The 71,456-nt window shown below is 42.4% G+C and overlaps 2 protein-coding genes and 2 long non-coding RNA genes across 5 annotated transcripts; 2 read left to right on the top strand and 2 right to left on the bottom strand.

Moving 5' to 3' along the window:
• Positions 1-25,114: 25,114 nt before the first annotated feature.
• HES4 (hes family bHLH transcription factor 4) lies at positions 25,115-28,422 on the top strand. 2 transcript variants are annotated; one of them, XM_020782272.3, is made up of 4 exons: positions 25,115-25,747; positions 26,410-26,505; positions 26,814-26,901; positions 27,491-28,422. In XM_020782272.3, exons 1-4 carry the CDS (start codon positions 25,640-25,642, stop codon positions 28,039-28,041), a joined length of 843 nt encoding a protein of 280 aa, XP_020637931.2. In that variant the 5' UTR covers positions 25,115-25,639; the 3' UTR covers positions 28,042-28,422. The 2 variants fall into 2 exon arrangements, with proteins under 2 accessions (XP_020637931.2, XP_020637929.2); XM_020782270.3 differs by having other exon boundaries at positions 27,461-28,422.
• Positions 28,423-43,597: 15,175 nt separating this feature from the next.
• Positions 43,598-55,580, bottom strand: LOC110073269 (uncharacterized). Its single transcript, XM_078379253.1, has 4 exons — positions 52,703-55,580; positions 52,135-52,198; positions 49,323-49,504; positions 43,598-44,133 (listed from the first exon to the last, which is right to left on the bottom strand). Exons 1-4 carry the CDS (start codon positions 52,761-52,763, stop codon positions 44,075-44,077), a joined length of 366 nt encoding a protein of 121 aa, XP_078235379.1. The 5' UTR covers positions 52,764-55,580; the 3' UTR covers positions 43,598-44,074.
• A 3,468-nt stretch (positions 55,581-59,048) lies between these two features.
• On the bottom strand, positions 59,049-63,165 carry LOC110073271 (uncharacterized). The gene is made up of 3 exons (XR_002299547.3): positions 62,553-63,165; positions 61,302-61,357; positions 59,049-60,110 (listed from the first exon to the last, which is right to left on the bottom strand). It is a non-coding gene; the product is annotated as an uncharacterized LOC110073271 (long non-coding RNA).
• On the top strand, positions 59,455-62,321 carry LOC140701789 (uncharacterized). The gene is made up of 2 exons (XR_012080768.2): positions 59,455-59,544; positions 61,926-62,321. It is a non-coding gene; the product is annotated as an uncharacterized LOC140701789 (long non-coding RNA).
• Positions 63,166-71,456: the final 8,291 nt, after the last annotated feature.

Genomic DNA, 71,456 nt, shown 5'->3' with positions numbered 1-71,456 from the left:
AAACACAAGCTCAGCACTAGCTTGCTGCACCCCTCTAACATAAACATCTAATATTCTTATAATTCATCCCCACCCTTCCTTCAGCCCCCTTAAACCTTGGACTAGAGTATTTCTTTCCAGCAGCAGGCAGCCACTCCCATCTGCAGCTGTGTAAGATGTTTGCCACAGCAACTGGTGAGCTCTCTCACTCCCTTTCCCAAAGCTGCTGTGTTTGCCAACATTCTATGGCAGAACCTCTCCCATCTCACCTGGACATTAAAATAGGCAGAACAGCCAGAACATCAGTCAATGGCTTACTGGGGTGCAAACAGCCAGTTTTGTTCCCTGACGTGTTTGTTCCATTAATGCTGTTTTAGAGCAATACAGTGTGCTTTACTTATATAATAGTCTTCTTTTGCTAATCATGAGTGAGAAATACCTTAACAAGAGACTGGCAGAGGTGCTTCCAGGGTATAAGAACTACCCTGTTTCCCCAAAAATAAGACCTAATCTGAAAATAAGCCCTAGTAGGATTTTTCAGGATGCTCGTAATATAAGCCCTACCCTAAAAATAAGCCCTAGTTAAGTGAAACCCTGCTCTCCACCCTTGTGCAGCAACCAGAAGATGACATGACTGTATTTGAATAAATGTAGATTGTTGTACATGAAAAAAATTAAAACATCCCCTGAAAATAAGCCCTAATGCATTTTTGGAGCAAAAATTAATATAAGACCCTGTCTTATTTTGGAGGAAACAGGGTTAGCTAGCTGAGAAACTAAAATTCCAGTTTTATGGGATTAATGAAGTACATGTAGTTTTCTGTTTGGAAATCACAGCTGAGGCAGGATAGAGAATTTAAAAGAAAGAGGGAGTCCAAACAGAAAGGATGAGTTCGTAGAGGCAACTGGGAATAGCTTAATAGTTTAGGTCTCTGGCTGCAGAGCCAAAGGTTGGGAGTTCAATTCCCCACTGAGCCTCCTGGACAGGGGCTGGACACAGTGATCCATAGAGTCCCTTCCAGCTCTGCAGTTCTAAGAAAATGATCACAATTGCTGTGATGTTTTTTCATAGACCTTATAGATCAGTATGGCCAAAGGTCAGGGACAATGTCCAGTGGTCAGCAGTAATCCAGCAGGTGAGCCCTGGGACCTAAATTAGGCAGAAAAAATAAAAATAGGCAGAAAAAATAAAAATAAAAGCAGAAGCAAGTGATGACAATGAGGGAAACGGATGGAGTAATTAAAAGATGTTTGTGAATTGTAGCATATCAAAATGTTTGCCATTTTAGTATAAAGCCATCCCCAGCAGTACAAATGCAGTAGTAATTAGATAGTTATCTGTTTGCTGCCTTTTTATAATTCCCATAACCTGCTCCTGAAGGCAGCTGGCTTACTTTGTCCAATGGTAGAGCTAACCCTTAATAATGGTAGGGTGGATGCTTTGACATATGTGGTACATTTGGGAATCCCAGCTTGTGAGCTTTTATGTTTTTGGACTACACGTTTTAAGAGTTTGCAGTCTAGCATGGTTTGGATATATATATTTCTTTGGACTACAGCTGGACAGGTTAGCTGGTGAATTCTGCTATATAGGGAGAATTGCAATTCACAGAATTCACCAGCTAACCTGTCCAGCTGTAGTCCAAAGAAAGGAATTTTCTGATTAGAAACAAGAAGCATCTCATTTCCTTTCCACCTTTAGCAACCCAGGCAAGAGGAGTGGAAATATGAAGAAAAACAACGCTAACCACTTTTTAGCAATCACCTTTAAAAAAAACAAGATGTCTTTGATCCACAAAAGAGGTATTTTACCCACGGATAAGAAGCAGAAAATAGGAGCAGGTGGTTGGGTGTACATAGTGTGGAACTCTGAATCAAAAAATTAATTCATTAATTAAATTTAAAAGAATTGGACTAAATCATGTTCAACAGAAGAAGACAAGTTAACAGCAAACCACGGGGCAGTTTGACTCCAGTCAGACTCCCTAGTTGCCTTGCCCCATGTCTATCACTCATACATCACAGATCAAGGGCAACTCTGCAGGTTGTTTTAAACCAGGACCAGCAGGAAGCCTGGGCTAATGAGTAAAAATCTGAGCATTCCTCAGATTTCCCATCCATCCAGCAATGAAGAGCATAGAAAAGGGGGGAAACACAGAGAGTCCCAGTGAAGCATTATTCCTCTGTTTTCTGGTGTGAACCAGAATCTGAGGTGCAAGACTTTAAAGCTGGGTTTATTATAACATCACTTTCTTTTGTTCATTTTACCTATTTAAGGAGTCTCTTTGAACTACATCTCTCTCTCTCTCTCTCTCTCTCTCTTTGATAGATTTCAGTAAAACAAAATAAAATTCGGAGAGATAACTGACTCAGACAGCATATACTGTGGGATGGGGTGATATTGGTCACTGCTAGCTAGCCTACTGGTCTCAGAAATCAAGAAAGACACTGGGCCTTTGTCAGCCCTGTGAATGAGGCTGGGCCATAAAAGCCTGTTCTAAAAACAGGGATGGGAAATAATTTTGTTTCATTTTAGGTATTATAAAAATTATGTAAGACAGCATCTAAGTCACCCATACGCATCAGCAAAAGGGACATTCTCAAGCCACAATACCACTTTGGAAATACTTCTCCTCTTAGCACTGGTACTAGTAGATGCAAGTGGAAAGGTCACTAAGAAGATTTGGTAGGTAGGTAGGTAGGTAGGTAGGTAGGTAGGTAGGTAGGTAGGTAGGTAGGTAGGTAGGTAGGTAGGTAGGTAGGTAGGTAGGTAGGTAGGTAGGTAGGTAGGTAGGTAGGTAGGTAGGTAGGTTGGCTGGTTGGCTGGTTGGCTGGTTGGCTGGTTGGCTGGTTGGCTGGTTGGCTGGTTGGCTGGTTGGCTGGTTGGTTGGTTGGTTGGCTGGTTGGCTGGTTGGCTGGTTGGCTGGCTGGCTGGATGGATGGCTGGATGGCTGGATGGCTGGATGGCTGGCTGGCTGGCTGGCTGGTTGGCTGGCTGGTTGGCTGGCAGGGAGTTCCCAGAAGAGTATTTTCAGGGTGAATTTGGAGGAACTTTAAAGGAAGTTTTTTAAAAAAAGGTTCTCAGAAAACCTCTCCAAGGACTTAAGGACATGTCAGTCTGAGATGCATTAAAAATACACAAGGTTTGCTATGGGTGTTCGCCCTGGAGCTGTCGATTTTAGGAATCTACAGATAACAAAAGACTTCCTTCTCTGCAGTGGAAAAACCTGATTTCATGAAGACTTCAGCATCACTCCTTTATCTCCTCCCCAATCTCAAACTGTTAAAAATCCACTAAATGTAAAACATTTTTCCCCTGTTTAACCATGCTTTCTGCATATTCCTCCCTCCCAATGGTCTTCCTCTATATCAGTTCTGACATTGTAAGCTCTGTGGGGCAGGGGCCTGTGTTTTATTGTGGTTATTTTTATCACTCTTCTGCAAAACCACCCTCACAGAGCTGTGAAAACAGACAGACAAGCTGCCACTAAATTTCACATAAGGGAAATTTCAAGGCAGACTTTTAGCATTTTGTCTGAAACAATACAAACTCAAAAGCAGGTGATGCCTTTAGTAGACCATTTAAAAATCAAGCAAACAGCAAACAATCATCCTGTATGCCCTTAAAAAGAGATTGGCTATTAACATGTAGAAGAAGATCTGGATGGAGAAGAGCAGGGAGAAAGCTAGATCAAAAGGGGGAAAATACCATTGTTTTAAAAATGTTGGCCCTTGTTAATGGTATTGATATATGTTACGCATTCCACAAGTCACACTGATTCTTATAAATCTGTATCCCTTCCCCTATTTTAACTCTCCCTGCCTGTGTGAATCTCTTTCTCCCTGCCTCTGTGTGTGGGTTCCCCCCTCCTTCCCCTCCTTGAGATTTTAATTACATTCTTCTATTTCCACTCAGTAGATCTGTCATTCTCTGGCAGGCCTGATGCAATTATATTGTGGGAAGAACTCCTCTACTTTGCTGAGACTTCAGAGCCTTTACTTGAGCCCTCCCCAGTTGGTTTGGGCTTGGGGGAGGGGTTTCCCTTGCCACCGCCAGTCTTTCTGCCAGGTATGTAGTCAGATGACAGATGGTCAAGAGGCTGTTGATTCCCTCTAATGAGCTGGCTCCTTAGCGGGCAACAAAAGGAGATGTCTCCTAAGAAAACAGAAGTAGATGCTTAATTAACTTGCACCCTTTTCTTTGCACTCTCGGCCAAGGGGCGGATGGGTAGAAAGGAGACAGGCCCTTAAAGGGGTGGGCCTGCAATCCTAATTCCACTGTCAGGGTTGGGGGGGGGTACTTTTTGGACTCTTGACTATACTAGTTGAGGGATAGTGGAAGTTGTAGTCCAGGAAATTAATTTTGCCAAGCTGTGTCCACCTTGACTACAGCTGGAGGATTTTCTGGGCTTTCTCAGAGGCTACTTATAGACTCTAGAACAGTGGGTAAAGTTTCCCACTACAGTATTTGAAGCCAGGCAATAGTGACAAAACACGAGTTGACAGAGGCAAGAATTCAGCAGGCCAAGGAGGCCGTCTGTTCTGATTACATGTAACTTAAAAAATAAAGAAAACCAAGGGTCTTGACCCATCTTAATAATTAAAGGTCCTGCAGTAAAAGCAAACCAGTAAAGATCTTCCTTTGCTCCCAGGCCAGTTTTCCAGGGTGGACAATTATACTTGCTTGCTTCTCTGCCCCCCAGCCCCCAATTTTGGCTCCTTAGGGTCAGTTTGGAGGTTGCTGTTATTTGACAATGTGTATGATGGGAGACCTGATCTCAGTGGAGCAGAGTTGCAGTGGGGACAAGATCAGAGAGAGATAAAAAGGTGACTTTCTGGGTGTCTGACACATAACCCTGCTACCTCATTAGATGATGGACTCAGAGGGTCCCCTTTTCAGCTGCTTCATTCATTACTGGGGAGACCATGTGGTACCTGTCCATTGTGATCAGCATTCTCAGCCAAGATAAACTGGCTCCATATTGGAGTTTAAACTTCTGTAGCTCTCTGCACTCTTACCAGTTGTTCTTACACAAAACCCCATGATCTCAGATTCTCCTAGGAGAGGAACCTCTTTGTTGTCTCATTAACTCAGCAAATAATATTCTCAGTTTGTCAAAAAGAGAAGCACATTTCTCTCCTCCTTCTATTTCCATCCCCTGCCCCCATTATCACTTCTGAATTAAAATGAAGAGCACCTTTCAATACAATAAATGCATGCATTTGTCTGCTCTTCACCATTTAGGTTGATATCCTGCAATGAATTGCAGACAGAGCAGGCCCATTGAATAAATGTAATTTATCAATTCTGGTAAGCAAACATGGGCCACACCCTGAATCCTCTCTTCTACCTTTTAAAAGACTACTGTATATTCATAGAGTGTATTTTAGGAAGACTGGCACCTTTAAGGGCACCACATTTGGCAAAACCTACTGTATTAAATACAACATCACCTGCTAATCTGGCAATCTAATTTACATCACTGAATGTAGAAAACCAGAATGCCCTCTGCTGTATGTAGGTAAAACAGCAACAGGTCTAGCTACACCCTTCAGGATCCATAATTCTATAATCTCTGGGGCAGAAAATAGAAACAACTAGTGGGTAGCATTTTAATCCAGGCCATCACATGTATCTGACTGAATACAAATACTACTAGACCCAAAAACATTTGAAGGAAGGGAGAAACAGCTAGATCCATAAACTGTGTTGGCATCCTGGCATCATATGACCTGAAAATGAACTTTGGAGACAATGCCTGGCACCATTCACCTACTTCCAAATACTCTGCTCTCTGGTACATTGGATACAGCACAGTTTTATTCAAAGCAATGGAAGAAGGCGAAAGCCAATGCTTCTTGCTATTATATCCAAACATTTCTGTTTCGTTAGCCACTTTTACTATTCTAGCTAGCCATCCATCCATCATTTCAGGCACACTCCCTTTAGGCATAGAATTTAGGGATTACTTGGTTAAATGAATTCTTATCTTTTAAGCTGGTGAATCACCTGCTTTTAAGACAATGAACCAAATCATTTTAAACTAATTTGCATATTACCGAAACCTCAGTTCTGGTGCATTCTAGCAAGCTTTTGTCTTTCACAGGAACATGCTGAAGGAAGTAAACAAGAGGGTAGAGCTGATGAAACAAAAAACTACCCTACAATGCTAAAAGATTAGAAACTTTTCCTCTTATCTTTCTCTCTCACACTCCTGTTAGAATAGAACAATTACAGTAATACTTCAGAAATACCTCAGTATGTAATCAGATATCCTCTTCATTGCAGTCTCCCTGACTAAAACTGACCCATGGTGATGAAAACTCACCTTCACCGTTTAATCAAATAAAATTTTAAGTGATCCATCCACTGACTGCATCACCATGATGAATTCTATTTACACTGCGCTTGTCTCAAAATGTCCACCACTTTCTTAAAACTGAAGGGAGGAGGACTTCATACCTCTGGGTCGCTCCCTTACTCCCCCTCTCCTCACCATGATTCCTCCACCTTCTTACACCTACATGCCAGGCAGAAATCCCTCAAGGGAATCTCTGCTCACTCAGTACAAATCTTGTAACTATGCAGGAAGGAGACTCCTGTCTGTCATGTAGTGGTGATAGAGAGGCTATGCAGTAATTCTGCCTCATCCATAAAAGACACAGCTGCCCTACTATCCTACCACCAGCTGCTGACACCAGGTTCCTAAACCACCCCAATCCCGTTACTTATGCTGAGTAACTGTAGTAGGTGGAACAATGGCCTGAACTGATATAGCATTGTTTTCTATATGGCAGCTTCCCTATGGCTGGGACCTCCAGATGGGTTGGATCACAATTGGTGTTTGTTTTTTTGCAGTCTTGCATGTTGTATCTAGTAGGTGTGGCTGGAGAGAACTTTCTGGGCAGACTTTACTGTCAATTTATCCAGCGGTAATCAACCATCCCTCCTCCCTCCGATTCAAAGAGGGCCTTGCCCTTTTACTCTGTTTTTCCCCATCTTTTTTGTCTGTTGGAAGTAGTCAGCTTATTGAAGTCCTTTGCTGAAAGCAGTCATGTTTGTCAGTTTGCTGTCAGTTTGTTTCCTTTTACTGTATTCTTTCTCCTACTACTGCCTCAGAGTGAGTGACTGAGACTGTAAGTGTCAGTTAATGAGAAAAGGGAACTAATCTGGAGAAGTTGATTCTGTTCTGCTTTGTGAATCCCGGCACTTCTGTTATATAGCTAGAGGAATTTAACCAGAAATTCAAAACTCTGTAACACTGATTTCTGGCTGGAAAGATGGGGGTTGTACTGCCATGCACCTGAAGGTGCCAGATAGAGGAGGAACTGCCTTAAGACCTTCTGCATGTAAATCAAGATGTCCTATGAGTTGACTCATAGGCATTTCTGGTCAGACTTAGGGTCTGAACGTGGGCCAGCCTCCTCTATATAACTTCTTGGTAACTCCTGCAGTTTTTCCTTTCGAATACACCCAGCACTTTTTCAGCAGAACTCCAGGTTGTCTTTCCAGGCCTTCTTCTGGCAGATTTCCAGTAGGACCATTTGGTGTGGCACATAACAATAAACCCCTTGATGGATTACTGTCTTGTTGTGGCGAAGGGGCTTGAGTAATTCAGAGAACCTGTGGGCTATGCCATGCAGGGACACCCAAAATGGACAAGTCATAGTGGAGAGTTCTGACTAAACGTGATCCACCTGGAGCAGGAATTGGCAAGCCACTCCAGTATCTTTGCCAAGAAAACTCCATGAACAGAAACAAAAGGCTAAAAGATATGATGCTGGAAGATGAGCCCCTCAGGTAGATAAGCATCCAACACGCTACTGAGGAAGAGCAGAGGACAAGTAGCTCCAGAGCTAATGAAGTGGTTGGGCCAAAGCCAAAAGGACGTTAAGCTGCGGACGTGCCTGGAAGTGAAAGGAAAGTCCAATGCTGCAAAGAAAAATACTGCATAGGAACCTGGAACATAAGATCTATGAACCTTGGTAAGCTAGATGTGGTCAAATAGGAGATGGCAAGAATAAACATTGACATCTTGTGTGTCAGTGAACTAAAATGGATGGGAATGGGCGAATTCAATTCAGACGATTATCATATCTACTATTGTAGGCAAGAATCCCATAGTAGAAATGGAGTAGCCCTCATAGTCAACAAAAGAGTGGGAAAAGCTGTACTGGGTTACAATCTAAAAAATGATTTCAATACGAATCCAAGGCAGATCTTTCAACATCATAGTAATCCAAGTTTATGCACCAACCACCGATGTTGAAGAAGCTGAAATTGACCAGTTCTATGAAGACTTACAACACCTTCTAGAACTAACACCAAAGAAAGAAGTTCTTCTCATTATAGGGGATTGGAATGCTAAAGTAGGGAGTCAAGAGATAAAAGGAACAACAGGAAAGTTTGGCCTTGGTGTTCAAAACGAAGCAAGAAAAAAGGCTAATAGAGTTTTGTCAAGAGAACAAGATGGTCATCATAAACACTCTTTTTCAACAACACAATAGGCGACTCTAGACATGGACATCACCAGATGGGCAATACCCAAATCAGATTGATTATATTCTCTGCAGATGGAGAAGCTCTATACAGTCAGCAAAAACAAGACCTGGAGCTGACTGTGGCTCTGATCATTCCAGAAAGTGAAGTAAAGTGGGCTTTAGAAAGCATGGATAACAACAAGGCCAGTAGAAGTGATGGCATTCCAGTTGAACTATTTAAAATCTTAAAAGATGACACTGCTAAGGTCCTACACTCAATATGCCAGCAAGTTTGCAAAACTCAGCTGTGGCCAGAGGATTGGAAAAGATCAGTCTACATCCCAATCCCAAAGAAGGGCAGTGCCAAAGAATGCTCCAACTACCGTACAGTTGCACTCATTTCACACGCTAGCAAGATTATGCTCAAAATCCTGCAAAGCAGGCTTCAGCAGTATGTGGACTGAGAACTCCCCAAAGTACAAACTGGATTTCGAAAGGGCAGAGGAACTAGAAACCAAATTGCTAACATGCACTGGATTATGGAGAAAGCCTGAGAGTTCCAGAAAAACATCTACTTCTGCTTCATTGACTATGCAAAAGCCTTTGACTATGTGGACCACAGCAAACTACAGCAAGTTCTTAAAGAAATGGGAGTGCCTAATCACCTTATCTATCTCCTGAGAAATCTATATGTGGGACTGGAAACAACAGTTAGAACTGGATATGGAACAACTGGTTGGTCCAAAATTGGGAAAGGAGTATGACAAGGCTGTATATTGCCACTCTGCTTATTTAACTTTGCAGAATACATCATACGAAAGGCTGAACTGGATGAATCCCAAGCCGAAATTAAGATTGCCGGAAGAAATATCAACAACCTCAGATATGCAGATGACACCACTCTGATGGCAGAAAGTGAGGAGGAATTAAAGAACCTCTTATTGAGGGTGAAAGAGAAGAGCGCCAAAAAGGGTCTGAAGCTCAACATCAAAAAAACTAAGATCATGGCCACTGGTCCCATCACCTCCTGGCAAACAGAAGGGGAAGATATGGAGACAGTGACAGATTTTACTTTCTTGGGCTCCATGATCACTGCAGATGGTGACAGCAGCCATGAAATTAAAAGACGCCTGCTTCTTGGAAGGAAAGACATGACAAACTTAGACAGCATCTTAAAAAGCAGAGACATCATCATGCCGACAAAGGTCTGCATAGACAAGCTATGGTTTCTCCTGTAGCCATGTATGGAAGCGAGAACTGGACCATAAAGAAGGCTGACCACTGAAGAATTGATGCTTTTGAATTGTGGTGCTGGAGGAGGCTCTTGAGAGTTCCCTGGACTGCAAGGAGAACAAACCTATCCATTCTGAAGGAAATCAACCCTGAGTGCTCACTGGAAGGACAGATCCTGAAGCTGAGGCTCCAATACTTTGGCCATCTCATGAGAAGAGAAGACTCCCTGGAATAGACCCTGATGTTGGGAAAGTATGAAGGCAAGAGGAGAAGGGGATGATAGAGGACAAGATGGCTGGACAGAGTCATCAAAGTAACCAACATGAATTTGACCCAACTCCAGGAGGCAGTGGAAGACAGGAGGGCCTGGCGTGCTCTGGTCCATGACTTAATGACTAAACAACAACAAATAACAATGAAGCCATCATATTAATTATTTTGCTAAGCACCATGTGGACATGACAAAGGGGGTATGATGAGAAAGTAGCAAGCTATTAAGGATGCGCCTGCACCTCCCTTCTGTTTGACCAGCTCTTCAGTTACATCAGTGCATTGGGATTGGCCTCCTCTCTGTGACAAAAGCAATCTTTCATATATCCTGCCCCCTCCCGCCACAACATTGCAATTAACAGATAATGAGTCTGGCAAAATGATGGAGAAAGATATGGGGAGGGAATGATGACAGAAGTGTCATCAGAAAGCTTTAATCCTTTCTGAAAGCGGGAGAGAAAAGGAAAAGGCAAAAAATATTGAAGAGAAAAGGAACAAAGATTCAGAAGAAAAATGTTGGTGACGTTATTAATATGAATAATACTGAAAGTTATTTATAAAAAAACCAAGGCCTCTAGCTCTCAAAATGTCATATAAGTTTCAAATAAAAGTTTCTCGCCTTTAAGTTTTAAAAGTTTTAGGTAGTGCCTGATAGGATTGACAAGTGATTGGGTGAGGAAGAAGCTCTATTCCAAACCTGTCTCTTGAACAGCAGTTCATTGGCATGGAAATATTCCCCTTCTGCCTGCTAAGGGCTTCACATCTGACCACCAATTAAAGATGTAGTAACCAATACCATTTAAAAAGTTGGCAAGGCTCAATGCCAGAATGCCGAGCTGGGAGTGAACACCAGGCAAAGTATTAAGTATTCTGCACAACCTAGCTCTTTGCCTCTTCAGCAGAAGCAGAAAGAGATATTTTGTTATTGCTTAGTCGTTAAGTCATGTCCGACTCTTCATGACCCCATGGACCAGAGCACGCCAAGCCCTCCTGTCTTCCACTGCCTCCCGGAGTTGGGTCAAATTCATTCTGGTAGCTTCAATGACACTGTCCATCATCTCATCCTCTGTCGTCTCTTTCTCCTCTTGCCTTTTAAAGAGATATTAAAAATATGTAAAGATATGCCCAAATTGCTGAATCTTTTCTTTTTCTGAATCTTTTCTTTCCTAGTTTTTAAGTACAGAACATATTCAGCTACAACCAGGCGCTTTCCTGTGTTCTGCACCTTATAGTTATTGGTCCATGTACCTCAGCTTTTCCTACTCCTACCAGCAGCAGTTCTCCAGGGTCTGAAATGGAAACCTTTCCTATCCATCTATCAGATACACACACTATGCCAGGATAGCCAGTGCTCATGTCAGCTGGTGGGTTGGAGCTGACTTCAAGTTGTCCTCCAAAACATTTTTAAAATGGCAATATATGAATGCCAGTTGAAAATAAGCATCCATCTACATTTGATCTTGGATACCCCTTTTGAGTTCATTGTACCATTGAGTAGAAGGTGGAATATATAATCCTTTGACTTGTGTTGTCATCATTCAGCCTCTTTTGATAACTGTCTGAAAAATAAATAATTCCAGCACTGTGCTGATATGAACACTTCACACCAGTAATACTATCAGCATTCATTGGATGTTTTAAGATCTCCTGCATTACACTTTCTTTGGACAATGCCACTTGAGTTGATGGTACTTTCTGTTGTATCGTGTTGGCATGTTGAGGTTTTGTGAGAGGAAAGAATAATTCCTTATGGGGAAATTCACACACTTCTCTAGTTTCTTTTCCTGGCTGATTTTAATGGAGGTGTGCCGATCCTCCATCATCGTGTTAATCCTCTTGGGGGTTTAGTCTGGACTTGATCAGCACACAAAAAATAACAAAGCTCTCCTTCATCGCTGACCGGGCTTGTTCTCTCTTTTTGTGGAAATCACTCAAGACTGTTGACTCAACACGTCTCCTTCATGAGTCATAGTTTCACTAGGGATGCTGAGTTTGCATGACTGAAGATATAAGAAGGGCCTTATTGTGGTGATCTCATAAGAGAAGGGCTTTGGGGCCTTTGGTCTAGAGACCAAAATCAGTGCAAGGAGCAAGCAGGACCCCAAACACAGCTTAATCCCTAAACAGCAGCCACAATCTGCAAAACTACATTTACTATTTCATTGTTTAGAACTGATGACTATATTTACTTTCAACTTATTCTTCCCCATCTCTTTTTCCTTCTGTGTCGCTGAGATTTAGAAAGTCTTTCCCCTTATAAGCATGTAGGCAGAAACAGTCTTATCTGTTAATTTACTTTTTTTCCTCTCAACTCCACTATCAAGTCACCATACAGAGATATATCACCTCTGGGGCTGGAGATGCCATTCCTTATGGCTGGTAGCCATTGATAAGACCTATTGTCCTAGCATTTATCTAACCCTCTCAGTGGAATTCATCCATGCAACTTGTGCATGAGTGAATCCTCAAAAGGAATGACTCACTGATCCTTTTATCTTTCCATTTGCCATTCTCTCACCTTTTAAAGTAAATCCTTGTGGATTCTTCCTATGAGCCAGAAGGGAAAACGGAAAAGACAATATCCTTCCATTTGCAATGAACAACAGGAAAACCAGAAAAGTAGATACATTAAGCTTGTTGCCACTGAAAACAAGAGAGGGTAATATGGCTGCAGGACTGATTGGTTTATTATGGCATAATGGAAGTATACTGCAGTCACAATGTTGCAATGAATGAGTTAGTCTTTCAAAATGCCAGAACACTTTGTTGTTTCAACAAAAAGACAATACCCAAGAGCAGTGTTTATCTAGAGGACATGGTGGGGCAATTAGAGATGGCTTTATTGCCACGGGTTTTGTGTCTTCTCTTGTATGGTTTTGTGTACTAATGCCAGGGTGGCTGAATCTGGCCTTGCTATTTGAGCATCTTTGATCATGCAAAGGAAAAATAAGACAGTTCTTCCTTGGTACCAAGGTGGGAGCTCTCCTCCAAAGACTTATGTACAAAAACAACACACATGCACAAAGCATCCAACCTAAGATAGGCAGTGGAGTGCCCTGTGGCCTATTTCTACCTTGCATGGGGAAAGATAACCCATCTCCAATCCCCTACTGCAAGCTCAATGCAAGAGAAGATCCAACAATATCTCCCATTAAGAAAACAAAGAGGAGAAGGAATTGTGGAGGGGCAGGAAACATTCCCACCTATTTCCTATTTAAAACACTGTAAACTATTAAAACTTTTCATCTAGGACAATTAAGCAGCAACCCTATGCTTACAAGGGAGGGTTCTGTCCAGTTTATATCTGAAACAGAAAAATGCATGGGACCAGGATGTGAAAACAGTACAGATTCTCTTCTTTATACGTAGTCTTTTTAGTGTTGTTGGCCCAGTACAGATGGCAGAATGAAGTTCTGGGGTTTTTTGTTTTGTTTTGTCAATTCCACTGAGTTTCCTTAGTTGCTACCAGCTCAAAGCCAACCAGATTGCAAAATAGCTCTTCAAATGCTTCCCAGAAATGATGTTATCATTCCAAGACAAAAGGACTCGAAAACTCATTTTCTCCTTCTTTCCTTATATAATTTAATTCTGCCCTAAATCAGCAGGTTTCAGCAATACTGGGGATGTGGAGGGTCTAATGGTAACCTACCTCACAGGAATGTTGTGAGAGACAGAGGACAAAGAACCTAAACCATGTTAAAAATGATAGATGAACACACACATAGTGAATCGGAGAGTTGTTTAAATATAGTCAGAGAGAAAAGAACATGGCATTTTCTACTCCCAGCAAACTATCAAAAAAGTTTTATCTCATTAGAGTTGTTAACAAAATGGACCTTTTTTCAGCACATTAAGTTTAGGAACTAAATTAAATGTTCCAGCGATTTGCAGGATTCGATCTGGTTCTCCCCTTTAAGCTGGTCCGGACTACTGATGCCTGAACAGCCAGCTTGAAAGGGGAGAGGAGGGCCCCCACTATTTCAGCTTAGTGACCCATTCTAACCGGTCCCCTTTGAGGAGAAGCGTGGGTCTCTTTCAAGAGTTCATTTGATACAGCTTACAAAAGATTTTCGCTCAAGATGAGAAAAGTTTACCAAAAAAAAAAAGTTTTGGGGGAGGAAAGGAGTGGAATGAAAAATGCAGAGTCTTTTTTGTGTTGTTTTGTTTTTAAAGAAGAGAATAAATTTCCTTTTGCTGTGTCTGGGTTGTGCTAATCTGATTAGGGCAACCTCATGAACAGCTCCAGTGAAAAAAGGGGAAAGGGGGGGGAAGGGAAGGAGAGCCATAGGTCCCAAATAAAAAGAGAACCAGCAATGTTAGGCAGGTTCAAACAAAATAGGGCCATACGGACTACAGATGACAAGATGATAAATTGTTTTAGAGCCAGAACCAATATAATTGATGTTTTAAACCACCACCACCCCGCTTTTTTTTTTAACCTCAGGTATGGGAACAGGCTCTTAATAAGATTAAGGGAGAAAGTGAAAGACCGTGAATACTATGGATATTTGCAATGGGTGTTTGAATAACATAGTAGTTGAGGAGGGATACTCTTAAATGAAGCTCAGAGGGAAAGTGGAGTCATCTGAGTTAATTAAGTTAGGAAGAATAGATTTTTCAATAGATCGGGGCCTGATGTTGTCCACACAGATGGAAACATAGGAGGGAAAGGCTGACTACTGAAGACTGTTGACTAAATGTGAGCTTCGTGTGGTCTACACAAACACAGCCCGTTCCTAAGGCAGCACCTTCTCATAACAACCTGCAAAGGGGTGACAATGCCATTATCAATCCTAGAGGAGAAAGCTATAAAATCACCCAGAATCATTGGTAGGACTTTAGATACCCAGCTTTGCCATGAGGCAATATCCACATTACATTAAGCAATTGTCACAGCCTGAAAATATTATTATTGGAGGTAATGGTGGGTTCTAGGATTTTTCATTCAAAAAAAGCTAACTTCCCCAAATACTGATTAACCGCTTGGTATCACATTTTGTATATTCAGGATAAAAAAAAAACAATAACATATATCTTTTGTTAGAATTGCCTTCAAAAAAAAAAAAGTAAAATAAGAAGAAATATCCTGAAAGTCCATTTGTCCTGTTTCTAATATTATCCAACCACATGCATATGGGAAGCCCAGATGCAAGACCTCAAGGCTGTAACTGCCATCCAGCAGTGGGTTAGCTTTGCGGGGTTGCCTATTTCCACCATGATTTAGTATCCACTGGCAGACTCATCCCCATAAATCTGCCTCACCTCCTTTTAAAAGCCAGTCTGTCACTTGATTCCATTTGCCAAAATGATGAACACAACCCCCCATTTGTTCCTGTCCAATCAAACTGCTGAGATAGATGCCGTTTGATGCCATACACCAAAAATTCAAACATGCCATATAACCATTTCCTCCTGGTTCCTGACATATCTACTGTACCTGGCATATGCATTTGCTGTGGTCCTTTTTTTAAAAAAAAACTTTGCATAAATCAAAACATAAATTAGAAGATGGTCCTTCAAAAGCAGATCACTAAAGTAATCCCCGGAATTATACTAAATGATAGTTTCCTGAAACAGAAAAGCAGTTGCAAATTGTGAAAAATGCAGTGGACAGCATGACCCCTGATCTATTAAAAAGAGCATTTTAAAAAGACAGAAATAGACAGAAATAACTATTTACAAGGTGAACAGAAGGTATCCAGCACTATCTTAAGGTAGAACCCTTCTTTGTCTTACATGGAAAAGCACGTCTCTTTTTAGAAAACTGCCTATTCTGTACCATTTTAATGAACCTTATAAAAACAAAGCAAGCATACTTGCTTTGGAACTACTAAATTTATCCACATGCAAATTACAGCAGGTTTTAATAAATTGTTTGCATGATCTATCAACTATATTTCACACAATTCGCCAACATTTATCTACCTGATTAATGGGCCTAAAACTTCTGAAAATACTTCTGTCTCCTGCGTCTGAAGAAGTGAGGTCTACAGTCTACAAAGATTATGCCAGATAAAACTTCTTACTTTTTAAGCGACCACGTAATTCTTTGTGGGTTTTGCTGCAATAGGATTGCGCCACTTGTGAGTCCACTGTCATTGGTAAGTGAACAACTGGTTTTCTTCTGTACTGATCACTACTGCTCAAGCAGCAGCATGCACCAGGACCCCATATTTCTACTAGGACTTTTCATTCAGCAGAAGCTTAGGAAACTGGACATTATTTTAGTTATGGTAAGCTAAGAATTGGCAGAAAGCAGCATGGGATCTCCTGGTAGGTCTCTGAGTGGCTTGTGATACTCCCACAAGATTTACTGACCTAACAACAACCAAAAAGCATCTCACTTCACTCCACCTTATCTGCCAAATTTGGAGAAAAGCAAAATTACATGGTTTGAAAAAACTAGGGAGTTTGTTTCTGGTAACATTTCTAAGAGGACTTTTTGCACAGCAGAATGACACATTTCTTGGCTGAACCCCATACCTTAATTCTCAGAAAACACCAACCTATTAGAACTGTGTCAAGAGCATGGACAAATAGATGTTGGGGTTCTAGTAAAATGGCAAAGCAAATGCAACTGCTGAGGACTGTTTTAAGGTACCTTGAATGATGCATATGCATTAAGATCATTTCTTGGGGCTGTTACTTTCACCCACAGAATTCTCCATCCAGTCAGTTTGATGGAGGATTCTTGGGAGTTACAAACCAGCAATCACAGGCCAGAAATAGAGCTAGGAAAAGTTATTCTTTGGGCCACAGTTTCCAAAGTTGTCTTTATTAATATTTTCCCAAACTTTGCAGTGCTCTGCTGACAAGTTTACTAGCCAAAAGGCTACAAGACATTGAGAGCTATAGCCCAAAACAGTGACTTTTTTAAAGCAAGGGGGGTAGGAGGAAGACAAAAATGGATAGAAAATAACCCTGTAACGTAGATCAAGTTGTGATTTGCCAAGGGCACATTAAAAGCAGTGTGCTATTATTCCCACAGCTCTGATCAATCTTGATGGACCTCCAAGACATTGCATTGTAAATGGCAGCCTTAGACAGATCGGTGTAAGCCACAGAGGAATGTTTTCCCCTACTCCACTTTGTTTGATGCATGGGGGCATCCAGGTCCTTAATGCTTGGTGGGTTTTTTTCAAATTCCTTCACATGCCAGAAGGACATGTCCTGCCCCTTTAGCAAATATAATTAAGGAACAGTATCTGCGGAAGGCGATTTTCTCCCTGAGGCCTGCTTAATACAGATGTAATTGACTCTGCTTTCTGCCTTCTGCACACAGTTTTGCACCAGCCCAACTCCTATTATTCATCAGCAAATTAACTGGAGACCTACAGAAAAGGACCCCTCCATCTGTGAGTGTTTTCAGAGAGTGCAGCTTTGGGCTGGGTTAAATCTGGACATAGCCACTTGCTTTTTTCTTTTCCCTTTTTATCTCTGCCGCCTTTTCAAATGTGTTTTTCAAGCCAAGGAAAAGTCAGCAAATGTGTGTTAGGGAGGGGGAAACCAAAGGGGCACTTGTTTAAAAAAGCCTACATCTGTTTCATTCAGGAGGTCAGTGCTGCCAAAGTTGGTCCCCATCTCCTTTTCTTTTGGTGCAGTGCACTCTGAAAAGACTGAATTTTGCAACTTCCCTTCAACTTTCTCCTTAGCACTAAGTTAGAGAGGGGAGGAGAACGGGAATAAAGAGAAACAGAACTAGAAAGGAAATAAATATTCACCACCATAAAACACAGAATAGAAACAAAGTCTAGACAGTTTAGTTACCTGCAGAGTATGGACAGAGCCAGTTTTATTTTTTTTTATATTGTATTTTTATCTCCCGTTTTGATCATAAATGGCCTTTATTTACAGTTTGCTCTCCAAAGAGATTGTACTGTTTACTCCAACGCAGTAGGGACTTCATTCACCTGTTCTCTCCAGCTAGAGGAGATCCATTGAACCAAGGGAACTTCTAAAGATATTCAGTGGATTGAGTCATCCAGCTGTCATCAACACCAGGATTTAAATATATGTTTTTATTCTATGTATATAGAGTGGACAAAGTGTTACCCTCCAGAAGCTGCAGGACTACATCTACCATCATCTCAAAAACTCCCAGCTATTTTGTCTAAGGCTGGTGTTAGGCCTTGCAATCCAGTAACATCTGGAATGCCTACTCTTGAGTGTCATGTAATCTTCCAGGAGCACTGTTCCTATTGGGTTGTCCCAAAACAACATAGCAAAATAAAATGAAATAAAGCTACAAGTGACCTCTTCGGCAGGGGAAAGTGCCAAGATTTCCATGTACCTTCTATCAACAAGTGAGAATCTGTGGACCTAAAAATGTCTCTCCCCTTGAATGCCACTACTTCTTTTGATGCTCTCCTATCTGTAACTGCCCTTGGGCCAATATTTTTGGTGCTGTCCATGGTGCTCAACACAAAGTCCAATAGTCTGGAACCCCCTTTTCTGTCTCGCAATTCAGCCTACGCTGATTCAAGGGAGGGCCCATGTTTATTCAGTGTATTTGACTCATATCCCAATGTTCCTCCAGTGAGCTCAAAGTGGCATCCTTGACACTGCATCTTTACAACAACCCTGTGAAGTAGGTTTGCCTGTGTGATTGGTCCATGGTTACCCAGTGGGTTTCATGGCTGGGGAAACTTCAGCTGAAACTGTGTCTTCAAAATCCTACTCCAACCCAACTGGCTAAACCATTACACCACAATGGGCTGGAATATCACAGAATCATAGAACAATGAAGTTGGAAGGGACCTTTAAGGCCATAGAGTCCAATTACCATGTGTCCATCTTTTTATTTGTTCAGAGTTCTCTCTATTGAGGTAACTGTAGGTAGTCCTTTGTCCCCACTTGCCTTTCCTGCATTAAACCTGTGAGACAACTTGGCAAACGTCATTTATCTTAGAACTGCAAAGTTAGAAGGGACACTATGGATCATCCAGTCCAGCCCCTGCCAGGGAGGCACAGTGGGGTATCATACCCCTAGCCTCTGGCTCTGCAGCCAGAGACCTAAACCACTGAGTTATCCAGCAGGTTTTTTAATGAATTACAGAGCTGAACTATGATGTTATTCCTTCTGTATTATTTGGCTTATGTATCCAAAACTGCTTCTACCTATACACAGGATGGATGGTGTCAAAAGCCCCTGGCAAAGTCTAAAGTTTGCATAGGTATAAAAACATTTATGGGGGAAAGGAGGTGGGAGAGGCCCATCCACCCACCCCCAGACCAACCCATTCACTATTAAGCATTCTCAGTGTACATGGGGTACTGACAGAACAGTTTAAATTAAAGAATGGTGTGGAAACTGGGAGTAAAAAGGAATAGATTGGGATATCGAGAAGAATGGGAAGCTGTTTTTATTGGAATCCTAAACAGAAGCACCCTATGCATTGCAACATTTATTTAGCACATCCGACTTGTATTTATAAACTGTCACTTTTAAGCTGTTTGGTCTAAAATGGTGGGGGGAGGTCAATGAGATAAGGCAGGGCTGTCTTGAACAAGGCATATGAATATAAAAGTGAGGGATCAGATGCGCAGATGTTTTTAAATTAAAAATATCGGAAACTTTTAAACTTAAAACAGCAAGTCCCTAGGTCTCTAGACTGCAAAGATAAATATGGGTTTACATAGGTAAAAGTTGGAGAGCTGACAGAAATAAAGGTGGTAACTGAGAAAGATTTTGGTTGATTAAGAATCTGTGTTTCCAATCAACTTTATAGTCTCTTCCCTTTTATACTGCTTCAGGAAATACCTAGAAGCTTATCAGAGATTCCTCAATGAGAAGATAGGAATGGCAGACAAGCTACTTGAAGAAAACCATTCCTCACCACTTCTCTGGAAGATGGCATGTATTTGTTTAGTCTATGTTTTACTCTTCTCTTCCCTGCTAAAAGTTCTCCATCACCATCTAACTACATAAATACTTCACCATAATACCCTATTAACTATTATCCATCATCATATAACTACTTTTTTTAAAAAAAGCAGAACAAAAAGGGATGTTGAAACAAGATGGGAAAACCAAAACAAAACAGGATTAGCACAGCTATTTAAAAATGGCAAGAAATCTTAGGATATATTAATGGGAGTAAAGGCTCCCCTACCCTTCCTTGCTTACCCTAAAGCCTCATGATTCTGTGACAACTCCTGTTAAATTAACATGTTCAAAGAATGCTGTTGAAGTCCAGCAGTACAACCGAGAAAAGACAGCAAAGGGGCTTGCTCTCTTTCATGTGGGCACGCACGCACACAAAGAGACAAGGATGTGCACATGCACACAGAGGGTGCGATCTTGACAAAGCACAGAGTGAACCATCATCCCCTCCAAACAAAACATTTCAGGAGCACCAAGACTTCTCAAGGCTTAGAGCCAAACAAAAACAGGCATTCAAACTCCAGCTGATCCCAGTCATATGCTTTTTCTCCTCCTCTCCTGCTGTAAGCTTTTGAGCCTATGCTTTAAAAAAAAAATAGAAAATGTTTCACTCTAATAAAATCAGGCTTAAAGATCAAAGAGAGACAGAGGAGTCTCTCAAAGGAAACTCACCCCTTACTAGGAAGTTACTTGTGTTCTCAGGAACATAATTCAACACAAATAATTGGGTCAACAGCACGTACATTGTTATCCATGGGGAGTATGACCTAGTCAGTATAGGTGGGTGTCTGTCCAAAGCTTAAAATCCAAAATTAAATAAAGACGTTTTTGCAGCACCAAGAGCTATCCAGGAGGAGAATTTCTAAATCTAGGAAGGAGAGGAACACGATGGCCAATACTGTAGTCTGAAAATGACAGCTGAACTAGTGAGAAATCCACACATCCTCTAGTCATTGGGTATTACTAAACCAATCTGATATTTATTGGCTTTATGCTTCATTAAAAATAAATTACATAACAAAGTAACAATTGTGTTGTTGACACAATGTTATTGTTACCTTGGTAAACTGTGAGAATCAGTGTAGGACTTCACACTGGCATGCTTGCACAGACTATAAGGGGGCTACATCTTTGAAAACTATGATCTGAAATGTAGTCTTCACTTAAAGTGCTCTAGTAACAGAACTAAAAGAAACAAAGGAAACTAGAAGAAATAAAGCCACCTTTTCCTCGTCAGTATGCAGAAGACTGATAGATGGCGCTGCAGCGCTTCTACCTCTTCCCATTTTCTCTCCCTTATTTTTCTCTCCCACACTCCTAGCCATTTCCTAGGCGGTAATTGTTCCATGAGAAGAAATTGAAAAAAGAAGGTGGGAAAAAGAAGGTGCAATTTTCCACCACCTCTTCCAACACACCGCCACACACAGATTTCTCTCACAAACGTACACTTTTAAACTTTGGTTATCAGGGAGGCTGGGGCGGGGGAAATCTAGAAGAAAGAATTTGATAATAATAATAATAATAATAATAATAATAATAATAATAATAATAATAATAATAATAATAATAATAATAATAATAATAATAATAATAATAATAATAATAATAATAATAATAATAATGGTGATGATGATGATGATGATGATGATGATGATGATGATGATGATTTTATGTTTTGATGTGTTTCTCAGCTCACAATAATGATTCAAGTTTGATTTAAAAATAAACAGGGCTAAGAAGAACAGATACATTATTAGAGATAACCGTGCTACCGTGTTTTCCCCAAAATAAGACAGGGTCTTATATTAATTTTTGCTCCAAAAACGCATTAGGGCTTACATTCAGGGGATGTTTTATTTTACAGTCATGTCATCTTCTGTTGCTGCACAGTGGTGGAGGGCAGGGTTTCACTTAACTAGGGCTTGTTTTTGGGGTTAGGGTTAGGAGCATATTTAGGGTTAGGAGCATATTTAGCATATTTAGGGTTAGGAGCATATTTAGCATACACTTGCATCTACACATAGCAAAATGTTTTTAAACAACAAATATTGGGCATCTGAGAGACAGAGATGTCAGATATGGTTTTAAGATTTTTTTAAGGGTAGGAGTTTTCACTGAGATAGCCCCATTTACCCATTTCAGCATGTATTATAATGAGAAAAAGTTTTAATAAATTTTAAATTTGTTAGTGTTCATGGTGGCACTACACTTTGGGTTTATTTTTTTATTTTACATTCATGATGAACGAATTCTAAGATAACATGTGCAAAAGGATTTCTTAAAAGAAGAAGAAGCCTTATAAATTAGAATGAAATGTTACCTCCAGATTATACCTCATGAGGTAGCAACAGATCCTTTTAAAATCTGAAAATAAACAAGCTCCCTAATTTGGCCACAATTCTGGCACTGCTAAACACCCACCTCACAACGGGACAGAAAGGAGTCCAGGAAAATGCTGTCTCCCAACCTGGACAATTAAATAATCCATCGCTTCAACATTCTCTTATTTTTAAAAGCAGATCTCCACCCTTAAGTTTCCCTGAGCCCCATCTAGCCTCCTAGGCAACGATGAAGGGGGCTGGAATTCATCAACATCTGGAGAGTTGCACACATTCTCCCTGAGTGCTTTGTGGTTTCAGACTTCCCTAACGCTAACTGGACATGCCAGGAATTGAACCTGTGACCTCTGGTATGGAAGGCAAAGCAGGAGACCTAAGCCTTGCGCTGCAGACCTTGCCTAGAAAAACTCCAGCAAATAACAATAATAACCCTTTTTTAAAACCAAAGAAGAAGAAGGAAAAAAAAGTGGCCCAAGAGGAGAGGCGTGGTTTTCCCAGGACTGTTGTTTTTTGTGTGCGTTGTTTTTTTTCTCAGCGCCCTGGCGCAGCAGGAGATGGCCGGAGAGCTTCTCTTCCCGCTCCCCTTTCTTCCCAGTAAGTGGGTGCGTGCGTGCGCCTGGCGCAGGGAGAGCCAGAAGCGCTTTGGCACGTGCTCTCTCGCGGGCGAGGCAAGAGGAGCCGGAGAAAGCCAGAGGAACAGGAGGAGGAGGAGGAGGAGGGAGAGCGGGAGGAAGGGCTTGCTTGCGCGAGAGAGCGCGGGCGGGCGGGCGAGCAGGCAGGCAGGCAGGCAGGCAGGGAGGCAGCCAGGCGAGCTGGCGGGCGGGCGCGCGCTCTCGCTCTCGCTCTCTCCAATCTGGCCTGCACAGGAGCGCCGGGTGGAGGCACGGGAACAGCTGGCTGATGCTTTAGCCGAGGGGAAGTGGGGCGGGAGGGAGTGGGAGAGGAGAGGAGAGGGGGGGGTGAGAAAGAGCTTGATTGACAGCTCCCGGCGCTGGCAACCAATGGGAGGCCGTTGGGCTGGCCGGCTCGCCTGCATTGGCTGCCTGCCTGGGCAAGAGCTTCGCGTGCCGGACCAGCTGCGGCGGCTGTTCTTCCTGGCTTTATCTTTCCTCCAGCGCCGCTGCCGCGCCACCTTCGGGTTTTTCGCTGCCCCTACTGTTGGGGGGTGGGGAAATCCCCCTACTTTTTTTTTTACAACATCTGGAGAATGATAAGGGCAAGGTTTTGTCTGGAAGCAGAGCTACTTGGTTGGGTCTTTTAAAAAAAAATAAGAAGAAATTCAACATTGTAAACCATGCAGGTTCCTTTTTATTTCTCTCTTTCTGTGTGTCTACTCCTGCATGAATTTCTCCCTTCGCGATTCAGTCTCTTGTTGCTGTTGTTATTTTGGAAAATGTCTATCCGGGGTGGTCGCTCTGTAACCCAAATTGCGGGAGAAAAACATGCAGGGTTAAGGAGGAGTTCACTTGGAGAGCCAGGTTTCACGTCTCCCTTTTTTGGAAGGCTGCCCAGTAAAAAAAAAAAGGGGGGGGTTGTTAAGGAAATACCGAAACAGGAGCCCTCAGTTCCGTGGGATTCTCTTCTCAGTAAACGATGCATGCGTTAGTATGAGATCATGTTCAGTAAGATAACCCCGAGATTTACAGGTTTATCAGTTACACATTTTACAATCGATCTCGACTGGTAGTCACCAGTAAAGCTATTTTCTTTTCTTTCTTTCTTTTTTTAAAAAAGATGCACAGAAGATATTTGCAAATCTCTCTTAAGGTAGGCAAGTTTGAATACCAAGTTTTCATCCAAATACCTACATTTCCTTCTGAAATTCTTCCCCACCCAAAAAAAACACCAAAAAAAAAACAACCACGGAACAAATCTAATAAATAACAAAAAGAGAGAAAGGCTGACGTGGACGAAAAGGGAGATGTTTTTTCAAAACAGTTTCTGCAAGCCTGGGGAAATAGGATCCAGTATTAACCCAACCAATCAATCAATCAGCAAGTAAGGAAGCCGTCGTTCTCCTTCAGTTTTCTGTGCAAATTCTATTTATGCTGTTTTGTTCCTTCCTGTGTGTAGGAAGTCTCTCCCGACGTCCCCAATATATCCGAGCTGAATTAAAACCTTCTCCAGATCAGCGAGAGAAGTCTATATGCATAGGCCATCCTATACACGCTTACCTGAGAATAAGTAGGATTTTTGGAACTGCTGAATAAACGTGTATAGGATTTGCGCCGATCGTTTCAAGGAAAGGTCTCTTTACTGCGTGGCAAGGAGCACCAAAACTCACGCAGAGGTTGCGCATTTTCCATCAAGACAACCTCTCTCTCTCTCTCTCTTTTGTTTAGATAATAAACGATTTTTTAAAAAGTTTACTAAACCATCATCATCCAAACCAAGCAAGCTACCGTGTTTGCAAATATAAAGCACCTTCCCGCTTCTGTGCAAAAAACCGATCTAGCCTCTGAGAGGGCCCCCCCCCGGACCCCTTCCCTCTTCTCGAGGCGCAAGTGGGATTAATGCGCATTCCTTCATCGGGTGGGGGATGCGGCGGTACGGATGTCCTTCCCATTCCTGCACAGGTTGCCCCGCACACACGCCTCTTGGGAGAGCAGAGGTGGAAGTGGGGTGTCGCTTTTTTCTGCCCCCCCCTCCAAAAACACACACTTCCTAACTGCAGTTCAGGCTCGTGTGTGAGATGCACATACAGAAAGGGGGGGAGAGAGATTACATAGACATACAATATATATATATATTAATATCTTGGAGGTGGGGGGTAGGAAGCTCAGCGCGTGACTGACAGCTCGCGGGGGCGTCGTCCAATCGGCGGGCGCGGCGGGGCGAGTCGTGTCTCCCATTGGCTGTTGGGAGTGTGGGAAAGAATGTGGAGAAGGTTTCACACGAATTGGGAGCCGCCGCCGGCTATAAAGGGGAAGGGGGGAGTTCCCCGAAGTCAGCCAGCCAGGCAGCCAGGCCGAGCTAAGCCAAGCCAGGGAAAGGGAAGCCAAGCCTTCTCCAGCTGCGCAGAGGAAAGATCGGCCGCCCCCCGGACGCTTCTGCAGCCGCCGCCGCCGCCGCCGCCGCCTCCTGCCCAGTGCGTGCCATTTGCCCTTTGATGCCCGCGTGCAGAGACACCTGCACACTCACACGTTTTCTTTTTCCTCCACCCCACTTCCTCCTGTTTGGTCAGCCGATTCTCTCTGATCGGGGATAAACAAGCCACCCACTGCTTTTGACGATCCCGCAGATCCTAAAGAGCCTCTCCGCGCGGGGGCCAGCATCGGATGTACCGCGCGGACGCGCGCCAGCGCCTCGCTCCTGCCGCCGCCGCCGCTGCTGGTGGCGTTTCCAATCAGTTGATCCACTTTTGTCCCCGCGGTCACTGACGTTATTTGTTCCCCTCCTTTGACCCGTTATCTTTTCTGGGGTTCCGCGCGTTTGAAATAAAGGAGCTACCAAAATGCCAGCCGATACTATGGAGAAGCCGACTGCGTCCCCGATCGCTGGGGCACCCGCCAGTTCTAGCCATACCCCGGATAAACCGAAGAGCGCCAGCGAACACAGAAAGGTAATCTCCCTCCTCATCAAATAACCTTCCTAGTGTGTTTCTTTAAAGCTACCCCAAAAGAAGTTCTGAATGCAGTTAACATTGGTGAATTCCTGAGATAAAAATTAAACCTCTGTGTGTGCGGGGGGGGGGAGGATACGGGATTGGCAGGTGGTGTTTTCTGTAGCCCAACGAAGATGTCAAAGAAATTGCTGAGAAATTGGGCTGGGTGGGAAATGAATGTGTGGATATAGTGGCAAAAGGAAATTTACGGAATATGCCCGGGCAAGACGTCTCATTAGAGAATTGTGCATTTTTTAAAAACCCAGCAGTATTTTAAGGGCAGAGGCAAAAGCAGAAAGGTGCATTTGTTTCCAGAGTTATCATGTTGATACCAAAAAAGACTATGGGAGTGAGGGGAAGGGGGCGACACTGGGAATTGATAAATAAGCAGGGAATCAGGGTTTGTGATATTAGAAGGTCTGACAAGGCTATCTAACCTTAATCCGAAGTAACACCATGGTTTGCTAAGCAACGAAAGTTAATGCAGAATTGCAAAAGGACCAGGAAACTGGTTCACAAGCACAAGGAGTCCTGGACTGTGCCAAAGAGTTATGGTGCCTTCTTTGATGCCTACCTAAATTTCTGCTCCTTTCTGTTCCTCCCTGCCCACCCCCCTACAGTCTTCTAAACCAATCATGGAGAAGCGACGCCGGGCCAGGATTAATGAAAGTCTGGGCCAGCTGAAAACCCTCATCCTGGATGCCTTGAAGAAAGATGTAAGTGGAGTTCAAGGGGCTGAGGGGGAAGGTTTGAGAGGTGGAGAAAGGGGGTCATTATGTGGACTGAGTGTGCCCCCCCCTTTTCTGCCCCTAGCGACCAAATTTGCATGGTTCAAGCCATGGCAAAGGCTAGGTGGTGCTAGGGAGAGATGAGCTACATATAAGTTAGCTCCAAATAGGGAGATACAATGAAGATTCAGCAACACTCAGGAAATGACTACTACTTTATGATTTAGAAATATATAAAATCTTCTGCTTTTCCTTCCCCAGCTCATTTATTTTGCTTGTTTGTTTCCTTCCCCCAGAGCTCAAGGCATTCCAAGCTAGAGAAAGCGGATATCTTGGAGATGACAGTAAAACACCTGAGGAATCTCCAAAGAGCTCAGATGACAGGTGAGTGGCACCCTTCCTGCTGGGAAATTGGGGAGGGGGGAAGGGGTAAAATTAGAGTTCATCTATCATGCCTCTCCCTTGTTCCTCCTTGTGGGGCCCAGAAACAAAACAATCTTATTAAAATATGATTCTCTGAAAGATCAACACCACTCCACCCTGCATTATCTCCTCTTGATACACATACTGTATCATGTTTTTGCCCTTTCTTCATCTATGTATCCTTGCAAGGATGTACAGTATACCCCTGCCCAAGTCTATTCAATACATCTTTATGGCCGAATGTGGGAATCCAACTCAGGCCTTCATCACAATCCACAGCTTGCAACAACATTCTGAACACTGAATCATCCAATTCAAAGATGCATGCCCCTTTCCACATGCAATAAGGAGGCATTCCAGCCTGTAGCAGTTTGCTTGCAGATTTTCCAAGCAGGGCTGGAGGGGCAGGCCACATCTCCCTAAGGAAAAACTAAGCTCAAGAAGACTGTGAATTTTTCCCAGCAGTTAACCACCACCCCACCACCCCATCCCTGCTCTGCCCCTTTCTCTCTATTTGCAGCCGCTCTGAGTGCTGACCCTACTGTTTTAGGCAAATACCGTGCTGGCTTCAACGAGTGCATGAATGAGGTCACCCGTTTCCTCTCCACCTGCGAAGGGGTCAACACGGATGTCCGCAGCCGCCTGCTGGGCCACCTCTCCACATGCTTGGGACAGATCGTGGCCATGAATTACCCTGCACCACCTCCACCACCTCAAGCCGCAAGTGGACAGCCTGCACATATGACCCAACCGTTGCATGTCCAGTTGCCTGGTCCTGTAGCAGCAGGAGCTGCAGCCATGCCAGTGCCATGCAAACTTAATCCCACTGAAACCTTATCCCCCAAAGTCTATGGGGGGTTCCAACTAGTGCCAGCAACTGATGGCCAGTTTGCTTTCCTCATCCCTAACCCAGCGTTCCCACCAGGCACCGGGCCAGTTATTCCTCTCTACGCCAACGCAAACATGCCAGCTTCCTCAGGCGGCTCGACAGCAACGCCTTCAGTGTCCCCAGTTCAAGGTCTCACATCCTTTGGGGGAAGCTTAGCATCCGCCTCCCAAGCTGGAGGGGAACGCAGTGACACAGTCTGGAGACCATGGTGACTTTTCTTCCCCTTGCTACAAAAGACCTTGAATATATCTGGATTTGGTTCCGTTGTATGGAATCAGGACTCTTTATTTTTTTGTTTGTTTGAGTTGAGTTGATTGATTGGTTGCATTTTTTTTTTCAGAGTCTATTTATTCATTTCCAAAGGCTGGGATTTAAGTTTGTATTTTTACTTATTTTTTAATTAAAACAAGAAAAATGTTCAGTGAAATACTCGTTTTCATTTTTTTAAGTTCTTAGTTTTGTAATCCGATATTCCCACATGCTATTGCCAAAGCTTTTTTGTGTCTGAGTGAGTGAGTTTGTGTACGTCTGAGCTTTTGTTTTTAAAAGACTGTTGGGAAAATGTTTGTACAAATAAAAACTTTCTTGAATTAGCAATGTCCCTGTGTGGTTGGAAAGGGCCTGGAGATGGGAGATTTGATCAAGCTGGTAAAGAGCCCACGATCAACAAAAAATAAATATTAGCTGCTAAGTGAGCTAATAAAATTGGGGTGAGAGAGGATGGGTCCTTGGTGTTGACATACATGGGGCTATGGGAGAAATAATAACTCATTACAGTATTTATTTTTTTGGGGGGGTACTCTTCTGGATTCAAGATTGGGTGAATTTATTTTAGGATTAAACATTTTTAATTTTATTTACATTTTGGGGTACAGAGAGAGGTCACAACATTAACAGGGCTGAACTATGTCCTCTAAAAATGACCCAACCTGAAAATGTTTTTGATTGACTAAAATGGTCTTCTAATTAATCAGATAGAGGATTATTTTAAGTGTCCATGCCAATAAATAAATAAAGTGGTGAAATTCCATCTTATAAAGGGTGTTCCTGCATGCAGTTGAGAAAAAGAGACCTGCCATGGTATGTGTCCCATACACACACCCCTGCCAACAACTATACACTTCAGAAGGGAAAACAAAATATTTGTTCAGGACCAGTCTCTCTGATAAGAATTTATTCTACTTCTCAACCTTCTATACTTTTGGATGCTGCTGAGATGGGAGTATCATCCTTGTGCCATTTTAAGCAAGTGCATAGTAGGCAGAACTTCAACAGATGAAGCTTCTCCTTGCCTGCTCATCTCCATTGGGTTCAGCCTCTGCTCAGCTAATGGAATATTTAACAATCTTGAAGGCTAGACTACAAATTATTTTTCAGGAGGGAGCACAATATGGTAGCACCCAGATCTTATTTCAACTCTTCCTGTCATACAATTGATTCGAAAGGCAACAATTTTGCCCATCCCCCATGGCAACCTCCAGATTCTTTCCCCATTCTTAGAACTGCAGGAGCTGGAAGGGACCCTTTTGTATCATTGAGTCCAGCCCCTGTCAAGGAGGCCCAGCTGGGAATCAAACTCCCAGCCTCCGGCTTAGCAGTCAGAGCCCTACATCACTGAGCTATCCAGCAGGTTATTCACTGATTCCCTGGTTGAACAAGACATTCCTCTAACTTCTAGCATCTTTAATGCTGCAATTATTAGAGACTACAGTATGGGTAAAAATGTGAAGGTTGGTAGCCCCTTCTCCACTCAAACACTGAAGCAGCAAAACATTTAAGTTGGGAAGAAAGGAGAATGGATAGTATAGGCTGCTAACTGGCAAAGGAGTTTGAAGACACTGGGGCTGAGCTATATCCTCTTGTGCTCCTAGTAATATCAAGAGGGTACATCAAGGCCTGATCGAAGGCTTAGAACTCAACTTGGAATAAAATGAACTATTTCCCAGGTTTTGCGAGAACAAAGAAAAGTCTGGATTCCCCAGGTTCAACTGGAAGAATCACATAAATACATAAACAGGGACAAAAAAATATATCCCACAACAATGGATCATCTGGAGATTATAAGGAGTTTGTTGATAGATAATACTTTTACTGAGTCACTTAAAGTTTCTTTTTCTAACTAAACTTATCATTTAACTTAAAAGTGATCCAATCAAGATATTACCTAAACAAGAAACCTTTTTAAAATATACTCTTTGTTTTCTTTTGTTAGGTCCTTTTAAGGAAAAAGTCAGGGTAGAAATATTTTAAATAAATAAATGAAATAAATAGGAAGTTGATAAAAGCAGCAATCATCAGCAGGACAACAGAGGCACGAGAACTATACACATGTTTCCTAACCAATCTAGAAAAAGTCACAGGATAAGTTTCTGAACTTTGATTAGGGAGAGTTAGAGATCTAATCCTCATTCAGACATGAAACTTAATCATGGATGACTTTTTGGGTCAGTCACGTTACATTACATGGTGGTTGTTTTGGGACAGAGACTATAGCTGAGTACAGAGTAGTGCTGTAGAAACAGGAGATCCCAAATACGATCAACATGTCTCCACTTAAGGACAATACTCCAGGTTTTGGGATAGACCTCTCCCTGCCTGAAAGCTACTGCCAGGCATAAGTGGCAAGATGGACCATTCATGGCAACTTCTATAAAGCTGCTATTGTCTGTCACAATCATCATCACCATGAGCATTTTTAAATCTCCACATATTTTCTACGAGGAGCTCAATATGACCCTCCTAACCATTTACACAATCCCACACATATTTTTTCCTCAGTACAGTCTTGTAAGGTTGATTAAACTGAGAGGAACTGAATGACCAACAACCACCCAGCAGCTTCATGTCTGAGTCAGGATTTGAACACAGATCCCAAATCTACCTTGTGTGCCTGCTGACAAGACAAAAAGGAGACAGACAACAAGGTGCCATCTTCTACATCACTCCAACTTCTTTTGGAAGGAAAATAAGGGGAAGACCTAAAAGAATCAAATAATAAAACCCTAGCTGACCCACTCAACCAAGCTTCAACCTATTTTCCCTCCACTGAGAAGGTTGGGAACAAGACACAGAGACACAGAGGTTATGCAGTGTTTGTCTTCTTCTGTCTTGTGGGCAGGGGTGGGGGGTGAAGTGGGAAAAGTTATCCTCCTTCCCATCTTACAGGAGTGCTAAGCAGAGAACAGCCATGGCCCTTTTGTGGGGAAGGGTAATTAAAAGTTATAAAAGGTCTCATTCAAAATTCAGCGGGCTCTTTTTGCCAGACCAAGGCTCTATTGAGATGCCTGGGAATGCAGCAAAGAAGGGTTAAATATGCCCTTTTCTCCTGCTTCCCACCCACCCACCTCAGAAGCCCCCTTCTCATTGACAGGGTGAGATGGACTCTCATACTCAATAGTGTTGTAAATTCAATCGCCTGCCTTCACAATGCCGAGCTCATAAAAGAGAATAATTCAGCCCTGTTCTTTCCCCCCCACCTCCCTTCCTCTTCTTCTGCTCTCACTCTATCAGCATCGCCCTGCCCCCATAGGCTTCATCCATGGTACAGAAAGGAAAAGACTGGAGGGAGAAAGAACAGTTTTGCCACCTATTAGGACTCTCTCACACATACACCTCCAATTTGTGAATCTTAGCCAAAGAGAAATCTACTACAGGGAAATAATCATCCTCATCGCCATGTGCCAATTCTGACTTATGGTGGCCCTTTTCAGGGTTTTCCAGGTAGAGGACTCAGAAGTGATTTCTCCTTCCCTTTTCCTCCCTCCCCCTTAGGACTGTGCAGCTTGTCCAAGGCCACACAGGCTGGCTCTTCTTCCAGGAGGAACACTGGGGAATCAAACTCCCAACCTCTGGCCTGAACCACTGAGCTATCCAGCCAGCTGCAAAGAAATAAGTTGTTACGTAACTGGCATTGAGGGAGAAAGCTACAAAATAGGCGGTGGGGTGAAGGAGCAATACGCAGGGGTGTCACTACCCATTTGGCAAGGTGAGGTGACTGCCTCAAGTGGCTAATGATAACAATAACAACAGTAATGAAAACAAAAATGATCATAGCATTTGCAGCACTTGTAAGGCAGGCTAGCAATCAAAGCAATTCTCAGCTTTGGAAGGAAGACCATAACTACTATTCAACCCAATTGTGACATCAAGTTGATTCTGATGTTGATCCTTTCCAGGGTTTTCTAGCTATACAGTACTCAAGAAGTAGTGGATGTGCCCTTCTTTAGAGGAAGGTACACCAGGACTGTACAGCTTGCCCAAGGCTACATAGATTGGCTTTTCTCCCAGGATGCACAGCAGGGAATCAAGCTTCCAACACATGGTTCTACAGCCAGATACACAGTGGCCTTTGCTCTTCCGGCCCTAATACAGATACAGAGTTGAGCTGTGAAAGTGGGCAGGAAGGATTTCAGCTCAACTTCTAAACTACTACAATCCTTGGTCCCTTCCAACTCTGCAGTTCAGAGATTGATGGTGATGATGATGATAAACTATATTAAACTGTATAGGAAGTGAAAAATAAGCACACACCACTTCAGATTGTGGTTGAAAACAAGCCAGAAGCTTTGGTTGTTGACTCCACACCATAAAATACATTGCCACCAATCATTCCCAGCAAACAACCCAACATCTGGATTTTAATACAACTGATGTTTCTGGATAGTTTTCAAAGGGAAGCCTGCTTACAACATATCACTACAGCCTGTCCTAGAGCATGGAAAACTACAAACAGCAATCATGGTTTAGAAGCAAATGCTTTTCATGTTTTCTTGTTCATCAAAGTCTGGAATGCAGAATATTAATTACATTTACAAACCAATCCAGAACCACAACAAACATCAGCAATACAAGCCCCACATTAAAAATACAAGGTGGGCATGGGTTTCAATTAAGCACTGCCAACTCCAGTTGCCTGGGGAAAAACCTTGAAATGCTAGATTTCTGCCAGCATTGGATACATATTAATTGAAAGCTGGCACGGGTGCAGAATCTTTGTCTTCAGGTTTTTTTTAATATATAAAATGTGTCAAAGAAAATAAAAGACTGGCAGGAACAATTTTTGGATCCCAGTGGTTAAGAGAGGGAGCCAGTTTTAATGTGCAGTTTATTTGTTCCACCCTTTCTTTTTCTCTTTTTCACAACTCCAGAATCCAGCCTCATCGACTGAAGAATTGGGAAAGATTTCGGACAGCTGAAACAAAATGCTTCATCACAGAGTGCATAGTTAAAACGGAATTTCTTAGTCTAAGAAGTTACTGATAACTATCTGGATGAACACTCAGAAAGTGCTTTGACAACATCGTGGGTTGGGGGATAAGAGTAGCAATGATATGGCAGTGCTTCCCAATCTTGCGTTCCCATATGTTCTTGGACTACAACTCCCAGAAATCCTGGGCAGCACAGCTAGTGGTGAAAGGTTCTAGGACTTTTAGTCCAAGAACATCTGGAGACCCAAGGTTGGGAACAACTGCTATATGGTACTTCCATCCACAGTGCAGTGGCTGTGGGAAAGGAACATGAGTGTTATTGCACTCATGTTCTACTTATGGACTTTCCAAAACATCCAGTTGGCCCGAACCAAGGGCAGATTGATAGAATTTGGTCTACACCAGAAGAGCAGCTTTTCTTATGCCTTTTATTAAATAGATTCAAGCTGGCAGTCCAGATTTTGTTGTATGTAGCAGGTCAGCAAAAGGAGGAGAAGTTGTTAAGGCTGTGTAAATAAGTGAACTGACTAGCCTCAGAATTGCCTTTCTTAAGACTTCAGAAAGGGCAAAGTAACAGAGTAATCATCAGCATTTGATGGAAGTCCAAAGAAGTGAGTAAGGCGGACAAGTCAGTCATTATGACTTTTTGTCACACCTGGAGGGGGGGTTGCTTTAAGGGATGGGCCCAACCATTGTGAAGGAGTGTGCCACAAATCAAGACAAAGGTCTGAGGTCATGACGCCAAAGGATGGCCAAAGTGCAGAGCAGCAAGGGTGGGAAGATTGTGATCATTTGTTAAGATGATCACAATCACATCCTGGTGCTCATTAGCATCACCATCATCTTAGAGCTGCAGAGCTAGAAGGCACCCTATGGAGAATGACACCCATTTACAGTAAGGACATTGAGGGCTGGAAATCTCCAGATTTCAGAATGCAGTAACCTGGGATATTTAAGGAGTCTCGTGGTGCAGTGGTTAAACTCCAGTACTGCAATGAAGAGTCTGCTCATGACCTGAGTTTGATCCTGGGCTCATGTAGCTTGCTTAAGGTTTACACAACTTTCCAGCCTTCTGAGGTTGATAAACTGAGTACCCAGCTTGCGAGGGGGGAGGGGAACATGCAGCTTGCATAATTAAACTGTAAATGACCCAGATAGAGCTTTAAGCACTAAAGCAGTGCACTTTTGGTATCTTCTAACTAGGAGGAGAGAAAGATAGTGGAGTGTGGGAGCATGGAAAATCCCCGCCACATTTATCTTCCTTGACATAACTACTCTGCCTGATTATGGAGAGGCAATCTGGCATACACACCCATCTACACTCACATGACTGCACGCCATACAGAGAGAGAGAGAGAGAGACCTCACCTAATTAATGTTTAGGCATTGCCACCACCATCTGAAGTAGCAGGAGTGCTGATAAATTCATTCATAATAGCCAAATATGCAGAATGGCTACATAGAACCTCCATGTTCAGAGGCTGTCAACCTCTCAATGCCAGAGGCAAAAGACAGACAAGGGCAAAAGATGCTGTCTTTGTGACCAGGTGGTGTGAAACATTTGGCTGACCCAATAAAGAGAACTGTTTAGATGGAACTTTGGGGCTCCCTTTCAGGCTGATTCACATACTTGGTGGCTGCTTCAGCACTGAAATGTTAGTCTAAGCTTCCGCACTAAAGGTGGGCTAGGTGTAGCCCCTCCAGATGTGGTTGGCCTGAAACTTCCTTCAGCCCTCATCAGCATAACTCAGTGCTTTAGAAGGATAGGAAATGCAACATCTGGATGAGCACACTGGATGTACCTGTTCTGAGTCTACGATTCTAACACCAGGTGTTTACTGAGCCCCAACCCTTGACAACTGGCCATTGGGAATTGACTACTATAATCCAGAGTCCAACAACATCTGGGAAGCTACCAGTTCCCCAGTGGTCTCGTCTATAGAAGGACTAGAGGCCACCAGGGGGGAAAAAACCTTAAGAATAACCGAGGGGGATCCATGTGGTCTTGAATCTTTATACACAAGATCCGGTTTGCCAGCAGCCTAGCAGAGGAACTGCCACCAACTGTTGTTGATTCGGCTGCCCTGGAGCGTGCGGTGCGCCCTGGCGCTGGCGGCCGCCGTCTCTCCGCCCCGCCGCGCGCGTTGGCCGGAGGTCGTGAGAACCGGGCGGTTTCTCTCCCTCTGCGCGCTGAGTTCCAGCAGCCTGCGGCCGGGCGCGCCGCCAAGCAAGCCAGAAATTCCCTCCTGGCTTGAACTGCGTGCGGCGGCGGCGGCTGCTGGCTGGCTGGCTGGCTGGCTGACCGGACGCCGCGGGCTCTTGGCGAGGCAGCGAGCGCTCAGCCGCCCACGCGGGGCTGGGCGGTGGCGGTGGAGCGAGAAGAGCTCGGAGTGACGCAGCTCTGCTTTGGCTCGGTCGGCGGCGGGTGGCCCTGCCTGGCCTCGCTGCTGGAAGGAAGCAGCTGGGTGGGCCCGACGGGGCGGAGCGGCTGGCTGGCTGGAGCGAGCCAGAGAGCGTGAGAAGGAGGAAGCCCCGCCGGATCTTTTATGACCAGCTCGAGCTGACCACGAGGGGAGGCGGCGGCGAGGCAACTCACACCCTGCCCGGGGAGTAAGCCCCCTTTCGCTCAAATGGGGCTTGTTTTTAAAGCTGTGCTCCCAGACACCTTTAGGCAGTGATTTAGAAAAATGCCTCTCCTGGATCTGGTGCGGAAGAGCAGTCCATAGAACTGACTCCGATGTTAATAGCAGGTTGACTAATTATGCTCTTGTGAGAATGGCTGATGGTCGGATTCCAAAGGATCTCCTATATGGAGAATTAGTGCAGGGAAATCGCCCCAGAGGGAGACCACAGCTGCGATACAAGGATATCTGCAAGCGGGATCTGAAGGCCTTAGGAATAGACCTCAACAGATGGGAAACTCTGACATCTGATCGTTCAGCCTGGAGGCAGGCAGTACATCACGGCCTCTCCCAATTTGAAGAGACCCTTGTCCAGCAGGCTGAGGCAAAGAGGAAGTCACAAAGGAAGCAAAACCAGGGAGCTGGACAGGGGACAGATTGGATTTGTCTTCAGTGTGGAAGAGATTGTAACTCTCGAATTGGCCTCCTCAGCCACACTAGACGCTGTTCCAAGTCCTCCATACAGAGCACGCTACCATAGTCTTTCGAGACTGAAGGATGCCTACTACTACTATTTCTGCTTCCATGCCTTTGCACCACAGCACAACTCCAAGAAGGGATTTGAACCCAGCTCTCCTGAATCCTCCTTCGACATTTTATCCACTACTTCCTTGAAATTTACATCTTTGTAATCTGCAGAAGAGTTTTTTCCCACTGGTTTAGTAGAGCTTCCATACTATTGCACTTGATTCTTTGCTGTGGAAAAAAGTGTAGCCTTTACTATCCTCTGGCACTGTTCTGCTTAACCTAACATGTAGGTTGCGATGGGGGAAAATAATGCATCTTAAAACCAGATGCTGGATAGAGCCATAAATTCTGTGTCCAGACGGTGGTAGCTGCCTATAGACATTTGTTTGACCACCGCTGGAAATCTAACTCTAGATGGATCTAATTGTAGTCAAGACTAGATGGGCCTTTAATTTGATCCAGCAGGAGTCTTTCTTTTGGTTTTTATGGTCCAGATTGGCCAAGTAGGATAGGTCAAGTTATCAAAAATATTTTCACTGAGCCAAATAGGTGAAGGACTGCCGGATATCTCAGCCCTATCTGGCTACAAAGCTGGAGGTTGGGAGTTCAATTCCCCACTGTGCCTCCTTGACAGAGGCTGAACTTGATAATCCATAGGGTCCCTTCCAGCTCTGCCCTTCTAAGATTATAATTATTATTGTTCACGTAACCTACAGAGCAGAGCAGAGCAAGGGCCTGATCCACAAAGCTCTCAGAAGCCAGGGGCTCCAGGTCACAGCTGGCCAAGTGGTGGGCAGATTTACTCAAGCTGTTAATTTGATTAATTGAAAAGAAATGCCTCTGGAGAAGAGGTTGCATTCTCCTGGGTCAGAGGAGGTCACTGTGCTGAAACACTCAGTCAGGGATTTTCTCTCAGGCCAAAAAGGGATTGGAATGCCCGCTTTTTCAAAGCTACATAGATTGGCACCAAATTTCTTGCTCCACTGCCCACCTCTTCTGTTGTACTGGGCCCAAACGGGCCCGGCACCACAAATAAAACTCAAGCAAATCCAGTTCAGTTTGGCCTGGGTGTCTCTCATCAAACCTCATACGAAAGTTAATGGGTTTAAAATGAAAAAAACCCAGCTTGTGTTCCATCTGCAGGCTTCCTTTAAGGGTATTTTTCACTTGCAGATTGGCCAAGAGGATTTAAGGATTTTGCGACAAACAGAAGCATGCCTCTTCTTAATCTACAACTAGCCATTATACTGCCATTCCTCTTCCCCTTCCTTCACTCCAGGGTGTGGTGCTGTTTGGTAATGATGTCTGGAACCTGGAACCTGTTGTCCATCAGAAACACCAGAGATTTTAAAATTCAGATTCCTGCCAGTTGGGCTTGTGGCCTTTGGTTTTATCTGGTAATGTTTGTTAGTCGGTTGGTTTGTAGAACATATATGCTGTCTTTCTCAGAGGTGGTGGCATTCGAGGAAGATGTGGTAGGGGCTGTTATAAAGAATACTAAAGCCCAGGAAGAAAAATCCAGGGGTGAGGGGAAGCCCTGTATTGCCTAATAAGCTTCCTGACCATTCATTGTTCTGCTGCTGCTGCTGCGGTTAAGTGCTGTCAAACTGCTTCCAACTTATGGCAACCCTATGAATGAGCCACCTCCAAAACATCCTGTCCTTAACAGCCCTACTCAGCTCTTGGAAACTGAAACCTATGGCTTCCTTTAGGCAGTCAGTCCATCTCATGTTTGGTCTTCTTCTTTTCCTTCTTCCTTCCATCTTTCCGAGCATCACTAGCTTTTTCAGAGAATCCTGCCTTCTCAGGATATGCCCAAAGTAAGACAGCCTCAATTCCAACATTTTTGCCTAAAGAGATATTTCAGGTTTGATTTGATTTGGGATCCACTTGTTCATCTTTCTGGCAGTCCAGCACCTCAAATATGGTTCAGGTGACAGTCCAGAATTTAGAGTGGGGAACAATTTTGAAACATGCCATTTAATGGTTATCCAGCTTCTTATTCTTTCCTGCTTTTCTTGCCACCATCTTCTGTAATTCCTTCCACCCTATCTCCTTCTTCTTTCTCCCCATCTACTCCTATTTTCCATATCTGTACTTCAGCACCTGAAAGTTATCATTTGACCATACAAGGCCCTTTAGCCTAGATCTGAGAAAACTTCAATGAAAGCATACTGTGTTGGATAAGCCTCGTCTTCTTTATTATTTGCTTCATAATTTAGACCAGGGAGATGTGACCATTGTTCTTGCAGCAGGGCTGATAGGTAACAACTTTCCAGGATGCAGAATGAAGCCTTTTGCATCCTTCCCAGAAAAATGTTATGGACAGAGCTTAGCACTTTGGGTTTTTTGCCAGGGTGGGTGGGGAATGCACATAAATAGGGTGCTGTATGCTGAAGCAACAGTTTTCCAGTGATACACCTCCATACATCCCCCTCTGAAGGAATAATAATGACAACTGTGTTTTTGAGCACATGGAAAGTTCTGTTCTTTCACACAGTAGCCAGGTTCTACACACTGTGGGTTAGGATTGAAGAACAATCTGGTAAACTCTTCTCCAAAATGCAATAACATACGGATAAGCTTTGTTTAACAAGTCATGGGGGGGGGGGGAAACTTTGCTTGGAAAAAGCACAGCCATACTGGCTGGAGATATTCCAGATGTTGCCATTCAAAAAAGTCACTCTTCCAAACTCAGTGAGGAATTAAAGCAAGGAACCACTCCAGATAGTTTATTTTATTTTATTTTTAAAATAGTGAGTATAAAGGGAAAAATGTGTAACAAAAATACCAAAACACCTCTTTTTTCTCAGGCAAATATTTCAAAAGTGCAGACTTTTGATGGAGTGAAGGGGTAATAAAAGCTGAGTGTGATAAAAAGGAATGGCAGACCACAGAGGAATCCACATTTATTTAACATATTTGTAATTTGTCAGAGCCAAGCTGACTTTCTGGTGGCCTTCAGGGTCTTAAACAGCTGACAAACGCAGATGGATCTGATTGCTGCCCATGCCTTCTCAACTATCAACTAACTAAGACAGGTGAAGGATTCCTAAACATTATGGTTGGGATGATGGGGCGGGGGGGGGGCGAAGCTGTAGAGACTACTTTTGACATGCAAGTGTAATTAGCTGCATCAAGGGGTTATATTTATCACTGCCCCCTGAAGAAAAGCAGGCGACTTACAGGTTTATGGTTCCAGGGTGCGGTAAGGCTGTTTATGTGTCTGGCTGTCTCAAAAGGCAAAATTTATCTGGAGGAGATAACAGCAGGTCTGTCTGAAGCAATTCCTCTGGCAAACAGAGACGGATGGAGAAGTAATACAAACAGAGGGAGCTGTGCTGGCCAAAATAAAAACTCCCAAACTCATACAGTAGGTAAACCCTTTGTTGCCTTTTATTAAAAGGCACAAAAAACTGTGCAAGAGACATGAGACCTCCAGATCTCTCATTTCAGGCAACATGTTGCTAGCAGCAGGAAGGAGTTGATTTGATCTTACAATCATGTTGTATGCATGTTGTCTTTAGAGGTGATGGCAAAGGAGAGCCTAGAAATCCTCAAGGTGGGGTTAAATTGAGGCTGGATGCTTCAGGCTGAGTGGCCATTAGGCTTAGGATCAGTGCAACATCTTCTACTGCCTGGAAGCATGAAGTGAAGCATCTTGTCCAGGGAGTTGCCATGACTGTGCTTCACCGTCCCCCAGGCTGCATGCAGACCTGGCAATAGCAAGGTGGTTATTCCCCACATGGCCAAAGGGAGCAGCGGGCTTTTCTTCTGTGCTGCTCTGTTCAGTGCTAATGACAACTGTCCAGCATCTCCAATAAGACCTGACAGCACAGGGGTACTCAAAGTGCAATAGATGGCCAAAAAAAAGCCAAATGCATCTGTTGACATGAAAAACCATTGCTTTCTTCTTCCTCACTCTCTCTGACAGGAGATGTATCTTTTCTCAACTGTACTGACTTTGGATAGATCATCTCTCAGCAATGATATTGAGCAGCATCCAAACTATTTCCACAGGTTCTTCATTTAATATGGAACCATAGAATGATAATAATAGTCTTAGAACTGCAGAGATGGAAGGGACCCTATGGATCATCAAGTCCAGTCCCTTTGAGGAAGGCCCAGTGGGGAATCAAACTCCCAAACTCTGGCTGTGCTACTGGATGCCTAAACCACAGTGCTATTCATATTTGAACTGAAAAGGATACCCAAAGGCCACTCATTCTGAACACAGCCTAAGATCTTTATCCTTCTCCTTCATGTGTTTCTGTTCTGTTGCAATCTGTACTTTTGGTTTCCCATTAGATGGCCAAAATATCCTAGTTTTCTGCATTTTACGCATTTGAAATCATACTGGTGGGACCAAAGCACAGCCATCCTGAAAAATGGCTGCTTTATCTTTAACCAAAGATGCGCTGCCCCAGCAGCTTGGATTACATTAATAATTGTTGTCAGCTAGTTTAAGAGGAAGGAGTGAAGAGGGAGATGTGAATGACAAGGAAGTAGAAAAGAGAGCTAGTTATATATCCCCTCTCCACCAGCAGACTGACCTTGGGTGGCATTGTACACATGGCTGTACGCACACACATCCACACACTCACTTACACCCACCTACATTACACAGGGGAATGAGACTGCATGGTCTCATTTCTTTACTGTTCATCAGAACATGTTAATAAGCAGTTACCAAATGACACACTGTGTCAGTCAAAATGAATAGGGAAGAAAGGCTGAGTAGCAAAAATCTAAAACAGAGAGATCATATAATGACCACAAAGCAACCTGGCTTTCTAATAACTTTGTTCCATGACAGATGGACTTTTCTATACAGGTCATGTCCATTTTCACTCGGGTGGTATGAAAAAGAAAAAAGCCAAATGGTGCTTGTGCAAAATCCAGAAACATGTATGGATTAATTTTGTTTCAGTTTGTTTTTTTTAATGAACATGTTCAGACTGAGAAATCACATACAGTATTTGGAGAAGAAATAATTTGAAGTTGTTGGCTTGTTTTTTAATTTGAATCTAAGAAAGAGTGAAACTGAAAGATTTCTGCATCTCTGTCTGTGAGCACATGAAATAACAAGAATACAAGTATGAATCTATATCAGAACTGCTACAGATGAAGAAAAGCAATTGATCAATGTCCTTGTTTTACCAATAAGAATGGATAAGTGTTTAGTAAAAATAGATTACTACCAGTTTTGGAACCTGATTATCACATAAAGGAAATGCACTTTTCATGAATAAAAGTCATTTTTAAAAATAGAATTAAAATATAGTTGCAATTACAACTATGATTACTTCAACTGCACTGACAATTGTGAAGATTTACTTGAGAGGAAACACATTTGGAATGGAAGTGTTAAACAGAGGCATTGCATTATTCTGTATTCAGAAGTTATAATGTATCCTACAAAACTTGCATCCCTTTTGCCTGATCTGTATATTTTGGAAATGTTTTTCCGATATGCATCTTCACTAGTTTTAGGGGGAGAGGGTTAGTCTAATTTTGCATGAGAGTTTGTATGAGAAGGTTTAAAAAAAGGGGGGCAAGAGACATTCACACTGAATCAAAACTTCCTTGGATCCCATCTCAGAATGGCAGCATAGTGGTGTCTCCCCACCAGGGTTCCTTGGGCCCTGGCATTCGCTCAGCCTGGCATGACTGCCACCAAGGGCTGGGTCATCCAGCCCAGCCCTAGAGTGTTTGTACACACTCTCTCTCCACTTGTGTCTGCCTGGAAAGGAGGGCTGCTCTTTCCTCTTAACAACAAGTTAAGCTGCTATAGGAAATCGATTCTCTTAAGAGCAGAGCACACAGCTGTCTTCTCCAAGTGAAACCCTCTGAGGCTTCATACAGGAAACCGCAGAAACCTTAGAAGCCAGAAAGCTTTTAAAAGCATTATGATCAAAAAGCCAAGGTGAGAGACAGAGAGAGACAGAGAGAGAGTCAACATTCTGGAGACGGTCATTTGGCTGGCTTTCAGGAAAGCCCACGTCATCTAAGGCTTGACCTTTGGGGTGGGCCAAATTCAGCAGAAGATGGCCTTTGCCATGTGGAGAACAAGGAGCTACACTTTTGTTTTCTACACATTTGGAAACACATTAATCATGAGGGTGGCAAGAAATGTGCTTTATTCTAGTGCAGCTCTGCAGACTTACACTCCATTCTCTGAGCCCAGTCCAGTGGTGTTTTTTTTTTAAAAAACTGAGAACAAATTCTTAGTATAAGCAGCATGTTCAGAGGCAACCTGTTCCAAAATTCTAACCTTCCCTCCCACCCATCCCTGGAAGCCTCTTCTGGCTGAAATCCTGTTGCACAGCTCTGCTTGAGAAGTGGGAATGAAGTCAGAAGACTGCTGCTGATTTAAGGCCTCCTTTTGCAATTTTGGGGGTCATGGTGCACCCCAAATGCCTTTAATCAGTAACTATTTTATTTTATTTTATTTTAGCAGCTGGCTCAATTTGTTGGTTTTTGTAAAGCTAAAGAACTGTTGCGGCCTTTGATATTATTATAAATTTCACTGATTTATTGTTTGAACATCATATGGAACAAAGAAAAATCAACGAATAACTTGTTTTAAAGTTTCAAACTACATTGAATGAGAGGGTGTGTGTGTCAGTTTGTCCTTTGCCGCAGGCAACTGAATGTTGTAGGTCAGTTCTTGTTACAAGATTGCTGCAACCAGGAAGGGGTTTTCAATTAGGGGAACTTCAGCATAATTTTGTTATTGTGCCTCAAGGTTCTTTATATATCACGCATTTTCCCTTTTAAAAGTTAAAGTATTGTTTCATCTCATGGAGGAAGTGGGAGGTAGGACAGCAGATGACATTCATAGGATCCTCACTGCCATACACCTGTGTCTCTCCAACAACTGTGATGGTTGGCCACAACAGCCCTTGTTTCAAAACTAAGCCCTCAGGCACCTGGCAATAGGGCTAAAATAGCCCTGTCCCAAAGCTTGCAAATAATTTATTTGTTATTATTTCTATCTTGTCTTTCTTCCAGTGATCTCAAGGTGGATCTCCTCCTCCTCCATTTATTATCACAACAGCAGCCCTACCAGGGAGGTCAAGCTCAGAAAATGTGACTGGCCCAAGCTCACCATGAATGTGTTTTGTGGTTGAGTGGAGATTTGAACTGAGGTCTCTTGAACTTAAGTTCAGCACTCTCATTACTACACTACATCAGCCAGAATTGCAAGCAATGCACTCACCTGAAACAGTTTGCTGGGGTCAGAGAGACACTAATGAGCATCCGCAAATGCCATTTCAAAAATAATAGCATGAGAGGGTACAACAAGAGTGATGGTCTTTTAATTATATTTAGAAGTAACATTTTAAGGACATTTTAAAGACATCTTTAGAGTCCGTCTGCCTGGATTTTTCTAAATTATCAAACCAAAAGCTTTTTTTTAAAGTAACAAGTAGCAGCAAAAAGGTGAGGGACAACATAACCAGTCATGCAATGACCCAGTTGCTAACACTGCAGCAAGTAATAACAACTGAATTATTCTTCAGAGCACAAAATGAAAACCAGGGACAAATTGCTTTATACAAGTAAATTCCAAACTTCTACCCTGACTTTTACTGTTTCATTTTAGCTCACCCTTTCCTTCCTGTGCTGATGCAGACCACCAGTCCCCTCAAGGAGGAAGCCTACTGCCATGTTTTCTATCTCAAGGTAAACAGGAACGCTAAAGAGCGATCATTTCTGCAACCAAGCAAGAGAAGGGGGGGAGGGTAGAACTGTATTGCTCCTTTCATGTATGAATGATGGAATTCTCCTCTCCTGATGGCTTGTCAGGTGAAGTTCCAGCTGCAGGTGCTGGATGGGAAGAGGCGGCTGTAGATAAAGAACTGGCCCATCAATCACAAATGCCGTTATATGTGGGCCTGGCCTGGCCTGACAGTCTGGGTCTCACACCACCAATGATGGATGCCTGCGAGCATGACAGAATATGAAATACAGAGAGACAGAAGATCAGTGGCTGTTCACATAAAGAAAGCCACATAACCTGCCACAGGAATGGAAAGAGTAAAATATTTAAGTGGGTGTTCTTTTTTTGTTGTTTGTTTCTTTCGCAAGGGAAGAGAGGTAAGCTATATATCACCCACTGCAAAGAGGATAGACAAAATAATGGAGATGACTTCTTATCAATAGCTATCAGCAGGGTTGGCTAAATGGGACCTTTGTATTCCAAGACAACATAGCTTCTCATGTGGACACCCAGAGACAGAAAACAGGGGAGGGCCCTTTTCCTGTGAGCTCTCCACCACTGAGCCTGCAGGCATCCCAGAGCTGACTGCTTTGTTTCTTCCTTCTTCCTCTCTAAAACATCCCAATTATTTCACTGATGGAATCCAGACTGGGTTTTGATCCCACAAGGGCAGTGAAGGGTGTAAGTAAGGAAGGGAGGAGGAGGAGGAGGAAGACGACAAGTCAGGCAGACCACAAGCTCAGGCATGCTTCTGGAACGTAGCTGTAAGGGGGGGGGGGATGGGGAAGTTATTCATCCCTTAATGCCTCCCTCGAGCTTTTCTCAGCCTCCTTTTTCCCACCACTAGGCCTATTATTTCAGTCACTGAAGGTATCCGGTTCTGGGCTGTCAGACTGGGAGGGGCCCACCTCCTCGGTGACACAGGGCACAATTCATGGGAAAGTGTCAGCCCGCCCAGCCCGCACGCATGCCGCTTGCTTGCCTCACACTGGAAACTCGCCTGCGGTGGGTTTGGTTCGTGTCATTACAACAGCTGCGCACAGCCGGCAGGCCGCCAGGCCTCTCCCCATCTTGCTGTGTCAGGAGTGTTGAGGTGGGAGAGAAGCAAGCCAGAAGGAGAAGAGGGAAGCATTAGAAATAAAGAACATGGAGAAGCACCTGCACTACTTTTTAAAAGTGCATATGTACTTCTGCTACCTCCCTAGCACTACAGTATAAGCTCTCTCCCACCTACCCAGCCACTTTTGTTTGCTCCCCATAATCTAGGCTAAGAATCTGTTCAGCATGGAATCATATACTGCATGGAAAACTCAGCAAAATGAGTTTCTAAAGTTAAGAAATCTATGTTTCTAGTCCCTAAGGTTGTAAAGATAATGATGTGTATTTTTGATGCTAAAAACTGCAGTAGAGACTCTGTAAGATGTCATCAGGCATACAAGAATATGGAGCCTCGTTAATATGGAGCCTCGTTATCAGATTGTTCTATGGGCTCATTTATCCCACTATTCATTTGGTCTGACAGAGTGAGTTTCTCCTGGGTGTCCAAAGGAGAAAGATATTTCCAGTCAACTGTTAACTGACACTTTTACTGATGGAATCCAGAATGGGTATTACATTTGCTTCCAGGGCTGAACCCTGGACTTCCTTGTATGCAAAGTACAAACTCAGGGTGCAACTGAACTACAATTGCTTAGCATAAGCAATACAGACAAAATGATGCAATCTTAATTGCATAATATTTTACTTGGTAAAGCTTTGATTTGGGCCCTTCTTTAATAATATGCCGTCAAATCAGTTCTGACTTATGGTGATCCTTTTCAAGGTTTTCCAGGCAGGGAGGAGTACTCAGAAGTGGTTTATCATTCCCTTCTTCTGGGGGCATACTGGGACTGTGCAGCTTGCCCTAGCTTGGTCCTACTCACAAACGGTAGAAGTGGAGAATCAAACTCCCAAACTCTGGCTCTATAGCCAGATCATCTAACCACTGAACAATCCACTCATCAGGCCCTTCTTTACTTGGTGATTTTTATTTTTATTTTATTTTATTTTGGAAATTTGGTTGGGAATATTGTATGATAGCTGTGCTGCTAACATATTAAGTTAGATTCCATTTCCCTTAAATAAGTCTAAGATAATGTGCGTGGATGTCATTCTTATCCATTTTACTGCATCAGGCTGACACAGAGAAAGACAGGTCCAAGGTTACTTAATGATTTTAATGGCTGACTGGGGACATGAACCTTCATCTCTGAAGCCCCAGCCCAATTTTTTTTTTTTTTTTTTGCTTTCATTTGGAGTGAATGGCACACACTGTAGTAATGCTGGACTATCCTGCCAAGCAGGGAGTAGGGAAGACAGGATAAGAAGATAAAAGGTACAGAGGACCACAGAATATGACTACTGGGGCTAGACCTAAGGCTGATTACTTGAGGAGATCATTTACGTTAAGCCTTGGGGCCAGATTTGTTCATTGTAATGTGCCCCACAAGCCAGCACTTCACTTTCCATTACAAAGTGCTTTTGTGGCAAACTGAAGAGCCAAACACCAAAAGCAGATCATTATTATTATTATTACTTTAGAAACCCAGATTTTTGTCTCAGGTCAGAGTTCATCAGAGCAAGCTGCCCATTCAGGTAAAGCTGGTAATACAGACCTCCCAAAACTTATCTTCTCAAACCTGTAATATGTGTCTGAACTTACTTACAATAAGTTAGCTGATATCTTCCAGCAAAAAGCTGCAGGGGTTAGAAATGGGGGGGGTGTGCGGAGTGGAGAGAGAAGCTGGAATTTTGAAGGGACCCTTAAGGCAAAAAAAGGTGTTCCTAGCGTGGGAAATATCTGGTCCTTAACCTCCCAGCTTTCACTGAGGAACTGTTTCTGCTTTCTAGTCTCCATTCAAGTTGGACATCTTTCTGTAACACTATATCCCAGCGTCAACTACCATAACTGACTGGTAGGGGACTCAGAAGGAAAATACAAATTACTTATATGTGGTCAAACAATTTATTCTCTGTGTGTGTGTGTTTTTTTTTTTTCTTTCTGTAGAGGGGCATTCCCAAGGGATAACAAGGTTTGCCACAGCATGTGAGCTTTCATCTATGTCTTTAACATGTGCTGTTTTGTGATTGGTCTTTGAAAGGTAAACACAGACTTAATTTACTAGTCTGATTGCTGAGGTTCATATATTTGAGGAAATCTTGGTGTGAGAGTGAAAGAGGGTTTATCGAAGTGAATAGACATCCTTTTAATATTTAGCATGACTCACAGGCTTGTTGTTAAAACACTAAATTCACCATTACAAGTTGTAGTGATAGCTACCAGTTTGGACCAAGAAGATTTAGAGAAACCCATGCAAGACAAAGCAATCAGGGTCTTCTAGTCTTGATAGCTATATAAAAGGGAACATTGAGCAGGTCAAGGATGCTACTGCACCCATGTTTTGCTGTGGATTTCACAGGGGCATCCAGTACAGCACTGCATAGACAGAATTCGGTATTAATAGACCTTTGATTTCACCTAACAGGACTATTACGTTTTCACACTGATCTGCTGGCTCTGCTGTTAAATGTTTCCTTGGACTAGTACCCGCTCCCTGTATTCCTATTCTTATGCATTAAGAAAAGATCTGTCAATGATCTCCTTAATTCGAATACATTAAAGATGATAATGTGATGTCAGCTTCTATTTGCTCCCTTCTGAGAAGCAGAATACTGACAGGGCTCCTCTAGCCCTTCACCAGCTGCCCTTGAGTCGTCTTCCAAGCCATGATTATTTTTGTCTGTTCCCACACACATACGTGCACAGAAACCTCTGCTGAACACCCTCTCCCATTTCCTGTCTTCTCCTTCCCACTTAGCAGCATCAGCTGTTTAGACAGAATGTCGAAAGCCGCTTTGGGGCCTCTGTGGCAAGGGTGACAGAAATCAAGGAACGGTACGGTATCAGTGAAAAGATGCCAAGTTTAATACAGCGGACATTTTTCAGCGGATTCAAATGGAGGATGCACTAGGTGTTATGGCCTGTTGAGTTGACTGGTGCTCGCCCGTGGGTGCAGTGGGATAAATGGGGGTGAGGGTGGGAAGGATTAAGGAGGGAACTATACAAATAGAACAGCCTCACTTCCAGCACCGTTAAAAAAGAAAAGAAGTACATCTGAGATGCCAGAAGAATCAGATGTTGTAGGGCTTTTCATTGGCAGTAATAACCTAGCAAAGTGCAGCTTATCCTTGCCCATAGCATGCTCAGCCTTAATACATCTGAGCCTCAGGTTTAATTCCTGGTGTTTCCAATTAAAGGGATGAGGTTGGGAAAGACAGCTTCTTTGTCCAAGATCTGGGGTAGCCCTTGCCACATCATGTTAACAAACAGCTGTGTACCATATTTCTGTTGCAATCCATCCAAATAAGGAGAACTGTATATAGCAGGGAAAGTTGGGAATAGGATCTACTCTGTATGCCCAAAGTCTGGGCTCAGTCCCCAGAATCTCCAGTTAAAAAAAGATCAAATAGATGGTGATGAACAAGACCTCTCTGTGCCTGAGATCTTGGGAGATTGTTGGCCAGAATAGGCAATACTGAACTAGAAAGACAAATCATTTTTTTTAATTCAACTACAAACACATATCTAAAGACAAATCATTTGATCCAACAAAATAGCTCCTTGTGTTTTTCAAAAGGACATCCTGGAATAATACCGTGGCTCCTTGGGAATTTATCAGATAGTCAACTGGTGCTGAAAAGCTTCTCTGAAACTTCCCACAAACATAAATAATTGTCTTTTACTTCTGTATTCTCTCTATACTGTATATCGTTTTGTTCTTGTGTACCACTTTGGAACCTTCAGATGTAAGGATTTTAGATATATTTCCAAATACAGTAAATAAGATAAATAGTCAATGCACTAGTGTTTTCTAATTTTTCCAACCACACAGTGAAATGAAAAAAAATAACAGCCCAAGATCACCCAGTTACTTTCATGACCAAGTAGGGGTTTGAATTTGGGTCTTTTGAGTCTCTAGGAATAGTCAGTGTCGTTTAGTGGATAGAGTGTGATGGACTAGGATTGTATTTGGGTTCAAATCCCTGCTCATTTCACTTACCTTGAAAGATATATTAGGGTCCTTAGAAGTCAATTCCGAATTGATGACACATAACAAACACACACAGCTTTGTCCACCATCCTAACCATGACATCAGACTACGATCACACACATGGTTGTTGAAATTAGTCTTGCACCCACAGCAGGATTGCATAAGCACTTACAAGGAAAGTCATGGGATTGTCCAATAGGGGTGCGGGAAATCAAGGCTACTATAAATCATCTCCCTAATCATAGACAAATGTTATCTGTGATAAACCCAAGGGACCTAACTGGCAATCACTGTCCCACCCTCTCTGAATACCTGCTTACCTTGTCTTCCCAGGTGTGTTTCATGCCACGTTGCACCAGTTGGGACGAAGCGGTGAAGCACAAGGTGTGAAGCAGGAAGCTCTTCCCAGGCATTCATCTTTGTGTTGGAATCAAGTTTATATTCTCCAACAAACACTTCTCTCTGTGGTGTCTCTATTTTTGATCTGGTGAAGCTGAGACTTCTGTAAGAGAAGAAGAACATGGAAAGGAAGGTTATGTCTCATGCAAGCTTTTCAAGATTTCCCAGACATTCATCAGATCCTGTTTTCTATATGACCCTACAGCTTGGAAGCAACTAATTACAAATAATTAGTATTAAAAGAGGAAATTAACTCTTTTCCAATAATAAAAGCATAATTGCTTTTGTGACTTAACTTAGTTACTTCTGTGGATCAGACAGGAGTACATATTTCCTTTTCCAAAATTGTAACTACAGTGGCAACTATTTTTTAAAATCTGAACTATAAACAGTAATTCTTTCAAAATAAATTTCCAAGCTCAGTGTTGATGTGGCTTTTTAAAATGCATGACTGGTTGCCCAGATCATCATTCTCCCCCTTCAGGTTTCTGCTCAGCAAAAGTCCAGTAGGATGCCTGGTTTACCCATAGTTAGAGCTTTGATAGTAGGCCCAGGAAACCCAATTGGGAAAATTTTAGTGTAAATCTGTTTAATTCTAATTCTAAAAAGTCATATTATTGCATGCAATTTTATTAAAATTGCACACACTGATATGTTTTAGCTGATGTGTGCATTCTTTTTCTGGCAATGGTGAACTTAACTCTTGCTGTGTTCTGCTACAGCATGTGTAGAAGGTTTCTTGTCCTCCAGAAGTTCAATAATCATCTTCAGATTGAAACATAGTTTGTTTTTGGCAGAACTTGGAAGTAATTAATTACAAATAACGTAATTACCTATATAAGCTACCTTGTGATAACAAGAAATATAGAGGATGATTACAACATCATAGTGACAATAATGTAACCAGTAGTTACAACATTGCTTTTTGATGTAATATATACATTTTTCTAATTACCATCACATATTATTTTTAAAGGACATTTTAGAGGTATTTTGACAGGAATTTTGTAGGTTTTATATCATTCTCTTATCAATTGTAAATCTTAAGTGTAATATTCTTTGATTTTGCCATGTATTTTTGTAAATATTTGTATGAGACCCAATATGCTGTAGTGGGTAGAGTATTGTAGGACTCAGAAGGCCTTGGTTCAAATCCTCACTCAGTTGTGGAAACTCACTGTGGGTAAGCAATGGTAAAACCATTCCTTAAATACCTCGCATACCTTGAAAACCCTACTACTGTAGTTGCCTTTGTCAGAAGTAACTTGACAGCACATAGCAATAATAACTGCAAGGCACAATGTCAAAATTGATCACTAGTACTGTAGAAACTAAACATTATTTCTGTCCCACTGGCAATAACAACCCAATGCTTTGACAAGGAACATACTTGTGTGTCAGTAAGGAATGAAAACTCAGTTGCCCAGATTAATGAGCAATGCAAAAAGTTTCTTTTTCAAAGTAATTTTCCAAACTGTCTCTTGGAGGGAAGAATGTGGCACATGCTTCCTGGTTTTCAGCCTTAGGAAGGGCTTCCTTTTTTCGGCTCAAGCTTTGATACTTTAACCACCCTTCTGCAAAACTCATAGAAAAAAAAAAACAAGACAGGACTTGATGCTAATTTTTCAGTCTTCCTGTGGCAACTTCAGTTCCTAGCAAAGTAAACACCGCCCAGTCCCATGTAGAGTTAAGCCCAACAGCATCCGTTAAAACCAACTGCTTTAGAGCTGCCTAACTCAGTGGAGGATCGGTCTGCCTTATGAAGCTGAAAATATTTCTTTAACATTTCCTGCCTGAATTTCCCTCAGTCGTTCAGCTCCTGTCAAACAAGAAGAGCTATGACTTCCAGGGACACGCTGGCAGGCCTGTTTCCCATGGCAGAAAGGTGGAGGCTGGTGGGGGCAGGAGGGCGGGAGCTTCGTTTCTTTCAACTTCTCAAACAAAAGACTGTTTGTATCAAATTTCATCTTGGGATTTCCTTATTTTAATCTGCCAGATCTTGCAACTGTTAAGCTCACTAACCGATATCTCTGGAGCAGACTGGAGCGGGATATTAATGCTCCAACATTCAGAGCTTAAAACATGAATGCTAAACCAAAGTAGTAAAGTGGGAAAATACAGCTTATGACTAATTGAATTATATAATTTGATCCTCTGTCTCCAGTTTTCCTTTAATAACAATAGCACTACAGAAAATAATACCATCTTTGAATGCTTTTGTTGTGTTCTTCCTTGGTGTTGGTGTGTGATTTATTTATGTTATTTAAAAAAATATTTTTACCCCACCTTTCTCCTAAGAAAGGACCCAAAGCAGCTCACTGTATTGAAGTTAAAAACACAATATTGATGCTAAAAACAGCAAATTATTCAAATATTAAACAAATTAATAATATTATATTAAGAATTTTAGCCATTTTTTTCTTGAGTTGTATTGTTTTAGTGTTGTTTTGGATCTTTAACAACTTATGTATAATACACAGAGAACTCAACAGATACAGACGATTTAAGCATGAAGTAAAAACACTGACATTGTTTCAAACATCTTTCTCCTGTGTAGCCAGAACAAATAAAATAGCATGATCTAGAGATTTTAAAGTATTTCTCATAATTATACTTGTTCCTTGTGTTTTTGATGTAATTAATATTTGATCATTCTATCATCATCAACAACAACAACCACTAATTTGCTTCCTGAAATTCAAAATTCAAAATTTTGCAAACATGTCAACTTACCTGCAAATTTTTAGCACTTGACTCCTAAGGTTTAGGCTTGGCCCTTTGGTCTGCTTTTGTGCACCTGTAATGTGGAGAATATTTAAATATATATATATAATAATAGGATGGCCATCCAGGTACAAAGCACTTTACTAGGAAAATGTTAGGTCTCTGCCCCAAGCATTTTACAGTAGTACAAAGAAGACCACAGAGAAAAAAAAGAGGATAATGGACTGTGGGCACCTAGAGGAATTTTATCCAATATCCATAATATTGGAATTATTACTGTTCTTGTTCACTCCAACAACACGAAGAACAATTACAAATATGGGGTTATTTGGGAGGTGCATGTACAAAACTTCCAAAACATTGCTTTATTCAACTACAATTCCCAGAATCCCCCACATTTTTGGGAGTCGCAGCCCCAGACTCTGGGTGTTGTCATCCAAAAACTTTACTTTTCAGTGGGCCACCCTATCCAAGTTTGTTTGTTTGTTTACCCAAAAGGAGAAAGCACCCTGTCCTTAGAGCTGCTCAGCACCAGGGTACAAAATCTGAACTACAACTCCCCAAATCTCAACCTCACCCCAAATCTCCTCCATGCTTGGTTTGAGAAGTGCTGCGTTCCTACTCAAATGCAGAGCCATTCTCCCCAAGAGGCATAAATATCTCTAAATGAGTAGGTGCCCGTGGGGAGGGGACTTAGGGGTTAAATCTCTGCCTTCATCTTTGGTTCCCTTTCCTTTCCACAATTTTCTTTGTTTTCTTCCATTTTCTTTTTTCCTTCTTGTGCCCCCCACACACAGAGACACACAACCCGAGCGACATCATTTTAGGGCCCTAATTTCAGGTCCAGACCTTGGCGCTCCGTCTCACAACCTGGCAGGATAAGAGCATAAAGGCAGGGAGGATAATGGCTGCTTCCCCTCACACAGAGACAGCCTTTTCCAAATGGTTCCTTCGCCCCCTTTTTCTCTAAGGAGACGCCGCCTCTCTGCCTTATCTTCCAAATTTTCAGATTTTCATTACTGTCTATTATTTTAATTGGTTAAAAAAATATTTTTAACCCCGCTTTTCTCCTCAGAAAGGAGCAAAGGCGGCTTCCGCCTTTAAAACGCACCTCTTAAAACTAAAACCAGGGAATTCCTCGACTGTGGAACAAATAAATAACATTCTATTAAGAAAGTTAGGGAAAGCATTACTAAAACCTAAAAAAAATTGCCTCCTCGTTTCCTCTCCACCCCCTCTATTCTCAGGCTGAAAAAAAGCCCTCCATCTCTTTTTTCTGGAATGGTGGCCATTTTCGTTCCCCTCACAGCCTCTTTCCAGATGATTCCTCCGTCCTCATTTCCTCTCAGGAGTCTCAGCCTCTTCTCCCAAAGTGTTCATTTTAAAGTAACGTTCAGCATGTGAATGGGCAAGGTTACATCATGTAACCTCATCTAGTTACATGATCTTACCTTTAAAATTTTTATTTATTTATTTATTTGAAATATTTTTAACCTCACCTTTCTCCTTAAATGAGGGACCCGCAGCTTTTATGATGGAAAGGCAGTATTTCAAAGCTGAAACCAGTAAATGTTTTTTTAAAAAATCAAACCACCACCACACACTAAAAATGGTAATGAACAGAAAAAAGTAACTTTGTGACAGGCTTGGAACTCCTCCCAAAGTAACTATTTACAAGTAACTACATGCCTTGTAACTCATTTTCCTCCAAGCTCAGGGGCACAAGAGAGGGGTTTTAAATGCTTTTCTTTTAGCCTCCATGATACAAAATGGTTAGAATGAAATTACCTCAGGCGTCCCTCAGAGCAGCCCATGTAATGGCTACAAAATATTCCTTCACAGTGCAAATACTGTACCAGATTATGCATAAATTAAGGAAGCAGCCATTTGGGAGAGACTTCCAATCATTCCCCCCCCCCTTTAAAAACACACACACCTGATTTTCCATTTTTATTAAAATATATCTCCCACTCTCTGTCTCTGAGGTAATGTTAAGAGTCCCCTTAAACCTGACAGGATGGAAGGGTTCCGTTTGTCTTAGACTAGCCCTATGTGGCACTTTTAAAGACCTTAAAAAATTGTTTGCTACAAGTTTGAAGACCAGCAGCTTCTTTTCTCCCTCCCTCCAAATAAATGTTATCCGTACTATAATTGGTGTTGTTTACAGTGCTGGGAATCTTTCTGTAAATAAGAGGCTGCAGCCATGTACGTTGTGGGTGAGGTAAACTAAGGAACCCCAAAACTTTATTCAGCTGACTCTTTGCTTAGACAAAATGTAAGAGTAGAGGGGACGCCTTTTACTGGACTGCTCGAAAAATCAAACAAACTTGCAAGTTTTTGTGGAGAAAATCTCGCTTCCTCAGGCTGGGGTGCAGAGTTCACTGTCCCTTCATAGATAGGGAACAAAAATGGTAGATAAAAGTCAAAATTTTGATGGTGAACCTCTGTGCCACGTCTGTCTGAAGGCGTGGTTTCTAAGTCTTTGCTTACAGTATCTCCCTCAAAAGTACAGAAATATTTATTCATTTTATTCACTTTATATCTACCCTGCCATTCTCCATCCCCCCCTTAAGGGTTACTGTTGTTGGTTTTAATGTCTCTATTTTTATTTTTGTTTTCTGATCTACTTGTTGTAGCCCATCCAGAGGAGGACTGTGATACTAACAGGAGTGGGATGCAAATTGAACACTGTTAATAAACAAAATAAATAAAAAGGACCCAAGGCAGCTTATAAAGACAGTAAATATAGAGATATTTTAAATGAATCAGATAAATGACACACTGAAAATGGTGTGCCCAAAAATTGCTCCTTTGTCTGTTATTGAGAATGATCAATGGAGGGTAGGAAAAACAAAATTAATTACAAGCCTAATGATGGCAGTGAGGTGAACTGTAGGAAAAAATTGAGAAACTGAATATAATTTTCACATAAGTAAAGGGTATAAAGAAATATGGAATTTAGCTCTCAGGGATGAATTGACATATGAGATCAAAATTTTAAAAATGGTTTGTTAAAAATGAATAGATTTAATGACATATGGAGAGATTTTATAGAATACGTTTTTGTGAAAGGGAAAGGTCAGGCACTAGCATAAGAAATGTGGCAAATTTTGAATGAATAATTAAATTGATTTATCTCAAAAGGTCCAGGTGGGGAGCACTGAATATTAGCAATTAGGGTAATTATCTATAAGAGGTATTATTTGTACCAATTATGATATTGTTAGGTTTACTGCTATTAATGTTGTTTTCTTTTGTACTTTTATATTCTTCTTTTAGAATTAAAAAAGTAAAGTAAATGAAATCAACACCAAAAACAGAATCAAAGCAAAAAAGGCACAACAATTGTTTTGTTTTGTATTATTGTAACTTGTAAACCGCCCAGAGTGACCTGGGTAGCCAGATGGGCGATATAAACATCAATCAATCAATCAAACAAGCAAAAAACAAACAAACAAATAGCCCATTTTAAAAAACCCTCTCTTACAGCCAGTCACCGAGGGAAAGCCAGTCTGAAGAGAAACGTTTTTGTCTGCTTGCGGAAGGACTGCAAAAATGGGGACTGCCTGGCCTCCAGTGGAAGGGAGTTCCACCACCTGGAAGCCGCCACAGAGAAGGTTGTCTCCCATGTCCCTGCCAAGCGCACCTGTGAAGGTCGTGGGATCAAGAGAAAGGCTGTTTTTTCACATTTTTCCACCCATGTTTAGTGAGGGGAAAGGTGCGCTTTGGAGACATCCAAACACCAAGGTGAACAAGTTGTGTGTGTATGTGAATGCATATCCCAGGAAACCAACATGGGATGAAACTGAGTCATGCTGACGAGGGAGGTCACCAGCAAGCACCGGCATCAAAACACAGCCCTTTCCAAAGTGACCTTTGGAGAGAGAGCGATGCCAACATGGCCAAAAGGGGCAGCCTTGAAATCCGAAGCCATCACTGGAGAAATGAGGCTTGATGCCTCAGCTGCGCTGCAGCTCCTCCTGGCCTGACATGGCAGCACTTGTCAGGCCTCAAAGAGACCCAGCCGGGGCCCAGATGTCCTCTTTGCCCTATGGTGTCTTTTTCCCTCCAACGTCTTGTCTGCAGAGCTGAACTCCTCCGACATTTGGTTAAACGGCTTTCAGAAGGGGCTGCGACCTTGGCCTGGATGGGCAGCAGTCAGGAGGAAAGGGTTCTCTGTGTTACGTGCGTGTGCATCCATGCACTTTGTGTGTGTGTGTGTTCATGGAGGGAGAAAAGAACTGGAAGAAACCCCAAAGATCAGTATCTAAGACTCATAGAGTTGGAAAAAAAAATGAGGACAAATGCTGAAATATATCATGAGAGCCACTGAGAAATGTGTGCATACTTTGGAAAAAGAGGACTGGAGATAGCTTGCAACAAACATGGCATGCTCACATACAAACACACATGCTGTGCCCACACACCGACTGGGAATAGATAAGCCGTTGTGCGTGGGCTCAGACAGGGAGAAGATGAGGCAAAAGTCATCCATTGGTGGCCTAAAACTGGAAAATCTCTCCTTTCCCTTCCAGGAATCAATACGATGATTAAATCTAGCATCCTTTCAACTCTCCATAAAGTGGAGTAAAGCTGAAATTGTATACAGTAGCTGTTGTTATTGCTACATGCTGTGAAGTCACCTGCAATTTATGGCAACCTTATTGATGACTGAAAGCCAGAATGTCCAGGCCTTATCAGCCCTGCTCAGCTCTCGCAGAAAGTTGCTGCCTAATTAAAAACTCAACTTCACAGGGATAGAGTTAGGATGACTACTACAAATGACACTAGAGACATTAGGCACTGTCACGGTGTGTCCCCTTTGTGAACTGCGTAACACAGGAGAATTGTAAGGACAGAATAACGGCAGTGATGAGGGTTGAGCAGTATTGATAAAGAAACTGTGCACAATCTTTGTGAAACTTTGAAGAGCTCCAGAAAAAGAGTGTCGCCTTGAAACCATGCAGGCCCACTGTTGCTAATGAGAAGCAAATGTGTTATGTGAAGCAAGGGAAGGCATCAGCTCGGAGCCATCCTGAAATCCTGCAGGCAAGCCATTTCCCTTCCTCATTTATCATCTGTGCAGAGCTGGTTTGATTGCAGAAAAGGAATCTTGAGAAAACAGCCCTGGTAATTAGCTAATGAGAGAAAGACAGTGAGCAGTAACTTTGAAGCACCCAAGCATGATAAAGGTCAGGACATTGGTGTAAATATTGGCATTATTTCCAGCTCAGCCTCCCAAATTTTCCTTTTTTTTTTCTTTTCCTGAATCCTGTTGATGCAATCTCACTGGGACATGATATTGTTTTTTTTGCTACACCATAATTATTTCTTCCAGCCCTTCTCATACATCTGCAGCTGAGTTATAACAATTGCTTTCAGATACAAGCAATAAAAATTGTGCCAGGGGGAATTTGTCTCTGAGGTGCAAAAGACAAACCCAAGGCCGTATATATCTGATTATTCTTTACTGCCACAGACACCTTACATTGTGGGAAAGTTCAAAAACAAAAGGAGAGAAAAGCATGGGAACAAGAGATAACCAAGCGATCTCAAGGACTGTGTCTCCCATTATGAGCCTGCCCAGGTGTTAAGATCATCAGGAGAGACCTTTCTTTCTGTCCCACCAACTTACAGGTGTGTTTGATGGGGAAACAGGATAAAGCTTTCTCTGATGCTGTTCTCTGATGGAACTCTCTCCCACTGGAAGCCAGCTTGGCCCCATCTTTGCTGTCCTTCTCCAAGCAGACAAAAACCTTTCTCTTCAGGCAAGCTGTCCCTTAATGACTGAGTGAGATTCTTAAATCAATTCTTGTGCCTTATTGCACTGAATGTGTTTTGGTGTTGCTTCTATTTACCCTCTTTTACTGTGGCATTTGTTTCATCCTTTTTAGTATTTTTGTGCTTCTTGCTTCTTGCCCTGAATATTGTCTTTGAAAGCCGCCTTGGGTCCTTCATAAGGAGAAAAGTAGGGTAGAAATATTTTAAATAAATAAACAACCATGCAAATTTCAGAAATTATACCTATTGGCAGAGAAAGGGGTTGGAATCTGAAATCTAAGGAGCCATCTACAGATAGTTCCCAGCTCCTGATTCTGCTGCATTAAATTCAATGCCCCTAAGCATGCATAGAATGCCTGTCTCCCCACCCCCCATCCCAGGAAATGAAAGGAACTTGAGATACAGGGGAAGATTCTGTGCATGCTCAGAGATATACAGTATTTTTATACCTGATAGGTGAGTCCAAAAATCTGGAAACTGAGCCCATACAGTATTTAAGTCTACAATCTTTTTACTCAGGTGGGCTTTGCAGTTATCTGGTTGCTTAGGGATGAACTTTGAATGAATGGGTGTTGTATTTTTATTGCTGTCTTTCAAACCTTTTTAATCCATTTGTATTTTAGTATTATTAAATCTGCTTACTTGCATTTTAATGTCATTTACTTATGATTAAATACTGCAATTAGTTTAATCACATGTTTAATGAGATTGCTGCGGAAACTACAGGTGGTGCAGAATGCGGCGGCCAGACTACTCAGTGGGCTGAGAAGATACCAACATATCTCCCCCACTCTGGCCGCATTGCATTGGCTGCCCATCCGATTCCGCATTGATTTCAAAGTGTTAACGCTTACTTACAAAGCCCTAAACGGTTTAGGACCTCGATACTTGGCGGAACGCCTTCTCCCACCTAGATCTACCCATGTCAATCGCGCGAGCCAGGAGATAAGGCTGAGGAGCCTAACGCCGAGAGAGGCCCGAAAGGAAAAGACCAGAAACCGGGCCTTCTCGGCGGTGGCTCCTCGCCTTTGGAACAACTTGCCCCCTGAGATTCGCGCGGCTCCCTCGCTGGGCATTTTTAAGAAACAACTAAAAACATTGATGTATAGGCGGGCCTTCCCAACAGAAAACCCTTGACGATCTTTTTTCTTATTCTGTTCTTTATTTTTATTTTTTATTTACGTTTCTGCTGTAAAGTTTTAAAATTACATTGTTGTTTTTACTGTAAGCCGCCTAGAGTGGTCTAATATGATCAGATAGGCGGGATAGAAATAAAATAAAATAAATAAATAAATAAATAAATAAATAAATAAATAAATAAATAAATAAATAAATAAAATCTTCATAAGGAGTCCTAGTGGTGGGAGAGAGATAGACAGGATGGGCAAACACCAAATAAATAAATAAACATCAAGTCTTTGCTATTCCAAAATCTTTGGCAGTTGGAAAAATACTGGGGAAAACCTAGGAGGTGGAAATGAAATGGGTCTACAATCTCAGCATTTTGTCAACTTTTTAACAAGTAATTTATATTTACTTTTTTCAGCGGGATGCAAAGAGAAAATGAATTCAGAAGAAAAATAATGATTGAAACAAAAGTATATAATGCAACCAATCAAAGGAAATGAAGATATTCCGGTAAGATTAACATTGTACAGTAAGTCCATAATGTTCTCAGATGTCGTTGTTATGTGCTGTCAAGTTGCTCCCATCTCATGGCGACCCTATGAATTAGCAATCTCCAACATGCCCCTCTCCTCAAAAACCCTTCTCAGCTCCTGCAAACTCAAATCCGTGGCTTCTTTTAGGGAGTCAATCCATCTAGCATTTGGTCTTCTTCTTTTCCTGCTGCCTTCAACCTTTCCTAGCATTATCATCTCAGGTACAATAAGGGAAAATTGGCATGTTCAGTTTGAATGAAATCTGGCTACCGCCCTGTACCATTTTGCTATTCTCCCCTTCTCTAAAGTCTTCAGCCAAGTACTGTACTGTAGAAAACAAACACAAATAGCTGGGAGCTTTCTCTTTCTTTCTTTCTTTCTTTCTTTCTTTCTTTCTTTCTTTCTTTCTTTCTTTCTTTCTTTCTTTCTTTCTTTCTTTCTTTCTTTCTTTCTTTCTTTCTTTCTTTCTTTCACATTGCCAAGACATCATCCTTTTCACTCTCTCTTTTTAGTGGTCAGCAGTTGATTCTGGGTTTCCCATCTCTTAAAAAGAAGGAGGACAGAAAAGTTTACTTGGCTGTGGAATGAATAGATGGCAATAAAAACAGAAGGACAATGGCTAGCTCTTGTACAGAGGTATAAGTTTAACTACTGAAAGTCTGTGGCTTTAGGTCAGATTGTGACCATATGTCACCCTTCCAGAGAATCATGGTATCCCTGGAACCCAAATCAGCATTTGTCTCCGTGTCTGGATGATTTTCCCCCAACATATATTCATGGCCAACATGAAGGCCTGCCTGCAAGACAGAAACAAATTGATACATACAAGCCCCCCATCCCATTGGGCTGGCATGACACATTTTCAGCAGACAATAAAAGCACATTTCAGACTGTTTAAAATCTTGAGAGAGGGTCGGTTGCCACGGGAATCAGATGGTAGCCCCCCTACCCCACTCTGATGCGGCCCATTAAACTCCAATTGCATCTTATTCATTAGAATGGACTCTCAGGAGGTAAAAAGAGGAGAAAAGAATAAGGGGGGGGGGGGGGAGAAGAGTTTTTTGTGTTTTTTTTAATGGGGTGGACTTAAAGAATTGGACTGTACAATAACCAGTTTGTTCATCAATTCAGGTGTTATTTAATTTGTTCTGTTCAGAGTCCCCCTTTGTTTAAAGCTGTTGCCCGATTGACTTATAATTCCCAACACTCCATTAAGATGGATTTCTTCAAACCTTTCAGCATGGCTTCATTGCTGAAAAAGGCAGAGAGGAAAGAATGGAACACATCAAAGCCAGGGAAGAGAGTTTCATTTTGGAACAGGCTTATAATTTTGGTTTATAATGCCTTTTGGCGAGAGGTTTTTGCAGAGAAAGAGGGAGAGAGAAAATCATGCTTCTCCCCTTGGTGTGCAAAGTGTGATAAAGTATCTTTCTGGATTCATGTTAAACTTTGCTCTGTTTAGAAAGGCATGTTGGTAATGTTCCCTGGAGCTTTTCATAAAGACGGGGCTCCCAAGAGGGTCTTTGAACTCTAAAACACAAAAGGGCTGGGTATGTAGAAGTTTTGTCCATGTCACCATATTTGGTGATGTCAGATTTTTTTTTCCAGCCCCGTTCTTTATACTACTCAAGTAATGAATATCTTAAGATCCATACAGGCCTGGGACTTTATATATTTCTTAAACCACATAGAGGGAAACCTCATGGATATAATATAAAACAGACACAAGCATACCCTCCACCAGCTGAGGATTGAAGGTAGGACTCTGGCCCCAAGATACATTTTGATGGCTGAAGTGAAAAGAAAAAGAAATCAAATTTAACATCCCTTTCAACAAAAGTTCACTGAAACTAGTAAATATTCCCCCAGTGAAGGGTTTTTGTACTGGTGTGTAAGGATGTTAAATTCTCCCTAAATGTTTTTCCCTGAAGGAGGAACCCTCCAAATTTAAATTTTGTTTTTCATAATAACTGACAGCTAAAGTGGTAAGTTTAGGCGACAGTTGTGGACCAAAGCAATATTTATTTTTGGGCAGTTTAGAACACATCAAAAACAGATATAAATACAACAAACCTCCAACAATTAGTACTTATATAGATAAAACTCTGTCCCTAGTTAACACCTAGCTTTCAGTAAAATTAATCAAATCTCTGGTAATTAATAAAAGGCAGCTTTGAACAATATGCGAAGTCATTTAAATATTTTAATACAGTGCTCCATCTAAAAAAGGTGTAGTTATTTTTGTGGGTTTGTTGTTGTTGTTGTTGTTTTGCTTTGGTTGGGATTTCTTGGGTCTTTCTGCCTAGAGAAAAACCTCAAAAGCAACACCTGTTGAATTTTTCCCTGTTTTGTGATTAGTTGGAAGTTCCACTTGTTTCAGGCGAAAAGGATCAGTCCTATCATCCACCAGCCAAGCAACACAGAAGAGCAGTTTTGCTTGATGGAACAAAGCATGGCCACCCAGCCGTGAAACTCTTTGGATAACCCTGGATTGGTCATACTCTTTCAGCCTGACCAACATCACAGGATTGTTGTAAGGAAACAAGGAGGAGGAAGAAGATGAGAAGGATACCCATGTATGGCATTTAAAGCTAACTGTAGTAAAAGTGGAATATTTCCCACTGTGGCTCCTTGACAGGGGCTAGATTTTTAAAATGTTTTTTTTAAAAAAACCTTTTTGTCATAAAACATTATCTCTTTAAGTGAGAAAAAAATCATGTTACAAACTGTATTAATGAATATATATGAATTAAATACATTTTATCCCTCCTTTCTCTTAAAAAAAAGACCCAAGGAGGCTTGCCTCATTTAAAACACAACATTAAAAGCTAAAAACAATAAACTATTCAAATATTAAACAGAAATTAATTACAGTATATTAAAAATGTTAGGTAAAAATATTACAGGAACAGATTTAGAAGCAACAAAATACTGTCTAAACTGCCCTGTTAGTGACTCGATGTAATCAGTAATTAAAGTTCTCACCCCCTCACCCCCTTTTTCATCAGTTTTTCATCAGTGAAGCTTGAGAAGGGAGGGCATGCTGCAAAAAAGAGAGAAAGGGGTGAGGAGAGAATACAGGCAGGGTAGGCCTGTATTGGTCTACCCTGCAGTTAGTTCACAAAACTAGTTTCCGAACTCTTGATCCCGTTCTTTCTGACTGGCAAGGTTATGAGGGCACCATAACACCATCTCAGCCATTTGGATTCCATCCACCCATCCCATTGAGGATGGAATAAGATGTCCATCTGAGTGGTGAATGGCAGAGCAGCAAAGAGAACCGAGATTCCCACCAGTTCCTTAAGTCCCAATTATTCCCAGATTATCTTTTGAAATCTGAAGATCTCAGCTGAATAAACCCGAGGGCTGAATTACTAACAGCCGGGTGAATCTCTAAGGAGAGCAGAGAAGGAGTGGAGCCTCCTGGGTTAAAGGTGCCCGTCCCCTCGGGTGACCTTTGGGAACGAGGGGTGCTGCGTTATTGACTGACAGCAGATAAACAGACGCAGGGTTTGCAGTGTCCTTTGGTACGCCAGTCAGGCAAACAAGAGAGGGCAAGAGCCTTCCAAAGTTAAAGAATAACAGTTTGGAGGGGACAGGAGACCAGGGGCGGGGCGGGGGTTGCGGGGGGGGGGGTGTTCAGCTCTGCCTTGGGAGCTTCAAATCAAGCCTGAGGTAAACACCATCAGAAAAGAGAAGAAGCAAAAGCCACCTCCGTGGTTACCAGAAAGGGGGTTTCGCTCACTAGCAACGAGAAAAAAAAGGCTTTGGCCCTCCGCCTCTCCCTTCGCTCCAGACTCTCTTTAATTAGGAGCTTCCCTTATTCTTCTCAGTCATCAGGCTTTGAGAGTCTCGGCTCCCTTAGGGCAGCAGAGAGAAGACAAGCTTGAGTGCCCCTTCCTGATGAGTAGTGGCCATGCATCTTTGTTTACGGAGACCATTCCTCTATTCAAAGACCTCTCCTGCCGTCTGGGATCTCAGGGGTGCAAATGGTCCAGGTGGGTGGGCAACCCTTGGCTGGGGAACCTGTGGAGGAACTCTGAGCTCCCCAAATTGACAGAAACAAGCCAGGAAAAAAAAATAATCACATCTCTGAAGCCTTAAGGAAAACGCTTTCCCATTTAATGTATATTTTACTCCTACCATGATGCCCAAGGAGCATATAGGCAGCAGATTGCATAGGCAGGGAGTGAATTAGAGTGGCCACCACTTAAAGCCTCATGAAAAGGGAGGGGATCTATCCTGGAGAGAGAGAAAAAGAGGGCACTGATTGGCATGAAACTGTATATGTTTATTCATGTCAGATCAATTAAAAACAACAACACAGAATTATAATGCACCTTTCTCAAATGGAGAAGACAGTGGCCAGGTGACTTTTCTACCAGCTGAGCCTTTAGTCTTTCGAATATGCAAAATTTAAGCACAAGTATGCTTTCTCTCTTTTTTTGTAGTGCATTTATTGATACATTTCATTTCATTTCTTACAAACCTCACAAAAGAAGAAAAACATTTGGGCAGCAGTCCTTCAAATGGAGGATAAATGAGGACAGGAGGCCACCCTACAGATGGGTCAGCTCGTCACAGTCCTCTTCCTCTCCATAGTGAAATATATTTCACTGTTTGAGCACATGTGCTTCCCCCTCCCCGTGATACATTTATATATTAATTTCATTTCATTATGCCAGCTGGATAGCTCAGTGGTTTAGGTATCTGGCTAAGCAGCCAGAAGTTGAGAGTTCTACCCCCCCCCACACACACACACACACTATCACTCCTATCATTATACCTCACCTATCCACTTGAGAAAAAGTGCTCGGAGCAGTTTAAAAATTTCATAAAAGAATATAAATATTTATTCTTTCCTGGTAAAGGATGGTAAGCAGCCATCTGACTTCTGGAGACTGTTGGCTCGGAATGTGCCACATCTCACTTCTAGAACCCAGTTTTACACCAAGGCCCAGATCCCTAACCCCCCCCCCCGCTGCCGCCCCAAGGTAGGCCTTCAGAAAGTTGTGATTCACTGAGACAAAACCACCTGACAGCCACATATCAGGGTCTGCTAGGGGTTAAAATTACCCTACCCCATCCCACAATTATTTTTGCCCTTCCAGAAAGATAGCAAAAACAAGTTTATCAAGCTTCCCAGAGCCTGGCCTACATATAAATGATTAAAATGCAAATACATTCTTGGGGAGTGGAGTTTTAGTGGCTACGGGAGCAGGAAAGAAAGAGAGAAGAGTATACATAAAGCCAGTATGGAAAAACCCACCCTTGCCATTAAAATGTTGGCTTCACTGTGAGCACAGTGAAAGAGTTGGGGATAATTCAAAGCTCTCCTTGGTCATTTTTCTATCAAAAAGTGATGTGGGGTGAATAACTTATTTACATGCCAATGTGTGATGCCGAAGTGACTCAGGATGGAGAGGGGAAAGAAAACCTTACAGGCCTTCTATTATTCACAATCAATAATTACCAGGGTTCCTGGGAGCCACCATACTAAGAAGGCCTTAACGAGGTGCTCCTTTGCACGAGGGAAGACAGCGAATGAGCTTTTAATTGGCGATAGATTTTATTTATCAAACTGACAGCCAAGAAGGGTCAGGCTGCAGTCCTCTTAGTTTGTGGGGGAGGAGAGTGATGGAGGGGAGCAAGACCCTTCCCATAATCTCACATCATTCTGAATTATTCATTAGTCTCCTTAAAGAGGGTGGATATATCAAGAATGAAACAAAGACGCTAAGATGCCATTGTACTATCACGTTAAGGGCAATGTAAACCCAAGGCAGAAGAAGAGAGGAGAGGACAGCTGCTGAGAAGTGATGGGAAATCAGACTTTGGAGGAACATTTAGCAATAGAGAGTACTGAAGGTATTAACAAGGCCCTGTAGTGGATTTGGGCAAATCATGTATTCCAAAACTCTAATAGGCTTGATCTGTATGTGGTCCAGTCAAAGTGGAATGGCCAGGTCTATTTCCAAAGTGATGCAAAACAAATTTACAAATCAATCTGAATCCCAAGCACAAACAGAATCAGTGTTGGCCTCAGTGTTTTTGTCTTAAGCAAACTTTAAAGATACCTAGTCACAAGCTGTCTGAAATTTGGTAGGCTTACTCCCCTCTTTACGATCTCCTGTGTCTTCAGATTTCTGGAACAGAGATAAAAACTGAACTGTAATAATTTATCTTGTATTATTTGAAGCCTGAACATGTATAATAGCAACATGTAAACTAAATGTTTATGGTAGATATTTAGTTTCAATGTTGTGGTAAATCTAGTACAGTAGTGCATGAACAGTACTGTAGCTTTAAAATTGCACTGCATTTAATATCTGAATAGGCCATTATTAGATGGTAGAGGTCAACACAAGGGACTGACGCGCATTTACACATTAAAGTCAACGTCCTTCTGTTCTTTTCCAGTACCCAGTTATATATGGTACAGAGCTAGGCATACATACGCAGAAGTAACCCCTGTTTGGGTCAGTGAGCTCAAAGTCAAATAAGTGTGTACTGCTATTGTAAGCTAGTGTGATGTAGTAATATCAGAATGTGAGACCAGGACTCTGGGTTCAAATTTCTGCTTAGCCATGGAAATTTATTATTTATTTACTTAAAATAATTTTAACCCACCTTGCCCCTCAAAAAGGACCCAAGGAGGATTGCAACAATTAAAATACTATAATTAAGGTAAAAACAGTGAGTATACAATACTAAACCTAATGAAATATTTAAGATTTTACTAGGCAAGAGTCTCAAGAAGACATTGTCTGCCCCTTTCCTTTCTTGAGAAAGATGAAGACAATACCAAAATGAATGAATACAATTCTAATAAACATAAGCAACACCAAAATACAGCTGAAGTTTCCTGACACTTTCCCTAGGCAGGCCCCACCCCCCATGGATGTGATACAGTAATCCACTTAGGAAAGTCACTGGGATTGTGGTGGCAATGATAAACCAAGTACCCAGACATCTCATATACTTTGAAATATAAAGTGAAATCAATATGAAAAGCAATGAAAGAACAAAGGTTATAAACTCTGTGTCAATAACCCAGAAAGAGGGTTGCTGAAACCTGGGGGTAGGGGGACACACATCTAGAATGTATGTGTACTCACTAAGAGAAACATTTTTTTCCAGGGCACTCTTTGGAAGGCAAAACAGTGACCAAGGAGGGTCAATGAATTACTAGGGGAAGGTCCAAGAACATGGGGTCTGCCCATTGTTAGGTTAGGATAGTTTGATAACATGTCTTCAAAGCTTTAGCAGACTTTAACCCTGCAGCAAGTATATCCCTTCTGTGTCTCATAGTTGCTCGCAGTTGCTTTTATTCTGTAAAAATGCAACATCTTTGTATGGGAAGAGATGACTCTTTAAGTCCTTGACATCTGCAGGTACACAGTACTGAATGGTGTGACCTCATATGAAACAGCTTTCTGTGTTCTTCAATTTCTACCTGTTTTTAATGATTGATTGATTGATTGATTGATTGATTGATTGATTGATTGATTGATTGATTGATTGATTGATTGATTGATTGATTGATTGATTGATTGATTGATTGATTGATTGATTGAAAATCAGGGATAAAATCCAACTCACTGCATCACTCTTTAGACAGGTAGATTAACTCAATGAGTGGGATAAGAACTGTCTGTCCCTGCTTGCCAGAGAGATGCTCATTTTGCTTTCTTTGGTTGTAAAAGCATTCTGCAGTGTATTTGTCTCATTCAAACTGTTCCCTCCTCCAAGAAGCAAAACAAAACCGCAACCCTGTCTAAGCAACTACTGTATGATCCACATATTAACATATTGTGTGGACACCACGGGGAGGCAGAAGCTCTCTCTAACTCATTTCCCACTTAGTTAAAAACTATTGTTTGTGTCCAGCTTTGAGGTCTGGTTTCTTTTCCTTTTTTTAAAAAGCCCCCTCTCTTTCTTTTTCACTGTCTGGACTAAGAAGGAGAAGAAGAAAGCAAGGCAAATAATCTAATGAAATATTTAAGATTTTTGCTTGGCAAGAGAGTGTCAAGAAGACATTGTCTGCCCCTTTCCTTTTGTGAGAAAGATGGGAGATGAGGTTGTAAGCAGGTTGCCAAGGCCCCTCCATATTGAGAGAAGCAGCACCAGCATTGGCTACAGCTGTGGTACCTAAATTCCCAACTGAGACACCAGCCTGGAAGCCTTTGTCCGGCTTTGTGAAGAGGACACAGAGGGGCCAAATTTACTCAAACTTGATTGCAATTGCTACTAGATCTGTCCTCCTCCCCCCCATCCAGCGTGCTTTGTCTCCTGCTGCCCCTCATCAAAAAGAAGAGAGAGCAGGAGGGAGGGAGAGGATGGAGAGGGAAAAGGATGACAATAAATGATGAATCCCATCACTGCTGAGCCACATAATAAACTCAAAACACAAGAGAAACCCCAGCTTTTCCCCTTCTCTCTGTTAAAGAAATCCCCCACTGCTTGCCTTCTTGGAACCTGCTTTTTTCCCCCCACTAACTGCTTCCTGATTTATAGCTGCTGTCTTGGAGAGACCGTATGTGGTTGAAGGCGTTTAGCGCTGGCTGACATTTCGCTTAAACCATTGTGAAAGGGCAAATTTTGAAAGGGAGTTTGCAGCCGAATTACATTGGGTCACTTTATTTCAGTACCCACTCCACCACCTCCTCCGCCCAAATTCTCATGGTTGCCAGTCCTACTACACATGCAACATGGAGACAGGATACCCTCCTTGTATTTTCCATTAATGAATGCAATTAACCGAATTTCTTGGTCTTTGTTTTTTGTTGCCAAAAGGAGCTGTACCGTTTGCTGTGTTGACTTCATATCCTTCTCGCAGGGAAGGTGCTGTGATATGATGTGTTCGGAGGCCTTAGAATGTCATCAGCATTGTCTGCTGGCCTTCTCACTTCCTCTATCTATCTATCTATCTATCTATCTATCTATCTATCTATCTATCTATCTATCTATCTATCTATCTATCTATCTATCTATCTATCTATCTATCTATCTATCTATCTATCTATCTATCTATCTATCTATCTATCTATTTCCTGCCTATCTAGTCGATTAAGACCACTCTAGGATGGTGGTTCCCAAACTTGAGTCCCCAAATGTTCTTGGACTACAGAAATCCTGGCCAGCACAGCTAGATGTAAAGGCTTCTGAGAGTTTAGTTCAAGAATATCTGGGGACCCAAGGTCGGGAAGCACTGCTCTAGCTTAAGGACTGGTAAACCAAACCTTGGTGTTAGGGTTGGGAATAAGTTTGGGATTAAAGTTGGAATTGGGGTTAGGGGCAGAGTTTGTCTTGGGGTACCAGTTGGGGTTAGGGGCAGAGATAGAATTGGGGTTGGATTTGGAGTTATGGTTAGTGTTGAGTTAGCAGAGGGGCTGGAGTTAAGGTATGTCTTGGGTTTGTGGTTGTGGTTGGGATTAGGATTAAGGCTGACATTCAAGTTTGTATTTGGTATATGGTTAGTGTTAGGGTTGGGATGGTTGTAGCTAGCATAAGGGTTGGTGTTAGGGTTGGGGGTTGGGTTTAGTCTAGGGTTAGGCTTCTTTAGACTAATGGGGGTCATATGTAGTTGCAGTCTATATGCCACATGCTTGAATACTCAAAAAGTTGTAAGGTCCTCAGCCCACTGATGAATAAGATGGTGGCCACCTATTGTTCCACTAAAGCAGCACCAGTCATTTAGCAACCAGAAGATCACAGAGAATCCATTTCCATTCACTGTTTCTTTCTAAGAAACTGGCAGATAATTTAAGAAAATTATTCCATCTACACAATTGTTAGACTCTTCAAAGTTGATAAAAACAGTATCCTTCCCCCCTTCTGCCCCTCAAAAAAGTTGTGACTGGACCTAGCTGTATCATAAGATTAAGAGAGGTGCTCAATATTGTCAATAATTAGTACACTTACTCAATCCCTGACTTAGAAGTCATGTGATGTTTGGCACACACACAAACCCTAATCTTCTGAATAAACCACAACTTTAAATCCATAAATACAGGAGATATGGAAGCCAGACCCATTTTCTATTAATTAGAGTGATCTTCATTGCATGCTTTCCTCCAACCTGCTTATTAATGCACATTGGATATATATAACCCAGCTTTGCAGACTTTTTCCCTGCACTATTCAACAATAACAATAATTGTGTGCTGTCAAGTCAATTCTGACTTATGGTGCACTTTTCCAGGGTTTTCTAGGTAGAGAGTACTCAGAAGTGGTTCACCATTCCCTTCTTCTGGGGAGGGATCCCTGGGACTGATGCAGCTTGCCGACCCTCCCCCTGCCCTCAGTGAGCTTCTATGGCCGAGAAGAGATTTGAACCTAAGCCTCTTGAGTCTTGGTCCTTCAATCTATTTTGCTGCTGAGGGATGAGAAAATAAATGGCAACACATCCAGCCTCCCCCTTTTTGAAGGAACAATCTCTCTCTCTCTCTCTCTCTCTCCTTTTATTCAGAGAGGGGTGCTCCAGGCCTTGCCACAGGGTGGAGTGGGTGGGAAACAATGCCATGTGCCCCAGGGTGGCCAAAACGGCTACTTAACAGCCTTGCATCACTACCTCTCTGCCTGTGCCAACAGTGATAAGAGCAACGAGGAGCTCTTTCGGGGGCTCCTCCTTCAGGGCAGGAGTGCACACTGGGACCAGAGCCAGAGAGCCATGAATGGGGACATGGGGACAAAGGCAAAGAGGGGAGCTGTCAAGGACCTCTTACTCAAGCCCACCCCACTCCCCACCGATCCAGAGCAAACACTGGATGGAGATACAGTTCAGAAAGTGGCCCTCAAAGATGTGTGCAATGTTTGCTTCAATGCCTATTCCAGTACTACCCACCTCCACTCTTCCCCCCCCCCCCCGCCGCAAGCTTTCATCTCCACTGCAAAGTGGGGCATGAATTCCAGCCTTTCAGTGAGGGCTCCTTGGGCCCCTCAACGGGGAACTGGACTAGTCTTTAGAGATAACATCCTTCTCAAGAGGCCTGGTCTTTCTTGCTTAAGAGGGTGGGAAGGATGGTAGTCATTATTTAAAAAAAAAAAAGGAAAGAGGAAGAGGAAGGAAAAAGAGGATGAAGAAAACAGGAGGGAGAAGAGAGAAATGGTATTTCATGTGCCTTGCTTTGGTGTTTTTCTGCCTCATGACACAGAGGGCTGGCACGCAAAGCTGCGTCGTTAGTTGTTATTAATGACCCTGGCTCTCCACTGGGTCCCTGAGGGACAATCTGACTTTAATAAGCTGCAGCTGGAGGGTGGTTTCTGGGCTTGCAGCTGAGAAGGAAGAGAAAAGCATCAAACACAGGAGGAAGAAAGAGCAGCCAGAAGGATGCTGTAGGGGGAATCTGGGGACATGGAAAGGAAACCCCACCTCTGTGTTTTCTAACTTGTGATGGAGGAGGAAGGGATAGCTACAGAGAAGCAAACCCGATGCTTCTATAGTGGCCTCGGACAAAGTCTTTTTAAGCCCTTGTAGGATGGTAATAGCTGGCTGGATATCTCAGTGAGTTGGGTAACTGGCTGCAGAGCCAGAGGTTGGGAGTTTGATTCGTCACCGTGTCTCCTGCAAGTAGAGCCAGTCTGTGTATCCCTGGGCAAGCCACGCAGTCCAGAATGCCCCCAGAAGAAGGGAAGGATAAACCTGAATATTCTGTATCTGGAAAACCCTGAAAAGAGTTGCCATAAGTCAGAACTGACTTGATGACACACAGTTAGTAACTATTAGAATAGTAATAGCAGAACCAGCGGGGGGGGGGGGACATCCCCCCCCACCATCAACCTCTAAGGCTGGACAAAAGGCCAGTTAGAATAATAAAAAGGTAGGTAGCTATAGGAAAGAGAAATGGAAACTTCCGGAAGGAAGGAAGGAAGGAAGGAAGGAAGGAA

The sequence above is a fragment of the Pogona vitticeps genome, chromosome 7, assembly GCF_051106095.1.
Source record: "Pogona vitticeps strain Pit_001003342236 chromosome 7, PviZW2.1, whole genome shotgun sequence".
NCBI classification, from domain to species: domain Eukaryota; kingdom Metazoa; phylum Chordata; class Lepidosauria; order Squamata; family Agamidae; genus Pogona; species Pogona vitticeps.
Note: the sequence above shows the minus strand (reverse complement) of the source record. Positions and strands in the feature narration are given on the sequence as shown.

Coding starts and splice junctions, on each gene's coding strand:
- HES4 (XM_020782270.3), top strand. CDS start 25,640: ATGCCAGCCGATACTATGGAGAAGCCGACTGCGTCCCCGATCGCTGGG. Junction 26,506..26,813: donor TGGATGCCTTGAAGAAAGAT/GTAAGTGGAGTT, acceptor TCCTTCCCCCAG/AGCTCAAGGCATTCCAAGCT. Junction 26,902..27,460: donor CCAAAGAGCTCAGATGACAG/GTGAGTGGCACC, acceptor CTCTATTTGCAG/CCGCTCTGAGTGCTGACCCT.
- LOC110073269 (XM_078379253.1), bottom strand. CDS start 52,763: ATGGCTCTGCATTTGAGTAGGAACGCAGCACTTCTCAAACCAAGCATG. Junction 49,505..52,134: donor CAAGTGCTAAAAATTTGCAG/GTAAGTTGACAT, acceptor CTTCTCTTACAG/AAGTCTCAGCTTCACCAGAT. Junction 44,134..49,322: donor AACACACCTGGGAAGACAAG/GTAAGCAGGTAT, acceptor TCATGCTCGCAG/GCATCCATCATTGGTGGTGT.